The sequence below is a fragment of the Takifugu rubripes genome, chromosome 9 (assembly GCF_901000725.2).
Source record: "Takifugu rubripes chromosome 9, fTakRub1.2, whole genome shotgun sequence".
In the NCBI taxonomy this organism is placed as follows: domain Eukaryota; kingdom Metazoa; phylum Chordata; class Actinopteri; order Tetraodontiformes; family Tetraodontidae; genus Takifugu; species Takifugu rubripes.
Genome location: NC_042293.1, coordinates 7660272 through 7732360, shown reverse-complemented (window position 1 = coordinate 7732360; position 72089 = coordinate 7660272). Strand labels below are relative to the sequence as shown.

At 43.0% G+C, this 72089-nt stretch overlaps 3 long non-coding RNA genes across 3 annotated transcripts in view; all 3 read left to right on the top strand.

The window, feature by feature from the left end:
* LOC115251038 (uncharacterized) overlaps positions 1 to 12296 on the top strand; it is a 25206-nt gene extending 12910 nt beyond the window's left edge. The window contains exons 2-4 of the long non-coding RNA XR_003889593.1: positions 6490 to 6590; positions 11624 to 11812; positions 12181 to 12296. This is a non-coding gene — a long non-coding RNA (uncharacterized lncRNA). The remainder of the gene's footprint in view (positions 1 to 6489; positions 6591 to 11623; positions 11813 to 12180) is intronic.
* A 21963-nt stretch (positions 12297 to 34259) lies between these two features.
* Positions 34260 to 35895, top strand: LOC115251123 (uncharacterized). Its single transcript, XR_003889679.1, has 3 exons — positions 34260 to 34397; positions 35318 to 35355; positions 35796 to 35895. It is a non-coding gene; the product is annotated as an uncharacterized lncRNA (long non-coding RNA).
* A 21779-nt stretch (positions 35896 to 57674) lies between these two features.
* LOC115251086 (uncharacterized) lies at positions 57675 to 58479 on the top strand. Its single transcript, XR_003889639.1, has 2 exons — positions 57675 to 57788; positions 57877 to 58479. It is a non-coding gene; the product is annotated as an uncharacterized lncRNA (long non-coding RNA).
* Positions 58480 to 72089: the final 13610 nt, after the last annotated feature.

The following is a 72089-nucleotide window of genomic DNA, read 5'->3' as shown; positions in this document are numbered from 1 at the left end:
AAAGAATCAACATTAATTTATGCCAGTCTATATTCTGACGTGATGCTCTTCCTCCTTGAAGTGACCCGCCGTCCTCTTGCATTTGCTGCTGCAAGACAAGGTCTTCGCAGAGGTTGTCGGACAGCTGATGGGCGCCCATGGGCCCTGCAGCTCTAGAGGGGTCTTGTAGCCGTTTGAGGTATGCTGCATGTATGAGGGATGAAACCTTAATGAAAATGATTGCGAGGAACGGTCGTCCTTCATGCAAAGATCGGTTAAAATGCGGTTAAAACACTCCCTCAACCATAGGAGAGCTCATTTAACCAAATGTATTGAAAGCACACTTTAAAACTTTGTATGTTCTAGTGGCTTCAAAGCTAGTGTTAATGGGATTTTTTTTATTTTTTTGCAATGAATTTAGACAAAAAGGGCCACATGCATAGAAATTGGGAATAAAAATACATCGAATTGTGGCTAGCAAAGTAATCACAGGCAAAAAGCAAACTAACTCCTCCAGGAAGGAACCAACACTTCTTATTTCCTTTCTCCACACTCTGAAATCCTGTCAAGTTTCTCGGAGACAGACAGCGGCTGCATTTCACGCTATTCTTTGGACAAATGAGAGTGGTTCTCCATTTTCTACAGAGTGTGGAGGTATCTTGCAGTTAGCTGTGCCAATTTTTTCTTTTTCTTGGACCCTACGTAATGTCCCCATTACCAGATTTTTGCCATATCACAATCTCACTGCCAGTTTTGGGGAAACTGACTAGTGTGTGGGCGCGATTGATTGAATATGATTAATGTTATGCACTGGAGAAATCATTCTTCCTCTGTATATGTGTCATAATAATAATAACAACAAAATAAGGAAGCATGGAATAAGCCTAGTGTGCATGTATAAATAGAAACAAGATGAAATATGTAATATAGATTGTCCTAAAGGGCTATAAAGAGTGGATGGACTCTGCAGGTGGCGTTGGAATCTTACGTTCATGTTTAGAGTGCTTTCACTTGTTACACTTGGACGTCATTGCAGTTCATCACTCTTATTTTAATAAGGGCCTCATTGCTGTTAACCTTACAACTCATCATCCCACTGGTGCTCAGATGATGGAGAGACACCCCAACCGGGATGAAAGGCCTCGGACCTGAAACACATCCTATCAAATCTGGTCAAGGCTTATCTCCCAATTACCTCCTCATTAATCAGAGAAATCATTCATTCCTCCTTCAGTCCTGCTTCAGTCTTTAATAAATGACTACTGACACCACAATAAACCTGACTCACATGTGAATGTGACGAACAGGGTCACAGACAAGAGGTCCCCCTCTGGACATCATATAGTGATTTAACTTAGCCTCTTCTTTAAACTGCACACAGTATAGCTTCTCCAAGTCTATCTATGAAATGACCGAACCTTCTTGACACACAAGACTCATAGATAAAAGTCCAATAGTCCGACTCAGCCTTCCAATCCCTCCAACCGTGCTGCCCTTGCATCCGTGCAACATGCATATATCAATCAATACAGCCTAACAATGTCCAGAGATTCAGCCGGACAAATCCAGACACGCTGCCTGTGGAGCCTCCTGACATTCTCTGTCAGGAATATTGACAGGTGTCCTCCCCTGTCAATAGACTCTACTCCCTCCTCCGCTGAGGATATGGGTTCAAGACCCTCTAAAATGTTCCTTGCAGAGCTTGATTATAGCTGTGCCCCAGTTTTCCCCACAGAGTGAACACAATCAGGGCCAGGTCCTGCTTTCCACAACTCAGGGGGAAAAAGTTGCCATTTCAGTTGTGGATTGGGATTTTGATCAGAGATCCCCCCGCCCCCCCCCCCCCCCCCCCCCAGATCCCACACTGGTTGAAAGAATCAATCTGCCTTGAAGCTTAACCGTGATCATTTGCGTGCCTGTGAAATCAGCCTCCTTCCTGCCATAATGTTTTTATGGTTCTGTTTCTTTCTCTCTCTCTACATGCTGGTCTCTGGTCCTGCAGTGGGTGGCTGATTGCATTGCTTTTTAACCAAATCATCAGGGCCCTCAGCAGAAAGACAGAAATGGACAGACAGGCCATTTGGACAAGCTAGCACTGGTACCTGTATATGGAATGACCAGCATTTTTTATGTCATTTTTTGTTGTCTACATCCTCTTAACCTACCGCAGGCTACATTATATCCCCAAAATTACCATTTCTGTGTACAGTACTCATAAGCGTGAACATATAGATTTGAGATGACAAAGCAAAAGAGGGAATTCCAGATTATGGAAATTTAGCAGGTCGACTGTACACAGATACCCATAAACACCCTTCCAATTGTTTTTCTGCTACACTGCAAAATGGAGATTTTGTGCAAACACTTCACACACACATAGGGATGATTATTAGTACAGTGCACCTTTTGTAATTCAAGGCTTAAATTGTGGTGTGAACACGGTCCCTAAATTTGCAATTATTTTGAAGCACATGTGGATACAGTATTTTTTGATAAGCCCTCCAGAGACCCAGGCTGCACTCATGATGTATTCGTTCCTCAATTGTGATCAGATCAAAGCCTGCATGTGTCACGCAACAACGTGGCCCAAAAGGCAGCTTTGTCACTGTCAGATAAACATCAAACAGGCTGGGGAAGGGAGGAGGTGCAGAACATTTTCTATGTGGAAAATTGAAAAGCTTTTATTAAATGCTCTAACTTGTTAAAGCCCCCCCATGCACCCCCCACCCCCACCCCACCTCCTTCCCCTCCATTTGGCTTCTTTGAAGAAAAATCCCTTCATAAGCACCCTCCACGGTGTTTTGCTTTGTTCTGAGTCTTCTTCCTGAGACTGTTGACATATGTAAAGAGGCTAATGGGTGTAGCAGTCACTGAGGCTGGCAGGCTGCTTTCCTGCTTTGATGTAAACAGTGAAATGTCACCCCAGTCCGTAGCTCCATGAGGCCCCAACACAAATGAGACTGTCATTCCGTATGTGATCGCCGTGTTTTGTGTAAAAAACCTTGCCACTGTCTTATGGCTTTTTCCCATTTCCACCGATTGTTTTGTTTGATTGCTTCTCCCACTTTTCTGCCTCCACAATAAAAATAATGTTCAACGCTCGAGTGCTACAGTAAGAGTTGAGCTGCTTCTTGGGTTTTCACTTTGCAATGTCTTTCATTTCATTTCATTTTTGAGGGGGGAACAATTACCGTTTCACAAAATGCATTTCAGTTTAACACTTAACAATGGAAAAGGTGTGAAGCTCTGCAGAAAAACGAAATGAGGAAGTATTACTCATAACATAAAAATGCAAATAAAATCAAGCCGAAGCCAATCATCAAACGCCACTAAGTTGCGATGTGAAGGTAAAGCCTTATTACCATTTCACACTTCTGTTTGTGCCAACAATATGTTGAAATGAGTTAAGATTCAATTTTACAGGATAGACAGGATCTAATAGTTGGAAAAGTTGTACATGCTGAGTCATTGCTGGAGGATCATGATGTCCAGGTTTTCCATTCTGCTCTTAAAATGTTGCATAGCACACAATCAACTTTATTTGGAGCTTTCATAATATCCTCCTGGTGAATGACTCTGGAAAGTAACTTAACCTAACCTAAGATAACCTAAGCTAACCTAACCTAACCTAATTGCAGCACAGAATATCTTAGTGGCTTGGTTGCATCAACTAGGCAGCATTTGTGGATTGTTTCAGATCCTATCCTGCTCTGAACCGCTCTGCACTGCTGTCACATGGGGTTCCACAGGGCTCAATTTTAGGCTCCGTGCTTTTCTTTTTTATCTGCTGCCCTTGGGTTCCATTCAGAGAAAGTGTATCATCTCTTTTCACTTTTACATTGACAACAGTCAGATTTATGAGCTGCTGAAGAAGAAATATGTTAGATGTGCTCTCTTAAACCACTTCTGTTATGTCTTGAAGACATTAAAGCCTGGATGTGCCTGAACCTTTAAAAATTTAATGAAAAGAAAACAGGAGAGATGGTATTTGGTCCCAGTGGCTCTTGTGGAAAGCACGCTCACACACACACACACACATCTACCCCACATTGACTTTGGCCCTTTGGCACATTATTTGATGCCAATAGTCTCAAAGTTGGGTTTTAAGATGGACAGTGATTTCAAATAGGATCAACAAATTGGTTTCATAGTTAAGTCCAGCTTCTTTCACCTTAGGCAGCTGGCACAGGTGAAGCCCTTTCCTGCACAAAAGCACTTTCAGACAGTAATCCAGGCCTTCATCACATCTTGGCTTGATTACTGTAATGCACTCTACTTTGGAGTCAGCCAGTCCTCCCTCACACATCTCCAGTTAGTACAAAACGCTGCTGCTTGCCTCTTAACTGGAGTACATAAGAGGGAGCGCATCACTCCCATTTTGGAGTCACTCTGCTGGCTCCCTGTGCATTTTAGAGTTAATTTGAATCTCCTTTTGATTGTTTTTAAACATTAAATCGTCTCGCCCCACCCTACCACTCTATGCTCCTGCCTGGTACCTCAGGTCAGCTGATCAGATGCTCCTAGAGGAACTGGGGGGGGGCAAACAAAAGCTCAGAGAGGATAGAGCTTCTTCCAATTACAAACTATAGAACAACCTCCCACTACACATCAGTCAAGCCCCTTCACTCTTTGTTTTTGAACTCACTTTAAAACCCACTTCTATTCCTTGACTTTTAACCCAACATGAGACTCAGCATTTTATTTTATTTTTTGTTTAAATATTGATATTTCAGTTATTTTTTTAGTTTTGTCTTATGTTCGGTTTCTATTTATGTACATTTAGGCCCTTGAGTTGTGGTTGTTTTTAAAGCGCTTTAGATATAACGTTGGCAACAATGACAAAATCCATGTGGCTGCCACTAACAGATATCATTGGTGTCAGGTGTTAAAGTGTGCTGCCTGATGGTCTGATGTGCTAAAGGAAGATTTGATAGGTTAAAAAAAAGCTTTTACCGTGTCGTGTGAAGTTACTCTGCCGTGCAAATCCGAGCATGCGTGAATGTGATTTCTACAGTGTGTAAATACTTCCTGGCTGCAATAGCAGTACACTATGTTGTTTTAGCATGGTTGTCTCCCCATCTCCCTCGGACCGACCGTGATGGTGCCCAAGCGAACCTCAGAAAAGATGATCCACACCCATCAACCGGACAAATTTTTGTCATCCGTCAGCTGTATTGCTGAATCTCCCCCCTCAGGTTTGTCACTGCCACTGATAATCCCTCTACACTTATTTTCACAATTCCCTGAGGTGTGACAACAAACTGTTCTCCATTCTACTACTAATATGCTACTTCTGTCTTCTTCATTCATGCATGAAATTGGCCATTAGATGGTTCTCAGGGACAGATAGAGAGACTTACGAGGCCACGGAGACCTGCGCAGAAACAGAAAAATTCGAATTGCAAGCAAAATAATGCAAATGGATAAATACTAACAATGGTGACCCAGATCGACCTGAGTGAACACATACACACACACAAAGAAGAAAAGAGGGCAACAAACATAATCTGAGTTGTGCTCGGAAGCCCCATAAAATGCCTTCAGATCACAGGGGACACGTTGAGGAGACAAGGGCACATTTCAGTTTCAATTTACTTTGAAACCATCACTTATCCATGTGTGCCGATTACCACGGGTCTCCGCAGCCCCACCGTCCCTCACTCAAATCGCGTTAACGCAATCAAATTTCTGGGCACCGTCCGAGTAACCGCTGGCCAGCCCGCTCAGCTAGCTCATCACGACAGTTGAGAGAATTATCTGTAAGAACTTGGAATCCACATGCTGGGTCAGTCGTCGGCAGCGCCCGCCTGTCTGTCCTCTAAAAGGGATTCTAAAAAGTAGTGCTGCCAAAAACAGATCCGAAAACAAAAGCAAGTCTCGGCATCTTCAAAAGACAGATTAAAATGGCTTTCAAAACATTGCTATCTTATATTCCCATGTCGCCTGAGATCAGGAACATCAAAAGTACAGAGCTTGACAAAAAGGTGGCATTCTGAGCCAAAGGCCCAGCAGGTGAGAGGTGCACGCCACACTCGAGGTGTAAGTTGGTTTGTGTGTTTTCTGCATACGTTGCCAACGTGGAGTGGCTTCATTGTGCTCGGTGGTGCGCATTGCCTCACAGATGATCTGTTAGTTCTGTTAGAGCAGGAAAGAAAGTATCCTTTAAAAAAAGTGTTTTGGCCTCTCTTAACCTGTTGATCACTTACTGGTTTCCATAGAGATTCGTGGAAAAGATGCATATACATTTTACTTTTTCAAATACAGGCACAAAGCAGCAGAAATAAGATTCAAAATACACTCAAGGGCCTAAATGTAACTATATTCCCGATGTAAACCCTCCCTTTGCTTCCCTTTTTAATGCAAATACAATCTTTCCACTCGGGTGTTTCTACTTCCTCTCCCTTGGTTTTATGAAAATGAGACACCACTCCCCGGCACACAATGTTAAAGCAAATATAGAACATAAGTACATTTGAATAAATGAATAATATTCCCCGTTGTGTCTTACAGCATTGTTCATGGAACCATCCGCAACCAGATCTTTCTATCAGGCTGAAATCACGGAGGTCCGCTCCAGATCACGGACGCCCACTTTGGTCCATGAATATGAGGTTAGACGCTCGTTCGTATCTGAAGCTCTGGCTCCTCAGACTGGGCTGGATTTGTGTGTCCAAGCAGAACAATTTCATTCTAACCATGTTTGCTTGTTCTAATGTTCTAATCTGAATTGACATTCAGGATGAATCTGAGCCAAAAGAGGCTCAGAATCATTCTGAATCTGGAAAACGAGAGTTACAATAATGACTTGAATTTGGGTTAAATGTGGTAAAATATTCGTGTCTAGCTTTGGTTCTCATCTCAAGCCGTTAATCAAGTTTAGTGGTAGACAGAACGTTTCCGGTGCCGTTCAACCCCGCCAACTGGTGAAGAGGAGTCTTGCCATCTATTTTGGTTCAAAGTGCAGATTTCTTCTGTTGGTTCAACCCCACACAAACGCAGAAGGTGAGTTTCACACTAACAAGTCCAAATGGAGCCATCATTCAGAAATATGTCGCTAAAACGTATAAGGGGAAAATGAGCAGCAAAGCTGTGAGAGAGAAAACGGGCAGTAAACTTTCTTTGCTACATGTCCTGCTATTCATCCACCTTCGGCTGCTTTTACTTTAATGGGTTCATTAGGGTTGATGTGGAGTTTGTCTATATAAGGGACAGACTCAGCCTTTGGTCCCACACTGCACTGCTGTTACTGTACATGCTTCTATAGATATCAATGACTGACTCCTGCATGGAGTGTGATTGTGGGATATTTTTCAGATCCCCTTTTCTTTAAAAAACATTCTTCAAAACCAACCCATTTACACTTGGGTCTTTTCTGCTTGAGAGCAACCATCAGCACAACTTTCCTCAGCTCACATGGTGGAGTTGTAGCACAGATGCATGAAATATATGCAGTGTTAGGTCATAATGTTTCTTGCAATGTGGCACCTCATAGCAGGAAGGTTGTGATTTCATTTGCAGTGCAGATCTTTGTGTGAGGGGGTCCTCGTATTCTCCTCGTACCTGTGCAGGTTTTCTCCTGTTGCTCCAGTTTCCTAGTTCTGTGTGTGTGTGTGTGTGTGTGTGTGTGTGTGTGTGTGTGTGTGTGTGTGTGTGTGTGTGTGCTACATACTGAGTACATTTTGGAGGACATTTTGAGAAGTGAGGACATTGGTTGGTCTTCACATTTGAGGGGCTTATGGTGGAGGTTAGATTTAGGTTTAAGGGGTTAGTTGGGGTGGTCAGAAAAAGGATCTGGGTCATTCTTTACATCAATAAAAGTTGGAAATCAAAGAGAGAAACACCAAAGTATATGTCGGTTTAATGTGTTGCAGCTGTTTAACTTTATCAATAAAATAAAACCCGGGGCAGAAAAATAAAGCCTCCCACACTCTTGGCAGTTGCACATGTGCTCATTAGATTCAGTGCTTTGAGAGCGCAATAAGAACAGGAGATGTATCAGACGAGCACATTATTAGCGTTATTAACTCAGCCCCTGTCTGAGAGGCTATATATTTAAGGATAATTTAGCAGAGAAAACAACCCGCTTCAAATTAAACAAAGCAGAGTGGTCGTAGACTCCTGTCCCACTGTCCTTATCAAAGCATTATCAGAATTCACTCAAGATTGTGACTGCTCATTAGACACATGTAGGATTAAAATGCAGCTAAAGCTGAGACAATTCTCCAACCTGCATCTGTTGAATTTCAATCACTGCTGGTGTGTTACATCAAGGGCTGTAGATATATTTCACTACTAACTGCGTCTATCACCAATTCTCTTCCCTCAGCCTTGAGGAGAATAAGCAGTAAAACAGGCAATGAGACAACTCATCAATGGAAATATTTAGACGGAATTAATTCAATCTCACCATGGGTATGCCCGTGTTATTAAATCGTTTATAAAAGACATCTTCCTGTTGAGTATGGCACATATGATACCGGTTCCCTCGGTCGATCAAAGGCCACCTTTCATTACAATGCCTCTGTCATCCCTGGATGAGCAATGAGCTCTATTTCATGTGGGGCACTATTTAATATTAATATTTCTTACAAGGTGAATGGACAATCAGGGAAGATAACTGGAAATGAATTATGTAAGCTAACATCATACGTGCTTTATTTCTTTAATAGGTGACGGTACAGTTGGAGGGATCTTTCAGTTTAAGGCCAAGCATCAGACAGTTTTAGTATTTTTATTCAGATGTGGAAAGAAGACCCAAAGAACCATGTGGAATGTTCTCCAGAGTACACGGGTGAGCTCTGGCGCCTGTTTATATTGGTATATTATTAACAGGGGAAACCATGGTGTTATTGTTTATGATAGATACCACAACATCTCTGCACCTAAAATAACTTTATCCATGGGAAATGTCACTACTGCGCAGAGAAAATCAATCCGAAGGTTCCAGAATCCAGATCAACACAACCCAGAAGGCGCCAGTGCGCAAACCCCAAACACTCATCTCCGGGGGGGGTCGTGGTGGAAAAGAAGAACGTATGGGACGGTTGACAGCAACGGGCATGAGCGAGCATTCTTCAAGAGGAGTTTTCTCACTTATTATTAAAACAGCGGTGAAATTAATGAGATGAAATTGAATGGAATAACAAGTTAAATGTCCAATATACCGAATATGCTTCCTATCTTCCTGCTACAGAACATGGAAGGTAAACAGAGAGCGTTGGGTTTTCAGGATGCGCCCTGTCCGTGGGTCTGTGTCAAACATGTCAGGCTCCCGAAATATCCCCACCGACCCACAGTGCTGCCCCTGACACCGATGTGATGCACAGGTGCATCAGCGCAGAGGTTACCTGTTAGAATAGACACCTTTATTTTTAGTCAGGCAGTTTGCTCAGAGGTAATGACATTAAAAAGGATTTTTTTTTTAAATGAAATCAAAAGTCCAATTACAGTTTGTTAAATTCTGGTCTTAGTTTTTCCTTTTTTCTTTAGTACAATTTGTCTAAAATGTTGTTATCCTCAGCTAATTTTTCCCTTTTTGTCAGTTTTTTGTCAGACTGTTATGTTCCTGTTTTTTTTTTTTAAAGATTTTAAAAAACAGCACCTGACCCCCCCTCCTCACGCCCCCGTCCTCCCCTGGCCCTCCTCAGTGTGGGCTCAGCATCAGCGGCTTCCTCTCAGGTTGCCAGTGTAGGCGGCTCGTCTGCCGCTGTGAGTAACCGTGGGAGGCCAGCAGTCAGCGCGCCGCACTCCTGTTGTAGACTTCTTGCCAACAATGGAAGGTGGCTCAGCACAGCACCCACTGTTGTCCAATAAAGGAGGACGTGAGGGGGACAGCCGCGCTCGCTGACGTCGCTGCAGTGTGTGACAGTATTCTGTTTGGCACGCAGACTGACGATCCATCAACTACAGTCGCCTGCATTACATAATCCCCCTTCTGTAACTAAAACTTAAAGGACAAGTCTGCCATCCTTCATAGACTGTATAAGATAGGGGCTGTGCTGGATATTTACTGGTGCATCCCCCACCATCCAAGAATATTGGTTAATGAAGTCCCTTCTTATAATTGAAAAATCATCAAAGTCTCTCCGAAGCGAGACTCCCCGGTCCTCCTAATAGGTCCTGTCCTTTATCAGAATGCAGCACCTGAGCAAGTGCAGCCTGGGGGTGACATTTAGCAACATCTACTGACTGATGAAAAGGCTGCAAAGCCTGAGCATCAGCAGGTTCCTGCATGTTGGGTCCTTAGCAGCACCTCCGTCTGTTTCTCTGGTAATGCAATTTGGCTTTAATTTCCTAATGTCCCTCTAATCACCGTGCCGGGCGCGGGAGAGCTAATAGAGGGGTCACAAGTTGAAGTCCGTCCTGAGGAATGGAATTAATGGGGACCAGAGAATGCAAACTGCATTATAAAACACAGCTGTAGCATTACAGTAAATCCAGCTAATATCTGTTGCGCTAATGATGCTCATTTTCTGAGAAATTAGTGTCATGTTTTCCAGACGTTCCAGCCTATGTGATTGTTTTATAGCAAATGATGGAACGATTGTTTTGGTAACTATTGAACAAGAAATCCAACCTTACATCCAATAGTCTCACGTCTGCTTCATAACAAAACTTTGAGAGTAAAAGTTTGGGATGTGTGCTTATCCCAGATTTAGGATCAGCTGCATAAACCTTGGAACAGCAGAAAGGGCCAAAACATCCTCCGTGAGGGACTGAAAGAAGCAGCTGAGCGACTTAAGTGATGTGTTTTGCTCCCCTCCCTCCAATTCTCTGTCATTAAATGAAGGATTTTTGTAGCCAAACACAAACAGAGAACTGTTTATTGGGAAGCTCTCGGAGCGAAAAACGCCTTGCACTCATGGCATGTTTGCATACTTCGGCATCTTAACGACTCTCTTTGAAGTGTCTGGTTAAAGTAAATTTTTAATTGCTGATGCATTCAGCCATGTTCCTGTGCTTTGGTTTCCTGTGAAGGGGAGTTTTGGTGTATTTTGTAGTTATTTTGAAGCTTGTTTTGAGCTTCAGGCCAAGTATTGTAGTTGTGTCTGTCTGTGCACTTTGGGGTCATTTCTGCTTGTTCTTCTACAGCCGGACTCAGATTATCCATCCATAATTCAGTGCCGGGTTTTGGATTTTAAAAACAAGCTATTTATTGACTTCACCAGCAATGTTGTTCACATAGTCCAAGAGTAAAAGAACTTATCTGTAAATCCAGAAATACAATTCTGAAGTGTTAAAAACCTAATTTAGTGGCATAAATGTTTAATTATACACCACCACTGGGTTTTATCTCATTTTTGAATACAAGCTAAAGTGGTTTGACACACTGAAAACATCCACCAGCTGACGACCAGTATTTAATTGTATGTGTCATACAACATAACAACATAAATGTGTTCATGCCAAATATCTGCTTCATGTCAATGTAAAATTAAATCCAAAGAAAAACCTGTGTCAAGACTTATTAATCCATAATGAAAAACACATCTTTACAGTGTTTTTCATTGGGATGCTAACAGCTGCCAGACAGAATTGAACAAGGCTCAGCTTTTACGGTAGATTTAAATTGCTGTTCTCTTTTTTATTGAATGAACTCAAATGCATATCTATATATAAACTTGTCTTTGATTTGCTTCAAAAGGTTGGACTGATGCAACTGCTTTGAAAATTCGGTGTGTTTCGCGGGCATCAGTGATCTCGGAGCAGCGGCGCTGTTTGCCTGGGATGCAGTTGAAGTGAAAGCAGCCAGAGGTTTTGGAGAGCCCGAGCATTTTGGATTGAAGGTCTCCAGCTGCGCTGAAGTTGTGAACAGCGGGATTCGATTCTATGAGTAAGCAGGACCTCTTATAGACACATGCACTTTGATGCTCTCTGCCGCTTCCTCCTTTGCACCATAATGATCAAGAATAGTTGCTCTTCTCTTCTCTGTATGTCTCTAAATGTCTATGTGTTTTAGCTGTTAAATTGTTCTGGTATTTGTGCAGTTTTTGCATCTAAACATTAGACCTAATGATCCATATCTTCTCCACACTGTCTCTGCATGCTTGTATGACACATACATACTAATGTACTAATGTACACACTAATGGTAGAAACACCCAAACCAAACCCAAGGCCAGAGGGACATAAATCCTACTAACTGATACTGAGACCTGTAAAAAGAAATTGAAACCAAAATGAATGTTGTCGTTCTAACAGGCAGTGATGTGCTGTCAGGGAAGGCAAGTGAGGCAGTGCATCGCCCTGCCACCAGGGGGATAAAAGGCTTAACCATGAGATGGTGAAAAACGAAGAAATAAAATAAGTTTTAACATTTGTCTTTTGGTCTATGCTTTCTATGTGATTTTGGTGTGGTTCTTGTATATTTTGATCATTTTCATGGTCAACATGCAGAACAACGCAGAAATTCTCTGCTTCCTGATCAAAATAACAAGGTAGACGAGAAGAGCGGCAGCCAAAGGTAGTGTGTCCACGGCTGCACACAAAGTGTATTGAGCATGTGCGTGTGAGGCGGCGCGTGCTTGTTGCCACGGGGAAAAGGCAAGCCATGAGACAGCAAGTACCACTGCCTCAAAGAAGGGTGCAATATATTGTTCAAAGGTTCATGACTGATAAAGAAGTAGAAAAAGAAAAACAACAAACAAGTGCTATGCTTCCTGCAAATTGTGATGCTTTTTCTCCCTGGAAATGGAGGATTTGATTTCTCAAATAAGGAATTTACCAAGTCTAGACTTTCAATCAAAGCAAGGAGTCATTAATATTGGGAGACCAACGCTAGAGCTGCCAGCTTTGATTCGAACATGAGTGGTCCAAGGACAGGAAATAACGCGTTTGTTTCAAAAGGATTGGTAAACTCAAACAGACTGGCTTTGTGGCTGTGCCTGCCTTTTATTTTCAATGAGTGACCATGTTTGAACCCAAATGGGATATACTGATCTGAAAAACCTGCCAAGAAGCTTCGAAAAACATGAAAGCTCATTCAACCACATTAAAATTGTTTGGCTCGAAATGGACAACGGAGACTAAATATCAGCATCCACAGTGTCAAGGAAAATTCTGAGATATTAAAAGACCTGATAAACGCCAATTGCTTTTTGGGGAAACAGGAGCTTGCATTTTGTGGTAACGATGAAAGTGCAAGCTCCTCCAGAGAAAGAGAGACTTTTAAAACTCCAAGAAAAATAGAAAAAGCAGGACTTCTACGACAAAGTCAAAGAGCTCTTCATCCACAAGGAAAGGGTAATAGACTTAATTTACAATTAAAGGTAAGATATACTGATATACTTAATTGTGTACTAAATGTGTTGAAATGTTTTATTCTAGCATCATACTGTGTGTTTTTGTGATTTTGATCCGGTGCCATACTGTCATGTTTGTAAATTTGACTACTTGGTCAGTCCCTCCCCAACATCAAACCTTGCTGCACGTCATTGCTAACAGGCGCAGTTATGCTGAGCCTCAGAGCCGTACGTCTGTGAGGTCATTTCATTGGAATAGCGCGGACAAGCGTGGGGAGGAGAATTATTTATCGGCCTGAGTGCAGAGCTGGTGATAGACTCCTTCATCTTGTTGGAACAGTTGCGGGGACAAAACATCAACAAACCTGCTACACGTCACCCCACCAGGTCATGTTGACCGGTGGAGTATGAACGGCGTCCCCATTTGGTACAACATGTGTTTCATGCTAGCGCTCCTTATTATGTTGCTTTTCAGCCCCCTGCCCCCACTACCACCCCATCCCTGTTTTTTCCTGTTACTCAGTTATGAACCAAGGTCAAGGTCGTGCTTGCAGGCTGGAAATCACACGCAGAGGGCTGAGGCTGGTTTTTCTGGTGACGACATGCGGGAATAGTCTGGCTTCCACATCTTCATCATCTGCATGTTGGTCTAACTTTTATAATTAGAGGAACTAAAACATTAAGTGGATTTTTAAGGGTACTGGAGCTGAGCTTTTTTAGTCTCAGTTGATGTGTTCTTTGACCAGTGTCATCACAGAAGAAATAGATAAGGGGAAAAAACAGGTGAAGCAGATTTTTGCATTTAAGTAAAGTAAAAAAAAAATCCCAAATCCTCCCTTTGGTTTCCAATTAAAAATGAACAAACTGAATCTATCTTTTTTTCACAGGGAATCTTCACACTTTCATTCGTGTCATGTCCACAAATGTCCTTAATTTCTCAGAAGAAACTCCCAGCATTACTCTCAAAAGAATAAAGTGCTTTTTGTGCTTTTAGTGGTTCTCGTTATCGCGCCATAGAAGCGTAAAGTCTCTCTCCCTGCTCTTCCAGCAGCAGTCTCCCGCTAATAACCCTCCATGTTATTAATCCAAGTGGCGGCGTCGGTGTCGCCCCGGCCGCTGCGCCTCAGCTAGATGCGGGAACACAATGAGGAATGTTGGTGGAGTCGGGAGAGGGGCTTCATTTATATACATGAGTGCAAGCTCCATTTTCATCTGACTTGGTAATACGCAGTTCAGTATCGGTAATGTCAGCCCCCACCACTGAAAGGTGACTCAGTTAGTCACCAAAATAGTCTCAACAAAAATGAAACAACGTAACCTACATGAGGACTGGAGCCTCTCCTGGCGGGTTACAGCAGATGTCTGAGGCCTGAAGGAGCAACTTTTCAAAATAAAAGCATAATCGTTTGGTTATATTTTATAGGAAAAGAAAAGAGTAGAGCAAAAATCATAAGAATGTTGTTTATAATACTGAAGTGTCTTTATTTTTTAGCATTAAAATGACTACTGGACAGTTAAAGGTATCTATCTACCCTCTATAGGAACATTCATTTCCTTTGGGTGGTCATTATTGATGTGGATGTCTCCCACACCCTGAAGTGTCAAGTGGGTCTCATTTACATTCTAATTTGACTCTAAAGGAAAACTTTGCGCTCATCGTGAGTGACCCCGCAACCCGACCCTGCAGACCACCTTTCAACCACTCATCGATCGTTCACACAAGAGACAAAGCTCAAGGAGAAATCTCACAGACACGAAACACAATGAAACATGAGCAAATATCCCCGGCCAGCTGCAAACACGCTTCAACACATTGGTCGCCGAGCCCAGGCGACGCGCCGCTCGTATATCTTTAGGAATAAGTGAACTGTGAAATCTGCCGGTAAGAAATATGTTGGCTGACAATTGCAGACAAGTTCAAGACCCTGTCTTCCAATTTAGGCAGTTTAATGCCGCTATTAAATCTGAGCAGAATGGGATTTTTTCCACAGGCTGTATGTAGAAACTGGACACAAAAATACTGGCAGATCTCAAGTGAATCACATTTTAAACTGGGATAAAATGGCTTTCTATTACGTAGCTTTAGAGCTGCATACTCAACAAAAAACAGAAATGTCTCATTTTTAAAAAAAGCATTAATACCAGAGTATGAATCTGCAACACCGTCCGTGTAAATGGAAGATGGTGACAGACATTCCCACAGAGATACCCAGTGGGCGACATTACTGTCCAGTTAGTTGATGGATGACATTAAAGGGTATATAAATATGGAACATAAAGGAATAAAATGACAAATCACACATTTTCTGCCTGTAAAATCAAAATCTTTACATTATCCCACATGTTTCTAACGAATGAAGGCGTCCCTCTCTGAGACCAGATAAGACATCTAAACATTTGAATACCAATACATACATGTGATGAGGAAACACACCTACAATCACACACACACACACACCCAGAAATAACCCCACACAGGCAAGGGGAGAACAGGTGAACTCCATAGAGAATTGTTGCTTACACATACAGCATGTGTACAGTCAACTTTTACAAAAGTTCACTGCAAAAACTTTAACAACAAACATGTAACTGAAACAAAGATGTTGTATTTGTAAGATTAGACTACAATTATTACAAAGTCTGAAATGAACCTGCACATAAGTTCTTGTGAGGAAAGGAAACAAAGGGATTAAAAATAAATCAGTGGTCTATATTTATGTCTGAGGAGGTGTCAGAGAATGACTAAAGTTTTGTTTTTCCCTCTGGGCAGAGCAGATCGGATTGCTTTTTAGCCTCTCCTCACTGCAGCCTGCTTGTCTCATTACTTCTCTATGATATGCAGAGCGGAGCGACTCCTAAAACAGAGGAGGCGAGATGACAGGGGGAGTGGATGTTGGTCCAAATCCCTGCTGTGATTTCCTGTTCACTCCGGGCCAGAGCTGCAATCGCAACCAGCAGTTTAGGAGTCAAACATGGGAGGAGACTGTGTTCTTCTCAAGGCACCGAGAGATCAAACCGGGGTCCTGTTATGACTTATCAATTCAGGCAGCCTGAAGTTATACTTTAGCTGGTGCCGAGTCAGCGCTGCGGCGTGGAACGGCTTATCGCAGTCTCCCCACGAGCGTCTGAATCCAAATACCAGTTCGGGGGGGGGTTAGCTCCCACTGCAGACATATTATCCAGAGATGAGCAATAATTTTGGTTTACAGTTTGATTGCCTATCAACCCCTCGTCATGGCACCTCTTTCATTTCTGTTGTGCAAACCTGTTAGGTGCCCACTAAACTTGTCATTCAGAGATATGTCTGGTTTGTCTCCATAAAAGCTGCCCAGGTCAAACAGGAAGCAGGACATTAGTCAATATTGCTTGAGTCCCCGAACCGCAGCGCGGCCTCCCACACAGTCTCCCTTTTTTCAGCCACGCTGGTGGACAGGAAAGCTCTCTTCATGGTGTGAAGTAGCAGAGAGTGGAGGTAGCGGGATCACTTTAGAGTGCTGTCAGCTCACACACAAAACCCGCCCATTAGCCAAATATGTCCAAAGTCTGTGTGTATTTCATATTGTGGGCTACTGATATAAGTTGGTCTAAAAACAAACTAAACTTTACTGTGGGGCGAATGCAGCATTCCTGATGTGATTCCTGAGGTGATGAATGAATTAGTATCCTTGTGGAACGACTAAGTTTATTATAACAGCAACAACCAAGGCTGTTGGATGAAGTTAAGCCAATTCTCTGCCTCATAATCTAGCTGTAGTTGTTCTTTTTTACCGGAGGAATCTGACATCTCAGCATCTGGTCCCCATGATGATGAGTTATCTCATTAATGTTTATGGTTTTGGGGCATGAGGGGAGCTAAATCTGGTCCTCAAGGGCTGTGTTTCAGCTCCAAGTGAAGTGGTATCCCATGTAAAGTTGTCTACCTGGTAGGACAGAAATCCTGGCTGGGCTTGGCGCTGCAGGACTGGATTTGAACACCTCTGGTTTATATTGCGCGGGTGAGTTTTCAATCCCCGCTAGAATAATTGGTTGGTTGTGTGTCTCAATTACAGAGAATATACTGACTGGATGAAATGACCCCTGGGAAAAGGATGAGAGACGAGTGAGGAAAAGGAACGCGAAGCCGAACGAAGACCAAACGTCCCCGATGAAAAGTTAAGTGAGGGGAAATATCCGAGATTATGAGGAGATTTTTCAAGACATCAGTTTCTCCTCTTTCACTCTCAGCTGTTTACTTGCCAAGGCCTTCGACTGATCCCAGCTCCAAGGCGTTAACCCTAAGAACTCTAAACAGTCTCGCCAAAGCTTGCCCACATGGCCCGGGTCACACACATGGCGCCATGCCACGGTGACAGATGGAGAGAGAGAAAGAGAGAGAGACAGAGAGAGCGTCAGGCCTGATTTAGGCAGTGCCACGACTCTTCTGCCGTCTCTTATTTATTTTATTTATTGTCCACGAGGACCGCCTCAGTGGTTACCAGTGGAATTATTGCGTGCTTTATGTCAGATTCGCACTCCATCGCCAGCACAGCCTCTTTATGTTTTACTACATTTTTTCCTCTCTCTCTCTCTCTGTGCTGTTGTCAGTCGAGCGCCATTTGCAGACCCAGCTGGTGCCAAATGCTCCCGTTGAAATTTTAACTCGCCATTAAGACTTGTGAGCACCGGAGTCTGCCCGTCCATTTCTGCTCTCTATCGATTTCAAATGTCCGCTGATCACTTTTAATGTGTTAAATGGCCGTAGATGATGTGGTGTCGGTGAAGTTGATTGAGGCACTTTTAGAGAGTGCTTGTTAATCCACCTAACACGGGAACAGTGCTGACAGTTCTGGGATGGAATCTCGCACGTCTCGATTCTTCCGCTCACAGGAAGCCCATTGAATAAAGAGCTGTGTGAATGATTACTAAACCCTGTCATGGGTGTAAAGGTCCGACTCCTGCATCCAGTCATTAACTGACACAGATGTTTATAGTGATCAGACACAGAAGGAGGAAGTTTTGAACTTGAATTCTCAAGCTTTTTTCCTTCTATTAAAGCTGATTTTGATACACCTTTAAAAGTTCATTTTCCCTTCGACCCAATCCCGCCATCTGCTGATGTAGATGAAAAGACAACGCACCCCTCATTTGCATGAAAACCAAAATGAGCTGCACAAATGGAAACAGCTGCACCTGCTGTTTTTCCCACAAAGTGATAATTTGATCCTTTTACTACAAGCAGAACGGTAGGTATTGTGTGCATCACTTTGTTTTAGCATTGTGATTTTTTTAGGGTTTTTTTGTCCTTTGCCTGACTTTTCAAAAGCATGAAGAGGGAACAAAGCATTTCTTTTTGATATTAGGACTGTGAATCGTGCGGACTCACAACCGAGCCCAGCTCTTCCTATTAAAATTGGTGTTGTGTTGTTGGAAATTGGGTGTGGGGAAAACTACATGCAATCCATAAATGCAGGCAACAATAACAGTGGGGCAATTTACCATCAGGTTGATGGTTACGGAGTAATTGTTTTTCTACCTGAAGGTCGTTCACTGAAGTTCCACTTTTAGTGAGAATCAGAACATCAAAGGAATTCTCAAACCTCTTCAGCGTCATTTGAATTTGTATGATATCATTCTTTCTGCCAAATCATTTAAATTACACAGTGGCGCCTCAAGACCTGTGTCACACACACACACACACACACACACGCACACACACACACACACACACACACATACCTTTAGCATCATGTCTCCCCGCTGCTCTTTGATCTTATAAGAAAGTCAAGGTCTCTCCCTGGGAACACTGAGATTAACCAAAAGGTTAAAGCTACACCTTCTGTGAGCATCATGATTCCGTCAGTGTCACTAACATCCTGGGGAGAGAAAAAAAAGTGCTTGGCTGTGTGTGTGTGTGTGTGTGTGTGTGTGTGTGTGTGTGTGTGTGTGTGTGTGTGTGTGTGTGTGTGTGTGTGTGTGTGTTGCTGTGCAGGAACCTGAAATGCCACAATGAAAAACATCAAAACTGAGGGGGGACCTGCATGAAAACACAGCGTGTATATTCAATAACAACAGCAGGACTTGAGATGTATTTACTCGCTCAAGGGTGTCGTCGTCGTCTCAAGAGAACGCTAATCTTATCCACTGTTTTCTGTATCCAGTCTGGTAATCTTGACATCTGCAGGGCTACTGTCACTTGATGTGTGTCTGCCTGGCCTGGGCTGATCAACTTCATGTTGGCCGTATCTATTCGGAGTGAACTGACGGAAGCAAAACCCCAAATAAAAAACACGTGGACACATGCTGGAATTGGAGATTAGATACAACAGCTGCTGAGTGGACTCCAGCTGAAAGCTGGGAAATTAGAGCAAGCCAATGATGGATGGTATTGATGCTGGGAAGGAACATTCATACCTCACTCTGTCTTTGCTGGATAGTGTTCTCTCCCCACGAAATCAGTTTATTTTTCCTTGTTTTCATTTTTTTTTGTTTTATCTCCAGTCTGGTTCTCTTGTCAGAGAAAGAGCATTTTCGCCGCCAGTTAACACAACCTTATCATCAAAATAATCAAACCCCCTGGAGGCCATTGAAGGGCTGGGATAGGGACCATCTTGCCACGCTGCACCGAAGGAGGTTGGTGAATGAGCAATAATAAAGGAATCACCAAAAGAGGGAAAGTGGTAAGTCAGCATGTGAGAAGTAATTAAGCATGTGGAAGGACTCTTCCCAGATGTCATCAGGACGCAATCACGAATGCAAGGCTTGCTCATCGCTCTCACTGGCTACATCTGGAGTCAAATGGCAAGTGAGGGGTCTTCGTTGTGTGGAGGAGACAGACATTTCTCTCTGTGGTTGTTTTTCCCCCTTTGAAGAGCAGGACCGTAAAAGTTTGAGGAGGGAGGCTGACGTTGAAGGCTTTGCTTCGACATCAATGGCCCACTAGAATGGATGGCCTTGAAAGAGCCGAGTTAACAGAAAACAGCCAGGGAGATGCATCACGGGGCATTGGCTAGAGGACATTGTCTGCGTGGTGTGGTATCACAGCACCGTACCGTGATTGGCTCTGTCTGTCCCGTGATTTGTTAACGTCACACCACAGCAGCCTCAAAAACACAATCAGCCTCATAGCAGCATGGGTAATCTTGACAGGAACCTATCAGAGACATCACTGAGCGCCCGGCATTGTAATTTATTAGGACGGCTGTTAGCACAGCGAGCAGAGCAGCTTCGCTCACTCTTCAGTTCAGTCGTGCATCAGGACTCGTAATAGCTGTGTTCATTCATAGCTTGCTTTTTTTGTTGTCTATCGGAGAGAAAATAAATTCAAGGTAGGAAAACAGCTTTATGGGATGCTCAACTGGGAAAAACTAGCGATACCAGGATCCTGATAGGTTCCGGACTGACTGTACTTTAAATGTCAAAGAAAGAAATGCAGCCTTAAAGAAAGGAAGTGGACTGTGTTAAAAGAAAATCTGGCTTAGTGACAGTGAAAGTGTGTTGTAGCGCATTCAGAAGTGTTTCACTGGGGCTGGGTTCACAAGATTGTGCACCTGAAACCATTTTTTATCGAGTGCGTGAATCAGAACATACATTTACATTCCACAGTCCTACCCAGGGGCCAACATTTGATCACCAATGCATCACATATGAGATAAAATGATCGCACCTATGAATCATTTGTGTTGAAGGCCAAATGCATCATTTGTAGGAAACGGAGACACGGAACAAACACCGAAAACCTCTTTTGGTCTCAGTATAGGAAGCTTAGAGGCCTGTGGTTAGGGGAAACAATCGTCCCCTGTTTGGACAAAGGAAAGGAGAAATAAAGGAGAACAAGACATTCACTTGGGAGCGGTGTATGAAGCCAGACCTCAAGGTGTTCCGCAGACCAACCGCTCTTTGACCCCAGGGGCTCATCACAATTTTAAGGCATCCCTGTGTCCTATCTTGCTGTGACCCTCAGGCCAGACTCTGAGGCAACGTCCCCCCTGGACTCGTTAGAATTGGATGTGGTGCTCCTCTCAAACATGCTGGACATGGAAGTGACTTGATCAGCGCGGCCAAATGAGGGGACCAAGCGTTGAAGCCACACCTCCCTACCTTGACTGCGCCTTGATGGCAGGAGGAGCATCTCAGAGTCAAGAGTTGACGGCGCAATCTCACAAATGATTATCCTCTATTTTAAAGCTTTAACAAAGAGCATTTTCCTCCCTCTGAAGGTTAATGCCGTGGGTCGTCCCATTCTCCGCAGAAGAAATTAAACACAGAGGGTTGGTCTTGAAATATCGCAGTGTGTGGCTCCATTACTTATACCCCATAATACATCTTTGTATTCTATTACATCATGATTTCATCCCCGTAAGAAGTCCAGGAATCAAATACAAAGATAACTGTTCCCAAGCAAATTGGTCCCTTTTGTAATAGCTTTTTATTCTGTTTTTCACCCTTTGATTTTCCGTCTTGGCCCAATTGCTGCTCTCTCACCCTCTCTCCCTCTCTCCCTCTCTCTCTCTGTCTCTCTCCCCTTCTCTCTCTCTGAGAGTTTACCGTACCACATCCGTCTCTTCTTGCCTCGGGGATAAAAGTCACCTTCTCCAAATCTCATTGAACAAAAAGTCACACAGAAATAAAAGCTAAACTCTAAATTCCGCCTGCACACAGAGTTCTTCAGAGGCTTGGGCAGAGCAGGGTTGCTTCTTCTTATTTCCTTTGTCAGCAGGGGGGTTGGGGGTGGGGGACTGCTGATGGGGAATGCACGGATGGCAGAGGAAAATATAAGCCAAGGTTGTGAAGAGACAATAAATGCATTATTTTTCTAATTTACAGTGAAGCGCACATATTCAACACTTGGCTGCTTTATAAACTGTCACCTTCAGTAGTTCACTCCACTTCACTTATTGTACATAATTCACTCTCTCACAGGCTGTGCCGCTCCTTTTTGTGCTCTGTAGCTCATCCAAGATAAAGGAGCAGAACAAGCGAATGAGGTCATTCTAAATCATTGATGGAACATGAGAGGCATCCGAAATTTGGATCTGATGGGGGAGGAAAGGTAACAAGCTCCTGGCAGGTACTGCCGAGGAGTCTCAGTTGACAGGGATTTATTTCTGGAGGGCTGAAACTGATCATTTTCCCATCCACCCTGCAGGGTCGGATTTTTTTTTTAAGTTTACATTTTGAGCCACCAGTGATCAAGGGATGAGCTAATGGATCGTAGCGACAACAAATGATCACATGATGATGCAAAGAAAGCACCAAAAGGTGTCTCCTGCGCTCAGTTGAGAAAATTAAATCTCTCACTAGCTCCAGCGATGCTGTGAGGGGCGACGGACTTGACCAGTGCTGCCATGGTAACGCCTGTCTCCGCTGCTGATTGACAGCTGGCACCATTTGAAGGTTGACTCACTCTGAGAGACGAGCGCAGCTCATCCAGGAGAATAATACATGACAGATTGCAACAGGGATGAGTAGGTTTGCCTTTATATTAAAAGAAAAATCTGCAATAAAATGCGGATATTCATATGCAAGTTGTTTATGTTTCCTCACTGGAACTGGACATAAAAGTTAGCCAGAGCTTTAAAGGGCACGCGTGCACAAAATATCAATGACCAGAGGTATGGAGTTATGGAGCGAAAGTTTGAGACTGGGTGGAAAGAATCACAATTCAGACTGGGAAAAGTACTGTTGGTCTGAGGACACCGTGGGAATGTTTATGTGTCTTCAAGCGACAAAAAGAAAATAGATGCAGAGAGAAAAACATTTTCCTTAGCTCAAGGTAAAGCTCTTTTTATCATTGTTATTATTATTATTCAAAAGAAATGTCTTCCATGACTGTATGTAGAGCATTGAAGGTATTTATTAAATACAGTGTGTATGCAGGTAATGTTATGTTTGTATGAACCTTCTGGTCATAAAACTGGCTTTTAATTTCCTAGGTTGCATTGACGCGAAGCAGCATCTGCCTGTTCTAAGATCTTGCCACCTTTCTCTCACTCTCTCTGCCTTTCTGCTCCCACCGTCAACATGGGAAGTGGTGTTTATTGACCCCTGAAAGCCACATGTGTTAACAGCCGCGCAAGCAGCGCCCCGGGCCTGCAGGGATGTGTTCCTGGAAATGTACAAACAGCAGCTACAAAAGTACAGCGTGTCGCCATAAAATCCGAAAGCACAATCTCCTGACTCATTTGGATTTCAAATATTGTTCTACAAACTCCTGGCCTCATAAATATCTGCTGGTGTCGCACAACAAAAGACCCAGCTTCAAATAGTTGCAGACACTGAAGTCAAAGATCTGTAGTGGTGGTAGCATATGCTCCGTGCATGTGTGTGTGTGTCCAGGGGGGGGCTCAGATTCACTGAACCCCATTTTGGGAGAAGTCCATCCCTGTATTCTCAGTTTTATCTGTGCAGCCAGGTGTAGGAAGTGTACTCACTGTGCGGCGGTCAGTCCATAATTGTGGCGTGTTTTGTTTGCTCAGTCAGACTCTGGTTTCCACAGACACTTTATCTGAGCCCGACTGTGGCCGCGGTTCTTGTGTTATTATAGCTCTAACAGATGCTGCCTGTCTGGATGAATGCAAACGGCCTATAAAGTGGGTTTTTGATGTGTCTACATCTGCTGCTGAGTTGTGACGTGTCCATCAGGGGACACATGCTGAAGGGTCCAAACTGGTGAATTCATTTGAATGCGTGTTTCTTCTTCAACATATTTCGTTTGTGGCAAACAGTGTAAATAGAATGGGTCAGTTAGCTGAGTCAGTAAATGATTCGCTTCAAACTACACAGGAACTATAACTTTAAGATAACATAACCAAGACCAAATCAATTTTTTTCAACAGGTTTCCTGGTGCTCCAAATTGATTGTTTTATTATTAACTTTCAATGTATTTTTGATACTTGATGATGAACATGCCTTAATCTGTACCCACTGTGAAAGACCTGGAATATGTACTACATTGTACTTCAAGTCGGACTGATACACGAGTATAAGATTGGAGTTGAGTCGCTTCTGCATATAAGCACAACTGGGAGCCAACTGGCCAATCAGCATGCTCCAGTTTACTGGAAGAGGATGAACACATATCTAAAAGCACAATACTTATGTACTAATCTCTCATTCTAGTAACGCCCAGGAATGCTGTGACCATAAACACCCAAGAAGGGTTACCAATCTTACTCTTTTCCAACATTTTCCTCCTCATAACTGACGTATAGACATAGCACACTGTCTATAGAAAATCAGCTGCAATGCTGGAAACTGCTGACAAATCTAGAAATAGCACAGTTCTGCACAGGTGGGCCTGAAAGTTCTCCCTTTACAATAGAGGCTCCTTTAAGGCACCACGGAGCTATTTATATTTAAGCTGTCGGGTTGGTCACACACTGATGGGAGAGAGTATGCTGCTTAGGTTCCCACACGCTTGCTAACACAAAAGGGATCCGATACCTGCCTCCCGAGGTGGAAAAATGGTGGCGTTTTATTTCTGCAGAGGCTGGAACGTGCGCGCACCCTCTCCTACATAAGCCAGTGCACAGACTCTGCCGTGCTCAGGCTCCTTACACTCAGCGTGCGCATACACAGCTAATGCCAAGATGAATCCATCATTTTGAGCTACAGCGCTGCAAGCAGTGCAAGGAAGAATTGCACGCCCCATCCCTCATCTTCACCTTATTTCCTGTTAAAAATAAACAGACAAATAAATAAGTGGGAGATCTACAACCACTTACAGGGAGGATTATGTAAGTCCGGACTGAAAGCTAGGGACATTCGGCGGAGACTTGATGTCTCATCAACTCCGAGGGCCAATTCAATCTTAATCGTATGGTGTTTGTCATTCCATTACAGCGCATGTGGGGACAACAGGACCATCCCACGAGCATAGACAGAGTGGAGCGAGGTGATTTGACAAACGCTGTTTAATTCAGAGTCCTCATGTTAGCCGGCTGATATAAATTCATGCTTCTGATGTATCATGAGGTGTTGCGATTGGACGGCAATGTGTGGGAGTGCGTCTCCACATGGACAGGATCCTGGTCATGGTTGATAGAGAGAACAAGCCCAGCAGCTAATCTCTTTCACTCCACATTCACCTCTTAAAAGCAGGAAGAACTCAAAGACCAAAAAGGATGCTGAAGGATGCCTACTGCGCCGGCTTCCTGTCGCATCACAAATTTCCCCGTTATGTATATATGCGTTGCGTTGCATATGTGGTTGTTTGAGTGCCTAAATAGAATAATTTATATTGTTATTCTTTCCAGCCTCTTGGTTCTTAGAACCATGTCACCCACCCTACACTGGCATATACGCTACAAAATGAAAGGTAGGTGCTGATAAGTGCTGAATTCAAGGGGATAATTGGTACCTGGCCTTTACCATTCAAGGATAATGTACATCATCAGCATAAATGGAAGGACACAAAAAGTAAGTCATCATATGACTGTGATGGAGTCAGGGGAGATTTCAGAATGATTACCTTGTGGTTCTAAAGACAGAGTCTTAAAATGGCAGTTTTGTGAAGGCACTGAAAATATGTAAACCTTACAGTTGTTTTCAGATCACAAATACAAAAATGCTGAAACGTTCACTAAATCAATCCGTGCAAATGTGCCTTTAAAAGTGGGAACAGAGCTAAAAGGTGGTGATGGCGCATTTGCGCGGCAGCTCTGTGGAGGTTTTTTTTTAATTTTCAATAACCAGTATGAGGTCGAGGAAACATCTTTTGAAGAACTCTCCTAACCTCCGCGGCCCACTCGTTTCCTGACCCCCTCTCCCACCTCTGGAAGAGAGATTTACTGGCAGAAAGGCACCACATCCACATTCAGCAGTTCTATTTATTTCCCCAGTTCACTCCCTCTCGTTGCTCCCCTGATTCCAAGCTCCATGAAATCTACACAACTTTCCAATTAAATGTGAATAAAGGGTATTTTTTCCTGAGGATTTCACGGTGCAAAGGCTGGAATCTCATGGTGAACGGAAATTTGGAAGCAGCAGGATCACCCCAGATACACCAGTTGTGAGATGATTAACAGTGGACCACTTTGATGAAGATGAATGAGAGCAAAAAGCAGCAATTAATTGGGCCTAGCTAATGTTTTGTAGCATTCTGAATATTTCAGACCAGCTGAAAGCCTGACATGCTAACTTCCAGGGCTCAGCAGCGTGGCAACATATTCGACTGGGCAAAGGCGGGTATGAGGATCGTTAGCCAATTATCTTATAATTCTCATGCTCAACAAACATGACAAGAACAGGCCAAATTGATTTTCTTGGGTTTGATGTTGTGTATTCCACAGCCCCAACGCCCACCCCCCCCCCCCCCCCCCCCCTTTCCCCATGAGCAAATCTACCACTGTGCTCGGCGCTCTCCCTTACACTGACGTGTATGCCATGTTGCTACCGCCTTCACATCGCAACAGTCAAACACACCTTGTCAGACACAGGAAAACCATAAATATCAAGCAGAGCCAAAGGCTTCACATTCGCCCACTTCAGCTCATCTGTAAGCAGAACTTTACTGCTCGCACTATTTTTTACGTGTTCTCTTGGTACGCACAATTTTGTCGTGATAAGCGAGATGAGGCAGTGTGCTGTCTGAGTTGTTGGGTTGTGGTCGGAGCTCTTTCCACGCTTATTTTTAACACATTTAAGGCCCATGCTATTTTGAAGAACGACAAACTCCACCTCAGAGGCTATCCTTGGTCTCTAGAGTAGCCTTTATGCTCCATGAAAACCAAAAGCAGATATCTCGCACACGTTCTGAACCATTCCACCTCTCCAGGATTGTCCAGGCATGCTCTGAAGAGGCTGGTGTGAATTTGAGGCTCACACCTCCCTCTACAGATCGATATGCATCAAATAATGTAACATTCATGGCTCTGAAAAGGCAGCACGCCGCCATTCATCCGACACCATTAGGAGCACAATCTCCCTGGAGCTCACAGTAACAAAGGGGGTTTATTTCAGGTGTTCTGCCATAACCTATATTTCAGCAAATGGTATCTTAATCTTACAGGCTTTCAAGTAAAATGACTCTGAATCTTTTCTTTCTCTTTTTAGATAAAAGGCAGACTGTGAACATGCTTTGAGAGTCAAGCTTTAAAGGGATAAGTGAAAATTATAGTTTAAAAAAAATGAAAAGGAGAGCTCTGAAGGCACTGTTAATGTGCTGAGGAAGGTGTCGATAGTTTACATAATGATGCCGTTTTATTCAAAGCAGAGGGGCTTGGAATGAAAATGTCCATGTTTTGAGCTTATGAACATTAAATCTGAGCATGCAAACACACCTCCACTCCACGCGAAATACTCAATATGCATCTACATGTTCAACAGCAGTGCAGAGCGTGGCTGCACCCTCGCTCTAGAAGCACCCTTCGCTCTTGTAGAGGCAAATGAATTTGTTCCACTATCCAACATTACATTTGCAGTGCACATACAACAGATTAGCCTCTGGATTATGTATGGCACATATTTTGACACAAGTCAGCAGCATATGGAGCGTGTGATTGCCTGCAATTCTTTAATCGGACAGGTCTAAATGGACAGTGAGTGAGTGAGTAAGTGAGTGAGTGAGTGAGTGAGTGAGTGAGTGAGTGAGTGAGTGAGTGAGTGAGTGAGTGAGTGAGTGAGTGAGTGAGTGAGTGTTATTACTGCTACCACTGTGACTAGTAGTGGTAATAACAATAACAACACAATAATAGCAATCACAGCACTTGTAAAACCAATCCTAACTTTTGTTGACAGGTCAGCGCTAACATACGTAGTAAACAGGATTAGAATCACGGCATTCCTGCTGACAGGTTCCTCGTGCATATGTTTAATATCGAGATGACAGCAGAGGAAAAACAACATATAGAGATGATTGCTAAGGTACCAAACTGACGCACCCCATCATATCAAAGTAAACTCCCTCAAGATTATTCAAATAAGTGACAGGGCCTTAAAAATAGACAGCAAAGAGCAGTTTGATCAAAAGTGATCTGACTTGTCGCTAAATGTGTGACTGTTGCATCCATCAGGGCAGGAGAGGAGACTGTCAGAGAACATCTCCCATGTGGAAGAGCTAATGGATTTACAGTACTGCCTGACAGAGTTTACAGACCTTACATCATGTTTTTTTCTTTTTTGAAATATGCATTTCTCTCATTTATTTGGAGAGCTGCTGCTTGGAGCGTGAAAGGAGTCAAACGCTGGTTCCACTCCCGTGGCTCTAAATGGTTACAGCTATTTACATTTGATTTGAAACTTTTCTTATGCCATTTCTGAGCACTTCGCTTTGCTGCGGGATAATTCGTCCCAAATCATATTTCGACTCTGCTCCCGAACTTCGTGCATGGGCGACGGAAACCCCAACAGGAATCAAGTAAACACGAACACCAGCTGGAATAAAATTAGCATCCAGATCAGCCTGCACCTAACTCTAGCTTTCATGTGGCTCCTGGTGATCAGTTATGTGGGCAGACCTGTTGTCCATGACCAAGATGGTCCAATTATCTTCTCAGCTTTCAGAGTGCACAAGAGAACAAGAAAACATTCACATATTTTATATGTATGAGCAGCATGGGATCAGATGATTCTACCTAAAGGGTCTGGTCTCTGTGTGTATGTATGTGTGTGTGTGTGTGTGTGTGTGTGTGTGTGTGTGACACTGAAAAGATTGAAAAACATCTTAAAACAAAAAGGAAAACAACCAGTGATGCCCCAATAATCAGCCTGTTTGCAATGTTAAATAATCACTCAGAATCAATGTTTTTAATGCAGCTAATAACCGTCTAATAATATTTTGTTTTTAAAAAAAAAGTCAGAGAAGAGAGAGCAGAAAATACCGTTTCCATTTAACCTTGTGTAGAATAGCTTCACTTACGAGCCCCACTGAGAACCTCAACGCTGAACGAACACCACAGGTTGTTTTTGTCTTTTTTTCCTCAGATTTCTCCCAAACTGCAGCGCTAATGAACCTCCAAACAAACAACCTTGTGAGAGACACTGTACAGCCATGTGTTGTGTTCCTGAGTGGCACTTTATTTTATTTTCAGGAGGGAGGGGGAGGGTCCTGGCACCACATCACGCATTCATTGTATCTAAATCAGAATCTACAGCAATTGGTTGCGACACCACTGTCTCCAATGCAGCCGGATACACTTGAGTAACTTTCACTGATTCTGACGCTGATTTGAATAATAATAATTTCAAAAAAATGCGTGCCAGTAATAGCCGACTTTTTTCCTCAAGAAAATTGACATTATAAGTAGAATAAAAGCTGATATATTCTTTTGTGCCATCCACTGTGTTATACATGATTTATCATTAGCCAGAAACTGCAAGTCTCACTTAAAAGCTTTTTGTCAGGTTGTTGTGATTTAACACTCGAGTTGCTACCCGAGTCGGCTCTGGCTGTGCATCCGTCTGGTCTTTGGCTGACTGGCTCATCATGCGTTCAAAAAAAGATTACACTTATTCACAGGAGGACGCTCACTCTTGTTATTTATATTTTTGCTCTTCGTGGTGCATTTTCATCAAAAGAAAAAAAACCTGCTCTCCTGCAATTAGCCACCATCAGTCAGCGCAGCATGACTTGATGAGACACAATGAGGGCAGATGGAATTCACACACTTGGACTGAGTGTTTTGGACAACAATGTCTCTACACGGTCCGCCTGGGAGCACAGAGATGCTTCTATTATTCAACCCTTAATGCTTCACAGCCATTTTTTCACTTTAAAATTTTAGTAACAGCGGGTTTCTGACTGCAGACACGTCTTGCTGTTGAAGCTGCAGCCAGCTGAACAGAAACAGGCTGTAAGGGTACATAAACCTGCTGGAAAAGCAGCTGTCCAGACCTGACATTCAGCTCCGCCCATTCTCCGCTGGGGCCACTTATTTTACAGTCTGCGGGTGCTTTACGTCATATTGTGACCCCTGAGATTAATCATGTGACCTCTGGGGCTAAACCCTCATTCACTAGCAGCAGCTTTACTATGTGATACCCTAAAGCTGTTGGTCACACCTGGTTTTATTGGAAAAACCTCGTAAACATGGGTCGTTTCCAGGATGACCTCATCTAAGGGGAATGTTGCGGCTCTGCCGGAGCTCCGGCAACCTGAAGGAAATTTAAGTTCCCTTCTTATTTCTCTTATAAATCCATCCAGCCTAATCTACTTTTTAAAGATTAAGGCAGATTTGTAATGACTGTACATGAATACAGGCAGGTCTCAGGAAGGGCCAAGTGCAGTTTATGGGATTCTCTGTTCAATTTTGGTTTGTTTTCTAAAGGAAGAGAAGAGTCAATATGATGGTATCGTAATTTTAAAAGTCAAAGTGTCATGATCTCTTTTTTCTGGTTTGCCTTGTTTGCTGAAGCAGAACTTCATCATTGATTCAGCTGCATTCACTCATCAGCACTGTTAACCCTAATGTTCTCCCTTTATATCCCTTAAGTTCGAGTTTTCATTTCACTGTTTTCATTGTCACGAGCACATCAATATTGGGGTTAATTACTCCAATGTGTCCACGATATGAGGTGAGATCTGAATAACAGGCTCCACCTTTCACCACTGACAGGAAGACACCATTAAAATTAAGGAAAAACATCACAATATTGTTTCTTTAAACATGCCCGTCAATGATAACACATCTTCCTTGTAGTGTCTTCCTGTTTGGTCTCCATCGTTACAGAATATTATTATCTTTATATATGGTATCATTTAACCCCAGGGTTGGTTATATTGACAGCAATCACATAGCCAAATAACAAACAAGGGACATTCTCGAGGTCTTGTTTCATCCACTCCATCCACTTCTGCATTATTGCCCCTGTCTGTTCATGATAAAATAAAGACTCCAATAAAGTGAATTAAAGCTGCACATCTTTCTCTCTGGTTATACCAGTGAGGCTGGTATATTACCCAAGTTTATATGACACTGTCCTTTAAAGCTCTGATAAACAGGAATGCCGGCATACAGCTAATAAACCACGCTGCTCTCCCCAGATACAAGTATTTACAGGCATAAAAACAACACCCTTTAAATCAAACCTGAGAGGGGTGCTTTGACCTGGGATCAGTTCATATGGCTTCATAATAAATTATATATTAAATGCTTGCAAAAGAATTTACCGGATTTCTCCAGCTGTCTCACCTTGTTTTCTCACCTTGCTATAACAATGACAGAAATGTAGTTTTCATCATTTAGATGTGTGCTGAAATGTACACAAGGCTATCTGTGCCTTGTGATGTGATTTCCCACAATAGAACCTGTGCAGAGAAAGGCGCTTTGGGTGAGGGTTTACTTTAATTCATGCTAAAGCCAACCTTCGCTAATTTCAAGATGGATGGCTGAAACAATCTGGAACGCCTGTTTATGTTTGTGTTGTGAATGCACCTTTGCACTGCGGGCAACGCCACAGAGTTAAAACCACTTTACAGCACCGGTGTGTCAAACTGAAGCTCAGCAGGTTCCTGGTTGTTGGCCAGTTTATCTGCACAGCTTCACGTCTCCAGCTGTGCGACTTGGAGGTCCAAATAAACATAATCAAAGCTTTGGGCTAAAGGATCCAGAGACATAGGGGGCTAATTTGGACACTGGCTGCCATCAGCCCTCAAGAAGTGTTATTGTGAAGGTATTTTGTCTAAACTGTCACTAAACCCATCATAAGTCTCCATTTAATCGTGTCTCCAATGGCAATCGATATCTGCCTACCGGATAAGGGCCTGTGCTGCCGTTCACGCTGAGTTTTCTCGCTCCCAGATGGGGTTTAACAACAAGTTCATCAGGCCGTGAATCCCCCCACCCCCACCCCCCCTGTTTTCCCCCCTTGTTACCCTCATTCACACCAAAGTAAGAATCAAAGGAAGAGTAATAAAGAGAGTAAAAGGAGGAAAAAAAGAGACAAAGTCCATTGGAAGCTATTTTAGAGGATTATTCTATTTCAAAGGAGAAGTGTAATCCAGTTAACATTTGGGCATCTCCGCCCTCAGCGGAAAAGAGGTGTTCACAACCAAACGGGTCTGAGTGCTTAATCAGAGGCAACGTTCGGTCTCATTACCACTTAACAGCCTTATTAATGTCCGGCTCTAAAGCCCTTACATGACATCAAACATGTTCCATTAAATTGTGACAGCTTGTAAAAAGTTGGGGGAGCCATTCAAAGCTACGGTGGAGACAATGTGAGATAGAAGCCCACTTATTTTTTTTTTATTTTCCACCTATTTTTAAGCTTCATTTATTAAAGTGGAGCAGCTCGCGGTGATTGAGAAAAGCTTACCACTGAATACTTCCCTTGAGGGGGAGAATTATAGTAAGTGTGCTTCCCACATGATCATTAACCATAAACATCAAAGATTCTTGACCCAATCTTCTCTGGTGTGGCAGAGCTAATACAGCTTAATTAGAATCCTCTTAGGGATCACGAGAGGTGACCTCTGGAATAAACCCGTGACGGGAAAATGCCTCTCAGCTGTCATTTGTGGTCATCTGGAAGTTTGTGCCACTGTTGCTCTGCTTCATCCTTCTCCTCGCAGACGTGTGACAGCGGCAAATATTAGCGTGTGATCGCTTCAACACTTGAAGGGTTTCTTTCCGGTTTGATGCCGATCGCCTGTGCTGGTACAGAGACCATTCCCGCCAAGGAAGCGTGAGGCTGTATCATTAAATCCAATTTGGACTTTGTAACAATAATAATCCATGATGGATTTGGAAGACATTAGCGGGCATTAGGGGAATCAGCTCCAAAACTGCTAACACATTAGCATCAAATGCTCTGAGTGCCAAAATGTTAACATCTGTTAGCTCTTATCTTGTGAGTCTCACACACACTCACAATTATTCCAGTTGTACATTTTCAAACAGAAACCGTGAATATAAACTAAGATAAGGGCGAAACTAATTAGCTCCAGCTAGCATGTCTAGCATTACATGCACTATTCATCCAGCCTTGTTGTCCTTTTAACCACTAATTATTCCCAATCAGGGTCGTGGTTGGTTCTGGGTCCATCCTAGCAGTCAGCAGATAAGGAGCCAAAGTAGACACTTGACAGGTCGCCAGTCAAATAAATAAACCTTTGGAGAATAAATGTATGTAAATTATCCAAGATAATTACGAGTGCACGTCCAAAGGTGATGTTTTAAATGGGTCTTTTAAATAAAATCTGACCAGAGGCATGAAACACACTGCAGATCAAAAAGATTTTAGAGTAAAAAAAAAGAGGAGAGCAGCTCATCACATCACGGTGGGTTTGGGAGTGGTCAACCCAGATCTGACTCCGGTTCCTAGTCCAGATGAAGGAGCCTTGTACTGTATGTTGAGTCCAGTTCAGTTCATTCAGAGCTTACATGGACAAAATCTGCCACTCAAGAGTGCAGAGCCGCAGCGTCTTAACGGAGGTTTGCCATCTGTGATGTGTGTGTGATGCCTCTGTATATATTCATTTGACTTTCATCACAGCTCACCATTGAAGCGCGAATATGTCACTGCAGCTGTGACCTTTAAAAAACCTCCTTTGAAGCCACATTCTGACTATTGCCGTCAGTCCCTGTCTGCACGGCGCAGAGAGGGGAACCGAGCTCTCAGCTGGCTTCTCTTTCATTCGAATTTTATTCAAAATGTATCAGGAATAGTTGGACCAGGGCCCAACTCTCCAAGCTCCCCAGCCTCCCCTACCCCCAAGACACATCAGTAGTAGTTGTGACATTTAAATGTCACACAGGATTAGACACTTAGAGCGCCATCACACCTGGAACGCAGCATAACAGATCCCAACACAGGCCTCGTCTGTCCTTTCTCAGGAGCGATGTACAGTGATTCCCAGAGAGCCAAGGAGGCCACCGAGGTGCTCCTGAGGGTACAGCAGCCAGTGCAAAGCTGTGCCAATGGGCACCTTTCCTCCCGGAGCCCCCCTAACTCATTCTTCTGGCAAACGATTGGGGACGGGATGGATCCTGCCGAGCCAAAACCTCAGTTATCTGGCAGGAGATCACACAGATGGGCCCAACTGAGCCAGCTGAACCCACAGGCAGCTGGGAGTGATGATGCACAGGATGCTTCCTATCAACAGGGCGTACTGTAGAGCAGAAGCTTCACAGGCAGACGCACCAGACAGAGACACAGGAGGAGAGCCCGCGAAGAGAGGGAGCGGCCGAATCAAGAGGAGGGACAACTGTGTGAAGAGCTGATGTGGGAAAACTGGGAAAGATAGAGAAGTGAAGCAGGTTTGTAGGCCAACAATGGGAAAGAAGCGGGAAAAATAACTAGGATTATACAGAGAGAGCTTAGCGGGAGGAGAGGGGAGATAAGCTCTGTGGTGGATAGTAGAGCGTTTTGAGGTGAAGTGAAGGAGATTGACAGAAAAATTAAATAAGTGAGAGCAGAAAAGGGAATCCGTGCAGCCATGGCTGCATTTGGACAACAAAGGCAGGAATGTAATGTCTTTTTCCAAGAACAGTGGAGGGAAAATCAACTGGAGGGGCTTTGTGTGAGGGCGGATTGTTGTTGACGTTTCATTTAATTCACTACTAGGTCATATTATTTGCAGCCCCTCACTTGCACATTACATAATGAAGCTTTAATGAAGCAAGAGCAGGCAGCAAACTGCAAATTAGGAAGCCAGTCTGCCAATTGTTTTCCTGTTTTTTCCTCTTTTACATTCTGTGTTGAACCCATTTGCTTCTGTAAGGAGGCCCCTAATAGTTATTTGTTTCACTGCGTTCCCCCTGCGCTTTCCCAGAGCAGCTGCCACAATATGCGGCAAAAACGTGCTGCGAGGAGTAAAAGGAGACGACAGAATTGACACGTCACTCGTGCTTGCAGCAGCAGAACCGATCATCAGTGCAGTAAAGGGAATGATTATATGTGTTAAGTTGTAACTTCATTTTAGGAGCAGCTTGTCTCAAAGGAGCCTGTTTATTTAGTCATTCGGCTCCTGTTTATCATTCTCTCATGTACATTTCCTGGTATGTAATAATATCTCAGGATGCCACTTATGTATTTTGCCGGTGGGATGCACTACAGTCGTCCGTTGAAGTTGCCGGGGAGGAAATTGCCACACATTCAGGCAGCACATTCAGGTCACAGGTGAAAATTTGTGTTGCCTCATCTATTTTTGTCTGTTTATCTCTGATTTTTTTTTCAGTGTTGCTTACACAACAAAAATGGGTCAAGAAATTCAAGGTAAATCACTGCTTGCTGCAGTAAACACTTTAATCCACTCTTTAATCCACTCTTAAACACTTTACAAGCACAGGATGCCCCCCCCCCCCCCCCCCCCCCCCGTCTAAAATGCATCGCATGCAACTGTAAAGATGAAAAGTTTTGCCTTTAAAGTAAAGTATACTTGGGCAGATATATAGACCTCGCAGTCGTTTTTCCTCTTAAAAGAAGAGACAAAAGGATGAATCAGATTAAACAGAGAACCTGTGCTGTGGTCATTAAGGCAGTGTTGGCTGCGCCGTGACGATGGTATGCATGTAGTCCTCCAAACGAGCAGAAGGATATCACAGCGTAATGGCCCTGCAACGGTCCTCCCCGAATGAGCCACTGTGAAAGCTGTTTTGTCTTTAGAGTGGTCTCCCAAAGATTATGTTTGTTAAGCATTGTTTTCCTGTCACCAGGGCTCCTCTCGGACGACAGCCCCGCTGGTTGATGTTCGTTATCGCCCCCCTTTGTTCCAACTCCTGGAAGAGCCTACAGAACACACAACCTCGTTCTGATGGCTGCTATCTCAATCTGGACTAGAAAAGAGAACCCAACACTGCCTCTAGACTACGTATGGATTTCTGGCTCTTAAAATCCATAAAATTCTAAACATATGAATCTACACTGATGAGTTAATTAGATGAGTAACAGTAGCATCACACGTTTAGATGCAATTGATGCAACACTCTAGCGTGACATTCAGATAAAGACTCTTCTCCAAAAGTCCTTTGAATTTTATTTATAGCGCTTTTTATATTGCTTTTATGTTGCTGCCTTTGTGACCATAAAAGATTAGTCATAAAGTCAATATGGTTTAAAACACAGACTGTTCTCTGATCATTTTAAATTCATTTGGTGTTTTTCTTTTACTGTACCTCAGAGAGCAGATAAAAGGGCTTATTTACCATCTCTGTTTGTGGCAGTTGGACCCTCTGATGTTGCCAAGCGGCTCCTGGAGCTTCTGTAGTTCTGCCAAATTCCCTTTTTTTGATTTTCTTTAGTGTTCTTCCTGCTTGGTGTGAAGCAAGTCAAGGGGTATACGGCTGGCTCCACATCAAGTGCCAATCTGGTAACTTTTGGCAAATTTATGGAGGCTGGTGGCAGGTGGATGGACTATACGGACTCGAGGTCTGAGTCTTAGATGAAGAACAAGAAATATACTGAGTTCGCCATTAAAATCGAAATGACTTCAGATTTTGCACTTGAAATGTGACAGATCTTTTGGGGGGGGGGGCTTTTGCGGGCGGTTTCAATGACAACGGGGGAGCGGCAGATGCAAATAATGCATCAAGCCATTTCATTTCATCACTACTGTAATCTCAGATGAGGTATTACAGTTACTATACCTTTGAACAAGCTAATGCATGACTCTCAGAGAATTCACATCCAAATGTGAGACATTTCATTCAATGTTTTATTCAAATCAAATTATCCTTCATCAGAAATGAAGCTGATTCCTGTCATCACCGCCGACGGCTGACTAATCTACAGCAGAACTGTCATTATGAGGCTGGTCACAAGGCCATATTTGAAGCCCCGAATCTCTGTTTAAAACTCTATTATACAGAGATCAATATATGACAGAACCAAAGAATTTTTCACACTGACTTGACATTTGCTTTGTGGCTGGCGCAGCGCTGCACTGTGACTGCAGAACAGTCGTGAGGCCACAAGGTTATTCAAGCGTTCGTGGGCTCATCTCTCATTTAAATCAAGTCAACTGGACATTCATATTGTCATAATGGCATCTGGGTCAGCACGCAGCTCATTACAACTTTAATGAGTAATGGGCTTAAGACCCAGTATTTATATTAATCAAGACTAAATGTCCCTTTTTAGGACAAAAGAGTTTTTCCACACAATCGCACATTTAACTGACTTGAACAGGAAAATGTAATAAGTTAAAAGTGAAATGAACCAAATTCCTTTGCATTTGAATAGGACCCAGCTGCAAAGTCATGAGATTGGACAGTGAGTGAAATACTGGCTGGGATGTTTTAGGTGTGATCTGGGACCTAAAAGCACAAGAAGATGTTTAAAGCAAAGTAACAGAGCCAATAAAATAAAAAACATAATCACATGTCCTGACATCATCTTTTATTAGACTCATACAAGTTTAACTGTTCATTTATGCACATTTCCCTCTATTATTTAGCAATTTATTTCATAGACTGAACATTCATTTGTCATTTTTAAGTTGTGTTTTTTGTGAACAGGAGAAACGTTTGGTGGATTTGGGATTTCTCCATTGTTACAAGTAGAAAGACAGCAGGGTTCTCAAGGTACAGTGAAGGTAAAACCTGCACAGATCCAACAAAAGCATTAAAACAGAGACAAAGATGCATGAGTTTGTTTCACGCCAATGGCTTAAAAGATGGCAATGCTGTGGTGCAGCGGTTAGCCTCATTAGCTCAAATCCCCAGAGGACCAGGACCTTTTCTGAGGTTGCAGGTTCTCCCAGGGCCCGCGGGCGTTTTTGTGGGTTCTTCCCACAGTCTCAAGACGTGCACAGGAGGGTTAGGAGGATTTGTAACCCCAAGTTGACCTATTGGGGTGAATGTGAATGGCTATTTGTCTTTGTATGTTGGACCTTTGATGAGCCGGGGACTTATCCGGGGCGTACCCCATCTCTCGCAGGAGGATATTGATGCGCTTGAAATCCAAGGTCATAAAAATTACCTTCATGTGCCTCCTCCCAACTCAAATGATGAGACTTTTTCCTGAAGCCTCCACAAAATGAACAACAGTAAGTATCATCCTGATCTATAAAATATGAACACATGCAGGCTTGCTTTTCAAAATAGTCTGTAGTTTAGGGTTAAAGGTCACAGCGTAGAAATCAGAAAAATCTTGTTCACTGAAATGAAGAAAAATGCTGTATTGAGAGATCCGGGAATCCCCAACACAGAAACAGGAAAGTATGGTCAAACTCCTCCATGAAGCCTCAGGAACTGAACAATTCTACGCTTCGAAAGGGCGGCTATGCTAACACTTATCTGATGTAGCCGCCGCTGTTGGACGAGATGGGGAGAGACTGAGCTCACGGGTCATTTTGCAACAGTATGTTCTCAAATACATACGAGAAAATCTAAAACATGAAACCGTTCTATTGCCCAGCTAACACGTTTAAATAGCTGAGACACCACAATGCCTGAATGCATTGAGGACGCCAGCATTCATGGAATTAATTTCTGACAAGTATTTATGCCAAATGAATTCATTAAAATGTGAAATATAAAACAACATTACTCTAAGACGACATTAATTGCAAATGGTGTGAAATTTTAATTTAATAAGGAAATAAGGAACAACAAAGTTTACGACTTCCCCCCGGGGAGAAAATTGATTTAATAAACGTGACTGCACGCTCATTTTCAGCTTTTAACAAACACATGAATTAGAAGAAGTGTTCAATACATCATGCAGACACGCTCTTCCTTTAAGTAGTTTTCATAAAGTGCCATATCCCTTCAGTGAATTCAAAGAAGGGTTGTATATTCAGTAATGGGATTCCATGCAGGCTTGAGTAATGAACTGATTATTTTAAGACTCCGAATGAGCTTGTATGTAAATGTAACCAACATTTGTCTTTATTAGAAACAAAAGTACACTGATTGCATTTTGCGTTATCAATTAAAGTCGGCATGCAGCAGAAAGGATGTCTAATGTATTTGACAATAATGGATCAGCGCATGTGTGTAATGCTGCCATGTGTCATAATAAAAGGAAACAAATTCCTTTAATGCTAAGCTAATTGAGGGTCACTGGGTATTCATCATGTGGCAGATGAGGAGCAGTTATTTGTGCTTGTGAGACTCTCAATGGAGTCTTTGGCAATGCTTCCAAATAAGTTTTGCTTAAGTTGATCACCGCTTGAGAAAAACAACACTGGGATCGAAATGCACAAGAAAATAGATGCAGGTGGGGAGCCAAACCCTGAAGAGCCCGCTGAGTAATGGAACTTTTACAGATTAGATGTCTGAAAGCCACGCCACCTGGTTGACTGATACCTCTGGATGCGATGTTGTCGTGGAGACAGGCCGGGATGGAGGAAGAGGCTGAGCCGGTGACCACTTACAGTCTTAACTTTCAGTGGAGGCGGATCTGTGGAGTGGAGAATTAGCTTTATATGCCTGAAAAAGTGATTTCTTGACTGTCAGGGCAAAAAAGTTTCCATTCATACAGCGAGTGTATCATCTACATGAGGGGGGAGACGCTCACACAGGAATTGCACTTCCATCTCACTGACCACATCACCTCCGTGGGGATGGGGGTGGGGGGGTTGTCTCCTAGTGGAAACCCTCACCAAGGGTCCAAGACGCTTTCTGTCCAAACGCCTAAGCCACCTCGCCTGACTCACGTGGAAATTTCTGGGGGGCTAATCCCAAAGCAGAGCATTTGCGTTATTCCCCTCGATGGTTCATGCAGGAGTGTGACTAATGAAGCACTTCCTGTGGGTAATTCACTGACTCATATCATTTTTCTTTAAAAAAACAAAACAAAGCTTCCTGCTCCTTAGTCCTTCGGTCTAAGCAGGTTTGTCTTGGCTGCAGCAGGTGCAGAGGTAAAATTCATGAATATGCAAACTACGAACGGATGTGACTGTAGACAAGTGAGGGAAAATACTGTATATTAGGTACATAATTCCACCTCTGACCAAATCGTCTAGTGGAAGGAAACGGGACTTCATTTCAACGTAACAATGTAAGGTGATGAGTGAGAACAAAACTTTGCTTCAATCCATAAAAATGTTTTCCACTATTAGTTCAGCTACATCTGCATGTTGTGCCACCCAAAGGAAAAAAACATTTAATAGAAACAGCTCACCGAACACTCCGTAGAAAAATTCCCAGTCCTGTTCCATTACCCTGCACACACCATTTGATGAGTGTTACTAGATTATTGGAAGGCAAGAAGGTGAAGCAGAAGTGCTACAAGCTCACTTTAAATGGAAAGTGAAATTGGCCAGTGATTGTGGTAAAAAAAGCCAAAACAAACAAACAAATGAGAAATCCTACCCCCCTATGTGACAGTGTTAAGGTGTTAAAGAGATCAATGGTTCAGTACATTAATTATGGCTTATTTATGGTTGCCTAGGATACAGTATGGAAAGCAACAGGGGCACAAATCTGGCTCTAATAATTTTCCAACCTGTTGTTAGGACATTAAAGATGGAGGCACAGTTTATAAAGACAAATTTAATGATTGCTCAGATTTCAGATGTAGCTTTCACGCGTTACCTTTGCAGATAATCGGAATGAGTCTTGCTTTAAAGTGCTCCAACCTTATGGATATTTTAGTCATTATGTTATAATCGTTTGAGATGTCACTTTTCCTTAAAAGTCTCTTTTTTTAAAAGATCACAATTGAAAGGACCGCACATCTTTTTTTCATCTCTCCCTGCCTAAAAGCCCCCTCTGAATCCAAACAATCAGATGGCGGCTTATTACAACCTACAAGTTTCCCAAGTAGGACTGATGGGGGTTTAAATAGCGTGGCAGAGTACTAGCGGGGATGCTACTAAATTCACCAAGGATGTAGAACCCAACAACAGGAAAGGTCTGACATTTGCTGAAATGACGTTGGAAAGCGTTTCGCCACTTAGCCTGGTGGGATGTGACAGAACGAGCCAGCATTGTTGCTGAAAGGGGACGATTCGCTGCCTGTCCGTACCGTACTGACCTGAGCCCTGGCACAAATGCAGCAGCTATGTTGTGCTGCTTTCAGAGGCGCTCGGGCAGTTAAGGAGATTTCTCATATCGGAGTAACAGCAATGTTAAAACAGAAAACTGGACTTTATCTCGTTTTCTGAGCGTCCTCCAACATATATTCCTGTGGAATGCAACCCGAGCGTGTGCAGTGGACCAAAGCAGGGACTAACAGATTCAAAACTGGACCGCCACTGAGGGATGTATGGGGGAGGCAAGAGATGTTGATGAGAGCAAAATGATGAGGTATGAGGGAGGAAGGTGGCATCCACGTACAAACAAATACCTCTTTAGAATTCTACACAGCACTCCGCTGCAGCGTGTTTGGTTTCCAGGCAGCACTGCAATATTAATGCACCCATCTACCCAGTACTTCCACCCCCTGAGCGCAGAAATTATGAAGGGGAAGGAGAGAGAACAAGTTTAGGGTGAAGTTAAAAGAAGGCAAACTTATGCTGCATGTAAAAGGCTAATGAAGTTACACTCCACGCAGTTCTGTGGCAAAGGCAAATGAAAATAAAGAGAAATAAAGTCTGTTCATACAGCTTTGGGGGTGAGAATGTGATTACGTGTACAGCCTTTGCTTTGATTTGATTTGGGGGGGTGAACCACAACCGCATTCAATCAATATGCAGTTCGGCAGCTCGCTGAAACCCACCAAAGACTCTGTAATACGGATCAAAAGATTTCAGAAAGAGGACATTAAAATTTACTTCCTCAAGAAAAAGGGGAAGGGGAAGAAAAAAAAACGCTAAAATAATTTAGTCATGAGTTTTCTGCAGTCCCCTAATGTGGGTGGTGGTTTCTGAAATCTCTTCGTTGCATCGTTCCTGCAGAGTACATGTAAAAGCTTTGGTCCTGCCCGGTTCTTCTTCTATCCTTGAGATATTAATGTCCACCAGCTTCACCTGCTGTGGTGTGATGTGTCTTACATCATTGCTCAGCCTTGTGTGGCCCTGATCTTGTGTCCTTCCCACACAGCGGGGTGAAAAATGTACTGGAAGGGTTCAAAGGCAAACAATGAATTTGATACCGCAGGGGGAAAAAAATCTGTCATGCACGGGAAACTTTTTCTGCATCCTTGACAATCACATAAACTATTGAAGCCTTACATCCCAAACAGACAGACGTGTGTGAGTCTTTGGCAGGCTGCTAAAGATGCAATACAATCTCTGCTTCTCTTTGTCTCTGTGTCTAATTAACAGTGAGACGTGCTTGTTTCTGGCAGGCAGTCACACGGAGAGACGTCGGGTCTTCATTCATCATTCCAGTCTTCTCAGTCTCGCACGCCTTCATCGCTTCAGCCCCATGAAAATGTTAAAGATTTAACCTTTTGCAGACAGAATGGTGTTGTGCTTTTTAAGTTAGCACCGTTTCCTGCAGCTTTTCAGAACGCTGACTTTTGCAGGGGACCTCATTTCTTATTCCGGGTAATGGTTTTGGAGTCGTGGCCAAACTGCTGCATGTCCCCCTCATGACCCCGTGTCTCTAAATGAAACTCCGAGCGGTACGCCAGGCAGAGGGTTATCCTGGCATTCAGCCCCGACACGCCGCTCTGCCGTCAACATTCGCAGAGGTGCCCCTCTTCATCATTATTGTTTCGCTAACTAGCATCTGAGCTCCATTTGCGCCTTTTTGTTGGCAATGAAATTCTGAAGAGATCCTCGAGAAAATGTCAATACCAATTACCGAGCACACGAAGACAGACAATTCACATGGAGACAGAGCGTAGATGTATGGTCCAGCCAGTCTGCATGGACTAGGTTGATGAAAGCTCCAATCACACATTTGACTTTACTCAGAGATAATTTGAAAACCCCTTTGAGCCACTGACCAAACCCACACATTTAATTCTCTCATCATGGTACGTATGAACAACACAAATGTAGTTCCACCTCCCCCACTCACTTCTCTGCCCCACATATTGTATCGCGTAATCTCCTAACACCAGGGTGTTCCATTTAGAGCCCATGAAATCAGCAGTGGTGCATTTAATCAGTCAATGATTGCAGTCGCAGTGGCCACTTTAGAAGAATTTTGATCCTAATGCCAACTTCTAAACACCCTGACAGTGTTTTTATTTAGTAGCTGCTGAATGCAGAGAAACGCGCACTTCCAATTTGTTCAGCAATCTAAGAATCGGTTTGTGCTTTTTGTGGGAACTGGACTGGCGTTCAAAGGAACGTTGAATTTAATAAGGCCTGTGTCACTTCCCCACACCTATTCACACTGTTGTGTGTGTAGCTACACGTCCTACTTGCTGAATTACTGGGTTTCAGTTCCCCTGAGGGGCCTTCGTCGCTTTTGGATGCCAAAAAGTGTGTGTGGGTGGAGTGCCGAGCACAGATAACAAAGTAAGCCATGGACAGTGATTCCTGGAATTATTTTCTCCATGTGGATGTGACGTTTTTCAGACGCGATGCCTTCACAGCAACGTTCATGCCAGAGGACCTACGCAACGAATTGCAAGCACAGGAGGCAGAAGAGGGAGGAGGGGATAATAGATCTCATACATTAGGCTGCTGCTTCTGTCGCCATTCTGAGACCCGTCATCTTTTTAAAGAAGAGGACAAAACAGCTGCTGACAGGGTTAAAAATACACCCAGCATCAAGTCAAACTGCTTTGGCTTCATTTCAAATAACGATCTCCCATATATGTCCAGGTATATTTGAAGACAAATGTAGGAAATAAGCGATAAACTAAAACTAATGTTGGTATTTGGATGAGAAACGTGTTTCGGCAGGTTAACAAAGTCGGATTACGGGTCACAAAGCCAAGGACAAGATCAGACTTTCAGTTATGGGTTTGACCCTCACATGGGTCGCTGTTTTTGGGTGTTTTCACCAAGGAGTTTTCTGCTGCTGCGTGACCTCAATGCACCGTGTTCTGGGATGCTGGAAATGGGAGCCGTGCTGGCAGTCTGTGTCTAAACACCTTTACCCTCAAGTCATAGAGAAATGTCACCTTTGTCCCCAGAACACGACTCTTTTACGCTTTAACATGCCACATTGTCTCCATGAGCCTGATTCACCACTGAAGTATCTTTTTTCTTCTTCACAAGCAGACAGAGAGTTTACAGCAGTGATCTTTACCATCTTCTCTGGAATATAAAGTGTGTTCCCTGTGCATACTGAAGCACGCTCCGCTCCTTAATCAACCTCAGCCCCGAGATCAATAGCCTGCGAAGGACAATTCAATCCACCACTCATAACCACAGATCAATTAAAACATAATCCATTTATCCATCACCTTTAATAAGCATATTTAATTATCATTGTGATTCCCCGGCATCCTGACAATCCGTAATGAGAATCCTTTTCCAAGGGCACGGAGGCACCGGGCGCTGACAACACAAACCAAATCTCCAAATAAGGGATGAACCTCGTCGTGAACTCAGAGTTAACCTGTCACAGAGGGCTCATTGACATGCTAGCTGTTGTTTCACCTTCCAGGATATGAGCCTGTTGAGGATGTTAGGCCGAGAGGCGCGTGCCCGTCAGACACTTCTGTTGGAAAGCTGCAGAGTTCACGTCATCACTCGTGGTCTTTAGCTTGGCTACATTACCACTTTAGGCTTCTCTCTGTTTTTTTTTATAACTTTTTGTCAGGGCGAATAATCATCCCAAATGAGACCAGAGGTAAAGGAAACAAGGTAATCATATGCTGCAACCTTCCGATGTACAAACTACTTGGTTACCCAGGGATCTGGGTGGAGTCCCTTGTGGATCATTTTTCTCCTACGACATCCTGCTGTAGTCACGTTCTGCAGGCAAACAGCCATTACTTTGGCGGTAATTGACATCATCTTACATAGGACGGTGGCAATACATGTTATAGTCTTCTTTTACAATCTCCAGGGTTCTGCGCTAACATATGCATTTGCATTTTGATACGCTGACATTTCCAGTTTCTTTGAGGTGTTGCTTAGGAAAAAGGTTCCAGGTATGGGTCCAGCTCATGCCTTTTCTTGTGGTGTTTCCTGCACTGTACAGTGGAAAGCACTGGGTTGACTGGAGACTCGGAACGACTGTCGGTATTCCTAGTGAAGAACCAGTGACCTGGATGGAGTTAGATTCATGGTGTAATGTCAGCAGTCCTCGCTGTTATGAGGTGAGAGCGAGTTGGCTTCAGTTGGCTTCAGTGAGGTGACCAATTCATTCCCAGCAGAGAGGGCAGGAATGCTGGTGGGTGGGGTTGGAACGGCACCTTGCTGCAAGACGAAACAAAATTCCCAAAAGGCCAAACTAAATTTGGCAAAAACAAATCCTTCATGTTCTTGATCCCTGACGGTCATTTGCAATGCAGAAACTCAGCTGACAATGGACCATTAAGAAACTGGGAAGCTGGGGGTGTTCTGAAAAAGTAAGCGCTGCTACAAAGAAAAGGTTCTCTCCAAACCGGGCATCTCGCTGCACTTTGGCATCAGAGACTTTTGTACTGGAGCTGACACCTGCTCCCCCGCTCTGTGCCAGCGAGGCCTAACAAGAGGGCTCAGATGCATGAAAAAGCCCACACAATTTGTTGCCCGTGCCTGGACCTCCCGTCCTTATGCGTGAAGCGGAAGGTCGAGATATGGACACGTTTCAGCAAACTCTTTTGGCTCAAATTGCCTCTCTTGAGAAGAACACGCTCCAAAATATCAGACTGACCCGACATCCACATTATGAAGGTCAAAGTCACGTGATTGCTCTGCCCTGGGAGGGGGTTTGGTTTAAAATCTGAATAATGTTGTCCTTTTGGAAATAAATGATTGCACTTGTTGAACTGAATAGATTCTCGCATCTGTTTGCGGCAGACCTGGGGTTCAAGCACAAGACCAAGCACGAGACTCAGACCAAATGTTCCTCCTATACAAGAAGTTGGTGCAATATAGGCCATCAGGCTACTGCAGGTTTCCACCACAGAATTTACTGCTGATGTTTTCGCCTCAACATCTGGCTGATGGACAAGTAGAGCCGCATCCCTGCTGAGTGTGTTGCATCTGTACCTGATCAATCGCCGGATGTGTTTCCATGTGTTCTATTATGTCTCATTTCTACATCAAGTCTTTTCTCATTTGAAAATCTGAATATGAATTTTCTCATTTTGTGTGTTCTGAGAAGTTCGAAAAATATTGTTTACCCGAGAGCTAATTCTTTGGGACAACCGACACGTCCTTGTGACCTTGCAGAACTTTGGGGCAGCGTATAATGTAAACCAGCCATGTTCAGAAAGTTCTGTGTTTTCACATTCTACCACTCTTTTGTATTATTCATGTTGCGCTTTGTTTGCAAAGTTCATGCCACCGGTGGAGATGCATCATCCATCATTATGAACCTGATATGAAATGAGGACACTCTTCTTTATTAGCACTTTTCTGAACCTGCTGTTACCTTTATGCTCTACACATCCTCTTGTGACATTTTGCTTCAGGAGACGAGGGGTCTGTTGCTGTGAAGCCCACGGAAGTCTGGATCCAGCAGACAGCTGCGTGAGCTGGAATCAATTGGATTTTTGCAGTTTTCAGCCACCTCTGGGGTTTTCCTGCCTATGAGCACAGTTCCACAGCTGGAAGGTTTGGCACAGGGCCTTCACTGGGAAGCAGTGGAGAAGAATTGCAGAGTGCAGTTTGTCTCTGGTCTGCTATGTCCTCATTGTTACTCTGCATGGAGTCTTCAGTGTCTGTGATTGCTGCTGTATCACAGCCAATTTGCAGGGCCAAACTTTGTTTCTTGTGCTTTTATCCATTCTAAAATTCACGTATGAGCCTTCATCCATCCCATCAATCAGCAGGAGGGGGTCCCTCTATGTGAGCTTGGTCCTACGCAAGGTTTCTGTCGTGGTTCGGTTTTTGGATGACATCCGGGGGCAGGCCGATCTCCGAAGAGCGCTGAGCCTCCAGCGCACCTGCAGCTGGTTACGTCCTAATCAGCGCTTACTTAAGCTCTCCCCTCTTTGCCTCCTGTGCCGGATTGTTACTTTTGTAACAATTTTGTTGCGCATCTAGCTCCAGCTCCCCGAGATCGCCCGTCCTTCGCCTCATTGATTGATGATGGCCCCTGGTCCAACTCGGACAGGCTTTTGGTGTCTGCTGTTCCTCCTCCAGTCCGTTGCGTCTCCTGTCAGAATTTTGCTGTGGTTTTTTTGATTTCAGATTTAAGATCAAACCATTTTTTTTTCACACCTGCTACTGAGCGTCCTTTTCCTGACACTGTGTCCACTGCACGTGTGATTGTCTCCCATGTTTCCTTTTTATTAGTGCTGGTATAACCAGCACTAACACTACTGAATATAACTGATTTTCTCCAGGTGATTTCCAGCAGCAGTACCGCCACCTCTGAAGTACCAAAGTTATTTTTTCTCCTCACCTGCTGCACTCCATCCGACTTCTTTTTTGCTTTGGGCGTTTTGCTGCTTTTTGCTGTCTACAGGGCCCTGCTGCAGTTCCTTTTATGGGCATTAGTGGGCGTAGAGTATGTCATTCATCAATCTAGGAACACAGCTGCGAACAATTCTGAGGCTTACGAGCGCATTGATGAATCTGACATAGGGTTTTCTTAAGGAACTTCTTAAGAACAACTTAAGAAAGAATCTAAGAAGATTCTTAAGAACATATTGGTGAATGAGGCCCATTGTTCTCTAGTTTTGTGATTTATTTTTATTTTTTTTTTCCCTGTGCCTTGTCACCTTTTTCAGTTGTTTTTTTCCCGTCTGTTTTTTCTCATTTTGAATGGTTTAAAGCAACATGAGGCAATTGTGACTGTAACCGATGCTCTCTTGAAAACAGAGAAATTTAATTTTTATTGCAATAGTACAAGTTCCCTAACTGTTATCGGCGCTTCAACCATCTGTACTGTCTATCAGCAGCAAAGGCCAGTCAGAAATGCTACTAAATGTAGTTGTATTAAATGTAGTAAACAAGGTTACAATAACTAGCACACTAAAATAATGAATCTGTGTCTTTTCACTCAGCAGGAGGTCAGGACTGAGTCTCTCTCTCCAACAGGTCAGCATTCAGCATTTTTGTGCACAGATACTTTGGCAGGATGGATGCATGCCAAAGGCTTGAACCAATGTCCAATATTTAAATTATTATCTCAGTGTAGGCTTCCAAGAAAAGCTCATATGCAGGCAGTAAAGAAACAATAAGTAAAAGGAATGAAAAGATGATATAATTTACATAAATCACACAAACTGTTGCGGCAGTAAGTGGTCTCATAGGGAGATGGCTCTGTGCTCGGGACGTTCAGTGTGGGGATTGTGTGTCAAAAGATTGCAGTAAAACAAAGAAACAAATAAAATAAACACCATTTATAAATGTATCATTACATTTTATAACTTTAAACAAAGTAATTTGACAGGCCTTCACACCGTTTTGAGTTAATGTGCACTCATGACATGAAAGAGGAAATGTAGACACATGAGCCTAGAAATCGCACTTGAGCTGCAGTGTTGCATCGTTCTTAAAACCATGGTTGGTAGTTGTAAATAAGCAGAACTGGAAAGGCAAATATCAACAAGTCCTCCAGTTTTCCACTCTCCCATTAGACTGAGAGATGGAAGATATCCAGCGGTAGGGGAGGTTGAGGCAAGAACCGATTAGTCTGGCTTCACAAACAACTATATATCTTTGACTTTTAATTAAAAGTGCCATCGCAATTAGACACGGTAGTTTAAAGGCTTGCCAACTTTAGAAAAAAAGCAGGCAGTCCAGGCGCTCTTTTAAAGGAAATCCAGCCCAGCTCCTGGAGAATAAAGCGTTTCTCCTTCCCCGAATGTATTTAAGAATGGAAACTTAAATCAGCTTATAGGGTTTTTTTTTATTATTGTTATTTCCAAGGATGCCCTGAAAGAGCAAAAAGGAACCCAGTGGAGGGAAAATAAAACTGAACGTCAAGCCAGCGCTTACACAGGACATCGAAGATTGAGGTCAGGGGGGAGGAAAAGGCTCCTCTCGGACACAAGAAATGACAAAAAGGAATCAAAAGAGAATGTGAATTAAGACATTGCTCCATCGAAACAATCTGTTCCTGCCACATTCCAGTTCTGAAGACATTCACATAGATTTGAAACAAAGGGCAAAGGATAGAGGGGTGTTAATTAAACACGAGCAGCCATCACTGTTGCTGTATGGTCGCGTCTCCTGAGGAATTAATGATACCTCAAAACCACTGCGTTTTTATCACCTTTAAACCATTCTAACGATGAACCAATTTTAAGGTTCAGATGGCATCTATAACTGTACTGATGTGATGTTCAGACAGTATTTTATCTTCCTGTGTTTTGACACGCGGAGCCTCTCCACTCGCCTTTCCCACTTATTGGACAGGAGTGAGAACTCCACTGAGTTAGTACCCTCAGAGGACCCGTTTTCTGGAGTGGTGAACAATCAACAAAGCTCTTAACAGATGCTCTAATCACCTTATTTGCTGAGGCACAGACAAGAAGCATCCTCTGTCTGCTCGAGGAGTAAGGACAAAATTCCTCCTCAAAACTTCAGACTTTCATCACAACAGTGTAAAGCACTTTTAATAAACCCTGTTAGGAGCTCTGTAGCGTACCCTGGGGTGCGTAGGACGCACGTATAATTATGATGAGGGCCAAATGTAAGCCATAAATGAAAGCTATTGTTTACAGTGTGCAAAATACCCAATGACTTTGTTCAATTGTGCAGCTTAGAAAAGCCCTAGCGTTTGTAAAGACGGCGGTTGTATCTGACTATTCCAATGACAGCATCATTAGTTGTAGTGTCAATCGTTTGTCAATCGGCCCAGACCCCTGCTGGCCTTCGATGCAACGCTGTTGTTCCTGGCTCAGCTGGGTGCACATGCGTCACCACACAGCACCATATTAGCGAGCCAACACAGACGGCGCCTGCTAACCGTTCCTGTAGGTCCTATCCACTAAGCTGTGTGTGGACATCGACACTCAGGGCCGACCACGGCTCAGATGGCTCATCATCACCAATGGATTTCAAAGGCCCGACTGGTGCATTTGAACTGGAATCGCTGTAGATGTAAGCAGACGCGCAAACCAGCGGGGGGTGGGAGGAAGAATCAGGTTGAAGGTTTCAAAAAAAGTTTCATTTTTGCACTTTTTTGGTTTATGATGTGTGGTGTTAATGAGGAAGGCTGCAGTCTGGGTACGAAGGTGAGGCCTCTGAACAACAGCAATCTGTTACAATGCCCTAAATTACTGCTAATAATAGACAGATTTAAACACACCGTCCTTTTAATTTTCCAACTTCTGAGGACCGTGTGCTGAAGCCTGATCTGCCTGGGGAGATTCTTGGTTTAATACAGCAACCTGGACGATTAAGGCGATGAGGAGAAGAAGGCAGAATATCAGAGGCTGATGTTAATGTTTAAATGATGCCAGGTTAATGTGGTGCGCCGCTCAGGGAGCCCACTCTGCACCTGAATTCCTGATCTCTGAATGACCCTGAATATACCATCCTCTCTCTCTCTCTTTCTCTCTCCCTCTATCTCTCTCTCTCTCCCTGACTCAATGATCCAATGTTATTTCTTTTTGCTGCATATATTCAATTAATTCAATGTCGTTTTGTAATTGGAATTTTTTTTTTTCTGTTATTGTGCATAAACCAGGACCACAATTCACTATAGGAACTGTTGCCACATTATGACACAGAAGTTATTTTAGAAATAAATTGATAGTAAAATAAAACCAGTGGTCTACTGTCTTAAAAATAATCGTTCTTGCCATTGGGTGGCTATACCGCAGTTCAAAAAGAAGTAAACTGTTTAGCCGGATGCTTTTAGACCTTTTGAATTGCTTTTGGACTCATCAATGGATATCAAGAGCAGTTTCCGCATTGTGCATCATTTTGAAAATGTTACAAAAACATCACTAATGGATAATAAAAAGGTAAATGGAGGGTATGTATGTGTGTGTTTGGGGGGGATTACAGTCTACTTTGCTCTTTCATGTGCCCTTCAATGCATTGGACTGGTCCTGAATTTCACGATGAATGCCAACAAGAGACCAATTTGCAAAGTAATTGAAAAGAAAAAGAAAAGTTATATTAATGAAAAGAGCCCTTATTTTAATGTTACCCTTCAGCCTTGTTCCTGCCTTCACATTGTTGCTTCAGATGATTTCTGTTGTAACAATCTGGAAATATACTGTAGATATATAGGAAAATACATTCTGTGTGTCAATTTTACAATACCGTTTTACATTAGAACAGGTAGTGTTGTCGATATTGCTGTGTTAAAACCAAAGTTCGCATGGCAACTTGGGAAGTATAATTCTTTTACAAAACAATTAATGCTCATTCTCCTCAAGGCATTAACAGCAGGAGGGGACCAGAGTGGAATGATCGGGGAAAAGAAACCAAAAACAATGCCGGTCCACTAAATGAATTTGTGCAAACTGCAGGAAACAGTAGGTCCTAGTCTGGGATTAAACTTATGGTGCAACGCCTGATTTAATGCATATCTGCCTTTTGTCATTTATCTTTTCATTCCCACAACAATAAATAGAGAAAATTGGAATTCACCAGGCACATTTTTAAAAGTGTAATTAATCATTGATCCACAGCTACTGTGTGATAAATCAGATTAAAAGTTTTACTCATTTGACAGCTGGTTAAACACATTTTTGAGTTGGACAGACAAAAAGAAAGAAAACTTTTTTATTTATTGTCTACTTTATTCATTTATCTTCAGATTAATCAATACCTTTGTTTTTAGCTAACCTCCAGTTTGGCCACTCCCACTTTGTTCTGATTGGTTAATGGGTTTATCAACGTCCACGGCTGCCTGGAAAAAAAATCAAAAGCAAAAAAATAAATAAATTTTACATTTTTGGGAGTGTCACTTAGAGCATTTTAAAGTTGTATTGTTATTTTTTATTTTTTTAAAGGGGGGGTGCTAAAAACAATAAAACCCAGTGAAATCTTTGAGTTGCTGATCAGTGAGGGTTCCATTAATTATTGACTTTAATGTCTGATACCTCCACCTTAGGATGCCTTTAGATCAGCAAGCAAAGACTATTACATCCTCCATTATTAAAAGGAGAGAAGCTGTGGACCGCACATTTGATATTTCAAGAATGTCAAGGTTTTTGAAGAGCTCGTATACAGAAATCTCAAATTTAACATCCTACATGCGGATGTAATGCAAAAGAACCAAAACTGCGGTATTTGAGCCAGTTTAGTGACACCAGCCTAGAGGTATTCAGCTGCGCTGTAGTGAAGCAGAAACAGATGCCAACAACGCCTCTTCAAACTTGAGAAACAGTTAAAAGTGGAGGCCTGCGTGCATCTTCTTGTATTCACAGGTGCATTGAGGTGACACGATTCCTGCTAAAGCCACAGGAAAAAAGACGTTCTGCTCTAAACTATCATTCGTTCACACAGCGTTTGAGACCAGGGCTAAAAAGAACTGGTTATTATCATCTCATTGTAGGAGGGACCCCTCAACAGCCTGCTGTGTTTGGCAACATGCCCCCCACTTTAGCCAGCCCATCCTTCAGAACACACACTGTTAAACAGAGGCTCGTTCAGTCAGATAAAACCTCCTTATGGTGTGTCACAGCCTGCCATTATCAAAGGCTTTTTGGCTCTGAATCGGGCAGGTACAAGTCTAAAAGAGCAGCCAGTCAGGAACAAGTGGATAAAAACAAACACATTAAGGTCACAGGAGGTGAAAAAAGGCCCTGGTAACTCATTAAACCACCACACAGAATTACAATCAGCTTATTCCCCAAACAGAGTAATTAGCTCATTCAAAAATGGCTAATTTAAAGCTATCAAATAAAAACAAGCTTTAATGTAAGGAAATGCAATTATTCAGACACAGATTAAAAATGCAAATGCGTAGCCGGGTGAGTAAGAGCTGTGTTATGTAGAATCAAACTCCCCACTGACTCCGAATTTCCTGTTGCAGATGCCAACAACCACATGGAAACAAGCCAGTTCTTTTTTTTTTACTGGCCACTTGATGTGGGGACTCGTCATGTTCCTAACGAAGGAGTCACGTCTCCAGAAAAAACACTAATATGTGGAAACATAGGTCTTTGTTTGATAAGTCACTTTCTTTAGTTTTGAATTGTCTACATTCGTGTGTGTGTGTGTGTGTGTGTGTGTGTGTGTGTGTGTGTGTGTGTGTGTGTGTGTGTGCGTGCATTGCTTTGGTTCGGCCTCTGTTTTGTTCTGGCTTCGCTTCACTCAGACTCTGTGAAAACACAGATTTATACGGCCATAATCGGCTTAATCAGCAAGAAAACTACAGAGGGGAACATGCTAGTCTGGCAACATGACTAATCTAAGATGAGGACATAGCTGTCAACAGTTCTATAAGGTAGAACTGACGCAGCCCAGGCAGAATAAGGTTGAGATGCTTCACAACTGGTTCTTCCCCAGTTAAAGTCCAGATATGCAACTATAAGCTTCAGAATGGAAGCAGGTCATCAAAGTGCCGCATAAACTTAAAATTTTGTCGATGGAGTCACCAAAATTGACTGTCAAACCTCTGTCATGTTGAAGTGTTAGAAGTGACATTATTTGTAATATTTAACATTATATTTAGCCCGTGCATTCATAAACACAGACGTGCATGCGCGCGCATACACACACACACACACACAGCCTCCTTTTGTCTTTTCTATGTTCTCCCTTACGCTGCCATGTCAGGAAAGGAACCCAACAGCGGATTACAGAAGAATTTCAAGCATATGTCAGCGGTTGATTCACCAAAAATCATCGCGCAAACTGATTTTTTTAAAAACATGGCAGAAAACTCCACAGTTATGAGTCATTAAATATCAGACAAATGGCAAAAAATAAGAGGAAGATCCAACAGATTAAAATGACAAGATGAAGCAGGTGGTTCAATAATGAAGGGTTTTGTGATAAACCAAAGCGTACACATTAAAAAAACAGTTCCAGATAGATAGATAGATAGATAGATAGATAGATAGATAGATAGATAGATAGATAGATAGATAGATAGATAGATAGATAGATAGATAGATAGATAGATAGATAGATAGATAGATAGATAGATAGATGTTTTACTCTGTTAGCCTTCATGAAATGCTTTCAAAGTTCAGATTAAAAGCCTGAACTCCAACTAAAAGCCTCAGAATGAACTCCTGCAGGGAGTTCTCTCTTTCTATCTTTCTTTTATGGGAGCGCTACACCTGGCAAAGTGCTGCATCCACACTTTCTTTAATTTATTACTACTGGTTGCATGGTTGATGTAATGGAGTTGCAGAGTTGCCTGATGGGCTGGTCGGCAGGGCTGCAGCTGGATCCTTTCAGATTAGCGCGGTCCGACAGCATCCGGGACAACAGGAGGAGGAAGATGAGCTTGGGAGCGCGGGGGGATGTGGGTGGCTTTGGGGGCTGGGTAAGTCAGCATGGTTAGCACATTAGCCTCACCTCTGGAAAAATGACTTTTTTTCTGCTTTTCTAAACCTATGATCCCCGCCTCCCCCTCCCTCTTCCAAACCGCTTCTGCTGCTTGACATTCATCAGAAGCATCAATGCGCACATTTCCTTTACAGATTAAAAAAAAATGAGAAAAGCGAGGCAGTTGATCTATAGATATAGTTTTATGGATCCGTTATATAAATATTTGATCAGAAAGGGCCGGGATGGGGGGGGGGGGTGTTCTGTGTTCACAGATATGTTCATTTTACACCAATCTGCGTGTGTTAACCATGCCTATGTTTAACACATCGTGGACAGTGTCTCCAGAGTGCTGTAGGAGAGGAGGCCCCAGGAATACAGGCATGACAAACAGGGCTATTAGAAGTCACAGGGGAGGCAAGCAAAACTGCTCTGAGGCATGAGACGGCCCGCTTAACTACGTCAAGAAAATAGGAGAACTGGAATATTCTGCCTTCATAGCATCAGAAATGTATATATTGACAAAGACTTTCAAGGATAATGACCCCACCAGCAGGGCCTCCATCTTTGAGAAGCATTTTTAATCAAACCATGTATAAACACTGAAAGCATGAGCATGGATATGTGCTCTGAGCATCTTGGGTGCCTTGCTCAAGGGCACCTCTGCTCTGGAAATGTCCTGGCGCCTCTCCTTCAAGCCCATTTAACAAAAACAGAATTTCAGCAGAGAGCTGGTGGAAACAAAGTTGTTTCAGATCCAGTAAAGTTCATTTGAAATAGTCCAACCGAAACCCCAGCCGTGAAAGTCTTCTTCCTCCGTGTAAGTAAAGGGGCTCTGGCTGCAATTTGTTGCTGTCAGGATGATTAATGTCTCTCAATAATATTACAGCTTATATGGATATGGGAAGGTGCATCCCTTCTGCAGCTGATCAATAAATCTGTGATGCTCCAGCCTCCCACCCTCGTTGTGCAAAGAGATTTAGAGGACCTCTGAGCAGACGTGCGCTCTCATATCTCTAAGTGTTGTGCAGATTTATGAAAATGCTCCTTAAATGTTCTCCACCTTAAGCTACAGTACTGACTGTGTGTATTAAATATTTAATTTTTAAAGCAGTTGTGCCCTTCAGTTTCTCCTCCCCAAAAACAACATACGTGGGTTCAACAGGAAAGTATACGCAAGCACAGGTGACTCCATGAATCATATAACTAATTAAATGAAGTGAAATGCAGAAGTTAAAGGTTGGGAATTGTGTGTAGTGTGAAAATGAAAAAAGATTAAAGAGCTATGAGTTGTAGCTGGAATTGAACTTGATCTCTGCACCTTTGAGCTAGGCTATATTAATGAGAGCATATCTGAAACCAACTTTGGCTAAGCCACTAAGAAATCAATTAAAAGCAAAGCAAATTACCTCATCTCCCACACAGAAATTAAATTATGGTCACTTTATGTTAGTTTGTGTTAATTGGTCAGTGGTGAGTGCAAAGGCTTACGGTGATCCAGCCATAGAGGTTGTGGACGGTGCGTTAAAAATAAAAAAAATCTGAAACTTTTGAATTGAAATCCTAAATATTACTTCTCATTCATCCGTTATGAACTGCCTTTATAAAACACTGGAGTCTTCGATATTGTGTATAAAGTGGAGAATTACATTTATCTGGTTGGACCCTGGACAAGTTGCTAGCTCATCTCGGGGCTAACAAATGGTCTCACTCTTTCTCACCGATGGTCACTGTGATATCAACACATGTGGACAGTGGGAGGAAGCTGGAGTAGACAGAGAGTCCCCATGTAGACATGGGGAGAACATGCAAATTCCACAGAGAAAGTCTCCTAGGCCCGCTGGGGAGGGGCTTGAACCAGGAACCAGAGGTTTACAGAAAAATCATCATAACCAACGTTTCTTTGTTGTTGAGGGAAAGGGACCATTCTCACTGAGTAAATAACACAGTGAAAATGCCTCTGACCCTATGTGTCGCAGGCTCTCTTGCACAAATGCCATCCGGCGCACCTTGAGGAGGACTGGATCTTCAAACACTAAAAAGGACGTCATGATTTCATTTCAGCTCTGGGAGGAAAACAATAATGGCATGCGGTGGCAGGATTACAGCTGCTGCACAACATATCGAGCGATTTCATGTTAAATTGTGCATTCTGCTTTATATGTGGCATAGCCTCGGGAGGTTTTAGTGGCTAGGTGAGAAGAATTTAGTGTGAAATGAGATGTGATGCTAGACGGAGCCGCTCTGGTCCCACGGGCTTTGTTGCTGGACTTCACAGATTCCTGCCTCCCTTCTTTTGCACCACCTCTTTGGGTTTTCTCTTTTTTCATCTCGCCTGTGCACGTTTCCTCTCCCGGCGCCCTCCTTTACAGAACGTTGACTTAATAACGTGGGTTTGGCTATTGTTTCTGTGAGTAAAATGCAGAGATTTTTCTGATCTTAATTATTACAGGGAGATAGATGAAGTCTGAGCGCCAACATTCAGCTCATCTTCACCAGAGAGGCCAGTCCTCTGCCATTTGTGGTGTCGTATGCAGGTACCAGCATAAAACAGAGAAATTTATTGACACTGCTGCCAAACTGCAGGGTAAAACAAAGTCACGGGAAGAGAGTGGGGGGCTGGGGCAAATCTGAGATGGTAGCGACAGATTTGCAGCCCCACGCTGGGAATGCTGCATGATTGCACCATCTCCTCTCTCACACAGGCCTTTGTAATAGCCTTGATATGGTGCACTCAGCGACCCAGCCCCCATACGCAGGACCTTTAGCCAACTGGCTGGCCTGATCGCAGGAGGAAGAAAAATATTTGACAAAATCAAATTCCTCGGGTCAGGGGTGACGCCTCTGCGTTTCCCCGTGGAAAGAAACAGTAGCTCCAATGAAAATGGTTCAGCACACACTTACCGGCTCTTTCATATCTGACTTCTGTGAAGTGGATTCAGTGATTTACAAATCACCATTATACAAACCCAGTTACAGGAATGAGTGAGGATGCTGACAAAAATCTCCTTAATATGTCCAGGAAACATGTAGTGTCGGGCTACTAAATATAAAAAGTAATTCTGTCCTTCATTGGACAATCTGAGTCAAAACAGCGTTCGTTGTTCTCTTTGCATCACTCTTTATTACAATATTGTTAGGAGTCCCCAGTGTTTTCCCTCTCCCCCTCCCCATCTGTGTCTTGTCTGTCTATTCTCAGGCTGGGCGGAGCGGCTTCCAGACTCCCCCCATCGGGCGATCGACGCACACCTGAAACCGTTCTCCAGCCAATCACCCACACCTGCCGTCCGCTTTAAAAGCCTGGTCAACTCCCCAATCATCGCCAATTTGTTTTTAACCGCCTGTGGTACAGTCTGGCTCCTAAAACTCTGAATGCAAGTTTGTTTCATCGTTCCTGTTTCCAGTTCTGAACCGATTGTTCGTCTCTCCTGCAGATCGCCTTTCGGACGCCTGTTTGCACCGCCCAGCCTGCTCCAGCTTGACCGTGTTTGTCTGCTTCCAGCACCACTTGGTTTTGCCCTGAACCAAATTTTCAGTATATCTTAATTCCAACCTCGGCCAGTCGTGTGTGTCTGCATTTGGGGGTCTTAATTCATGTCTGCATTGCTTAACAAATAGTGGTTAGCAATGGAATAGTAACATTGGACTGTTCATGCTTTAAATGACCCCTGGGGTTGGGGGTTGGGGGGTGGCTCAGACTGACATCCTACAGCTTGTTTTGTGCTTTGATTTTGACTCCAGCACTGCTTTTGGTGTTAATCCAATGGCACCAGTTGTCAACCCAGTGGCACCAGTTTGCATGACAGTCATGGCTGATTTATTTCCTGGACTTTGGTATCAGTCCACATGTTGCTGTGACTCACCATTTCGTGAAAGCGTACTCTCTGACAACCAACATGCACCGAAAGCACTGGTCGGTCCTACTGGTCGACCCATTTCAGTAGTACCATTTCACTTTAATGAACATAACTCCCATTAAATCTAGAATAATTTATAAAATTCTTCTTCTGGCCTATAAGGTCTGGAGGAGCTAGTGACACCTTACCAGCCCAATAGACCTCTGCTCTTAGAATGCTGGTCTACTTGTGGTCCCCAGAGTCTCTAGGGGTAGAATGGGGGGCCGACCATTTAGCTACCAGGTCCCCCTGCTGTGGAACCAGCTCCCTGTCCAGGTACGGGAGGCTGACTCCATCTCTACTTTTAAGATCAGACTTAAAACCTTCCTCTTTGAAAAAGCTATTTGTCACTAATTCTGTAGTCCGTTACTATCATACACAGACAAATTATCATACTTAGGGGGTCGTCTAATTATTAGGTTAACATCTTAGTTATGCTGCTATAGGCCGAGGCTGCCGGGGTCCAGAAACATGATCACTTGACAGGTGTCACGGCTTCCTCTCCTCTCCTCTCCTCTCCTTTTCTCCTCCCCCAGTAGGTCAGTGATGATGTCATGAACACATTTTTTTGTGTTGTTTTTCCGCATCTCTCCTCCCCATTTTTCTGTATCCATCTACAGATATTGCCGTCTTCATTGCTGTGCTCTGACCTACTGACCTCTGACCCCGCTGACCCACTCAACTCTACCGGCAGTTTGTTATAATTAATATAATTAATGTATTTCTATGATCTCTGCCTATTCTATCCTCTACCTGTCCTTCCCCGTCTCCTCTCTCTCTACCCAGCCCTCCATCAGCAGGAGGGTCCCCCTACATGAGCCTGGTCCTGCTCAAGGTTTCTTACTGTTAAAGGGGAGTTTTTCCTTGCCACTGTTGCTTGTTGGGGGTCAGGCCCTGGGATTCTGGAAAGCACCTAAAAATAATTTTGATTGTAACAGACGCTATATAAATAAAGATTGATTGATTGGTTGCTCATCCTTTCTGTGTTGGAAAAAAGACACATACAGTTCTTCATTTCCAGGTGCCATACCTCTTTGTTCGACTCCATTCATCTACTTCATGTGCAACGCTTGATGCCACTGAAGCAATTACAGGGTTTTAATTGATTTAACAGAAGGCTGAGACTTGTTATAGAGTCTCAAGAAAATGGCAGACCTCTGCATTTGCATGCTAAGCCACAGTTTTAAAGTAGTACCATAAATTTAAATCTCATTTGACAAAGAGAAATCGATATCCGTCGGCAGCCCCCAGTTCTGAACTGTTGTGGTGATGGCTGCGGTGGCATCCCACGCCTTCAATATGAATATAGAAACAGGCTCACATTTCTCTCATCAAGGCCCATCACCATGCCTCATCCGTAATCATGAGCGGCAACAGAACGACCTCTTTAGCATCTGATCATTCTTTTTTCATCACTTTTTGCGAGAACCACCAGCAATCTCACAGTGGCATTCTATGATCTTCCATTTCTGAAAAGACAGCACGTAACGGGGTTTGCAGAATTAACAGCAAAATAATTCAAACGGCAACATTGCTAAATGCAGGGCACTAATCACATGAAGCTGCAATTATTTGATAAAAGTAAATATGCATATTTATGAGGCATTATTGTTCTGCACAGATACCCAGGGCTAAAGGCTCTGCATGGAGGATAGAGCATTTGTATGGGGGCAGCTAAAATCAAAGTTCCACATACATTTTAATAGCATTGAAATTCAAACGGTGGTTGTTATGAAACTGATCAGATTTTGTTTAATATATCAGGTGTTGCTATGTCAATGCTATGTACTCTATTCAATTTCCCCTCAAAAAACCATTTTGTCCTTGGAGAAGATCTATCCCTCCCATCCTGCCGACCCCTAATGATTTTTCTTTTTTCCTCAGGATGACATGGGATGAAAGTGGTTAAGTTTAAAGCTGCAGCTTTGCATTTATGAAAAACTACAGAATGATAAAACTCTCTGACAGTCAGGTGCACTTATGCAGCAGACACCGTAAAACATCTGTTGACAGCTGCGCATAATTCATTCTCCAAACACTCGTGCACGCAGGCGAATAAAACTCACTCAGTCTTTCATTTATCTGAATTTTCAAGTGTGTGTGTGCGAATATTCTGAAGTTTTTTCCACATGAAAACTGGTAATAAGAATGCAGGACATAGTTCAGTCGTGGATACTGGAAGGTCAAATTGATAGGCGCTACAAGTGATGCTGCTTCGATAGCATTTTAGTTGTAATTTTAAAGTGTTCTTAACACTATTACCTGGATAATAAAAGGCTCAGGTGAAAGTCCTGGATGTTTTAGGTTTGTGTGACAAAATATCTAGCTGTGAATAAACATTTCTAGTTTATTTCACATGCTGCTTTAACCCTCCAGAAATAGCCATGCTCCCATGCTAACTCATACTTTCTGTAGCAGTTACTCTATATTTGCTAGTCGAAACAAAATTAGCTCCACTGTTTGTATAGAGAGGCGAAAAAAATCGACAGTCAATATTTTCTCAAGGGGATTAATGGCCTCATAATTCATGTTTACATCAGTATTGAGACAAGGAACCGTAGTTTTCTCATTCTAAAATTACTTATTTGAACATTAACCATTTTAACAACAATTAATCATGCTTTAGTGAAGTTTTGCATTCTTTGTTTTAATGATTTGATGGATATTTTTGTTTACAATTGTTTTGTGCCACAAAACGGTAATCACGGAAGACAGAGTTGAAGCGAAGAGTGAAACAATAATGAAACAGCAGAAATTATAAAACTAAGCCTGAAAGACTGCGAGTAAACCAATGTACTTACAGGAGGGAAATGTGCTTTCTTAACATGAAAAGTAATAAACATGAGGAACATTTTGGGAAAACACAAGAAAAGGCACCAGAATAAAAGGCTGAGAGATCACCAAGACATGTGGAGGAAGAGGCGAGGCAGAACAGGAAGTGGCATCTGGCAATCAGGAAGTGAACAGGAAGACACGATTAAACAAGAAGGAAAACACAATAACAAATCCTTTGTAACATAACATTTAGGCCAATATCTTCAGGCCAGGTTTTCCTGCACCAAATGACATAGTGCATAGCTGAGCTTCCTCCACAGTTCAGAGGACATATTATAAAGTACAACATAGCCTTGATACCTGCCCCCTCCTCAGAAGATTACCCGATACTCATTTAACATTTGTCATCCACTGTTTATCTCATCCACCTCGCCAGACACGCAAGGCCAAACAGTAAGAACCCAAAAGCTTGTGGTGTATGTGCACGATTTCTCTGCTACCCCTCCATCACCGCCGCCACCACCCCCACTACACACACACACCCTTTTTGAAATGGTAGCTATGAATCTTCATTGCATCCGTTGGTGTGGAAAGCAGCCCACTCCTAAATGACTATTGATGATAATGCCACACTGTAAGAAATGTGAACACGGTATGGAAATTGTACGATCCGGGGGGACGGAGGAAAGCGACGCGGAGCTGTTGCACGGGCCAAAGTGAAGATCCTCTCATCCTATTGTTCTCTGGGGGATAAAACGATATCTATAAATAAATAGTTAAACTTACCATTGAAAATCTAAAACTTAAACTCATATCTAAACTGCCCGAACAATAGAGAGCCACTCTGGGGATATTATGTCTTTTTTTTTCTATTTTCAGATTAAGTAATAAAAATAAAAGGACAAAATTCTTAGACCAAACAGCGATGTGAAATAGAATTAATGGAGTCATGCCGTCCCAACTTTCACACGCATTTAGCAAATTTCTGTGAATAACACGTGACACACCGCACACTGCAGTCCTTCAAACCCGAGCTGTTTTGCGCAGATAGCTGCATTTATCATCAAAGTCCCTGAATAAATCCGGGGTCTTCAGATGATAGTGATCCCTTTTTTCTTAGAGTGCCACAGAAAAACAACTTTTGCAGCTGGCTTCTGGGTCTTATGTGCACTGGTGATATGCACTCCCTCAAGGCTGATACAACTTGTCCTTGGATGTGGGGGAATTATGAAATGTTACCCCGGCAGTCAGCAGTCATCTGTATACAAGCCTTGAGGAAGACAGGGGACGCTGTGTAACAATACAGATGTCCTCCTTGGAAGGATCCAATGGCACAGTGGAGGGGCTCAAAGATTGCTCTGAACTTGAAACCAAAAGAAGTTTTGCCCAGTTAAATGAGTGGTCGAAACTGGGCAGATGGCATTTAATCTCCATCCTTTATTCACCTACTGAAGCACACAGCATCAATCAGAAGTGTTTTATTTGAGTGAGTAACAACCTCCACTTGCTAATCATATCATTTTCACTCCCTCACATGTAAAATATTCATATCGTTTAAATAAAGGTCACTCAAAAAGATTTTCACTATAACTGCACTATTGTACATGTGTGTCTGTGTGTGTGTGCAACATATTTAGCACTAGAATACTCATTCTACTAGTAAAGTGAGGACACTTTTACAAATTGAGGCCATTTGGCTGGTCCCCAAAACATCAAAGGTCTGTTTTAGATTTGTGTTTAGGTTGGGATGATTAGTGTTAGGAGTGATGCCACCAATATAGAAAACCAATATAAAGGTTGTGTGTATGAGAGAGACACACTGAGTGACTGACAGAACAAGAGAGATTGTTCCTGAAATGAATACATGTAAGTGTATTTGATAGTTTGCGGGTGCACTAGTGAAGCATAAGTCCTGGTGATGTGAAAAAATGCGCCTGATTGTTTTTGTCATCCTTGTCAGGAGCTCACAGGCAGGCGGACACAATGATGCTGCAGCACATGGGGGGGGGGGGGGCTGTTCCTACTGTCTTTATTCAGGAAAAACTCATAGCAGTATAGAATCAGCAGGCAAAATCTCAAAAACAAACAAACAAACTGTTCCAGGAAAGAGATGACACGAGAGCGTGAAACTATCAATATAAAACAGGAAATTAACTAAACAAAACACAGTCAAACTCTGCCGATGTTCAGCTCTTCCAGCTTGATTGTTTTTTTTCCAGCGACTCGGCCCTTTTGAGCCCAGCTGAATTTATCCTTCATCTGGACCGCTTTCAAAATGATCCAAACGAAAACGGCGAGAAGCTGATAGAAATGACATCAAGGTCTTTCAAAGTCCCTGGGAAATTTTAACGGGCCCTTCATGTATTCAACCATTGGGGCCATTTAGGAATAAGCTGCTAAAATACAAAAACATGTCAACGCATGAGAATCCAGTGTTTGTCCATTTACACAAAGCTGAGCTGAGTGGAAAAAGCTGTTTTCTGACAACTTCCAGCACAACTCACAAACCAACTTTAAGCTATTCACATCAAAATCAGGGATGGAGAGAAAAGACATTAAAAGGACATATGAAAAGAGCCGATCATATTGTTATTAATGTTGATGATAAGGTGGAAGAAGATTGCAAATGAACATGGAGTCCATCATTCTCCAGTTTGACTCAACTTTAACTCAGAAGAACAGAAACAAATAAGAAAACTACAGCTCCAGCGTAAATGATAGTGGAAGCAAATCTTAAGTACCAGAACTTGGTGGTTGTAAGATGAATATTTGGGCTGTGTCGCTGTCTCCAGAGAGAAGGCTTAGAATTCCACGGAGGGCCTCTGCTCTTAGAAATAAAGCTGCAATTTAAAAAAAAGAAAAGAAAGGTCTTTGGTCCGTTGGAATGTCAAAGAGGCTGGACGTCAAAGTAAAATCTGCATGAATGCCAGGACCAGGGCTAAGAGTACCTGACTTTTCCAGACGTCTTCTCAGTTCCTGTGACATTAAAGGATGGGAGAAAGTTTGCATACATTAAACATGGGCAGAGAAGAGGGTCCCTTTTATATTAATAAGTGCTGTTTTTAACCAAGGTGAAGGGAATAAAAGTTTTTGTCCTTCACTGCGCACCGACAGGTTGAGCCGGATAAAAAAAAAAACGCATCTCTACGAGCCAGCGTGGCCGAGATCATAAAATATGGCAACAAGAGCGCAACAAATCACCGCACAGATGATGTAGCTGTCCCGCACATCATAATTCACCGCTGTCAGGGGAAACCCGACTTTGAGATGTCTCATTCTGGTGAATGCCTCCTGCCCTCGGTGGTCTCTTCTCAGCTCATTTTAGAGGCTTTGAGATACAAGCAGAGGAGGTGCAACCGATCTGACTGGAAAACGAAAACAAGGAGCAAAGCTGAGACGTCCTAAATTCTTAATGCGACAATACAGAAGCAAGAATCGAGGAGGCCCTCAGAGTTGCATAAGACTATCGTCTCACTGTAACCTGACCGAGATGATTCTGAATCACTCGCAGAAGCTTTGTGCATGATACAAATACGGAGATTTTCCCTTTTTCCCCTCTTTTCTTGCGGTCGTACTGGAAGTATTTATCGGGTCTGATTGATGCAATTACAAAGAACAGCAGATTCAGTATGGGGGAATGAGAAAAGACACAGGTGAGAAGCAACAACAAGCAATTCAGCCCGAACGCTACTGCAATTCCCCCCCTCAGAGCCTCACCATCAACCCCCACAGGACATTACAGACTCTGACAGGGAATTCCAGAACCTAATCTAGAGCCTAATAGACTTCTAAACACAAGAACCCTCCTCATTCAGCGTGGAAATGAGCAGAAAGCGCCTGCGCTCCATTTCTCTCCAGCTCCTTTTCTCCTTCCTTGGGACTGCGAGAGCGTTTGTTTCAGAGCGGGAGCTGCTTGCATCACGGAAGGTTTTCTGGGGGCTCTGACAGAATGGAAGGGTCTCCATTAATGTAATGAGGCCACAGGAATGGCCGCCGCGCTTCCCTCATTTATGCCATCTCAGCCCGTGCCAACTCCAGGGAATACACTCTTTACTCAATAATAGCCTACTCAGTCTTGCTTTATGCCCCTTTTTTCTGCTTCTTTGTTTCATTCCCACTTTCTCTGTCTCAGGAATTTGCGAGAGGTGCATACGTTTACGCTCGGGCTCTGGGGGGGAACGGCTCACACGAGAAGACGGAGGTGAATAAACAGTTATATGTACATAGTTTTTCATAAAAGACACATGGAAATCAAAATATGAAGTGTGAACTGGTTGTTTATTCTATCTGAATTTCAATTTCATTTTAAGCCTTCTGGGTGTCAGAGGAAAATTTAGAATTTGCGGGAAATGACATCGAATTTACAGCATGAGCGTCTCTCAGGTGTCAGAGAGAAGGTTGAAAATTCTAAATAAAAGGAAATTAAGCTGGTAAGTCGTAGCTAGTAAGCTAGCAACTATACTTACATTGTGCCAACATTAATTAGCCTGTCCTGTTGACAAACACATGCTCAATGCTCTTTTTTTTGCAGATTTCTGAAAGGATATCCAATACATTCTGCACCGTTCTTGGACTATATCACTTTGTGCTGACAATACCAAGTTGGTGTTGCTGTCTTTCAAAGAGTAATTAGGAGGTTTTCCCTCTACCCTTCCTGGATGGTTTTGCATACGGGAGCTTTTGCGGTTTGGCCACCGACACTCCAGAACAGACTTTTGGCTTTTGCCATTCCTGGTGCAGAGATTGAATGTTTGCTCTAAACAAATGTGGATATGCACACTCAACTGGATATCACCCACAAGAACTCCGAGGAGGGTTTCTTTGACTTTTCTGCTGAACGTTTCAGTCCATTTGCAGGAGAAGAAAAAAGAAAATGGTGCAAATTAAATGCAATACGATGAGGTCCATTAGGGGAGTGGCCTGAAAGGTCTGACAGATGGACCCTGGACCAGACTATTTTGTGCAATGGACCGCAGAAAAGCTCTGCTAAAGCAAAGAAACATTCCCATCCGTATAAAATGTGTCTAAGCAATAAAAATACAGTATATAATTGTACTGCTAATGAAAGTGTAAATAAATCTGTCCTGCTACTCCCATTACCATGATTGTCAGTATGGCTGGGTCCCTTTGGGGGCTTTTCCACCCCCCAGTTGTCACGGCAACTGAAACTGAGTGACTTTTATCTGCATCAGAAAACGCTCGCTCCAGGAAAAGAGTGTGTTTTAAACCCGGGATGAAGCGCATCACCAAAAGTCGTGCCGACGCCACGCCCTTTCATCTACTTCAACCACTGAGGCTGGCGCTCATTTGGAACAACCAATCACGAACATTCATACACTGATATGGTCGGGGGACAGCGTCGGGGGGAGACGCTTAATGTTTGTCCCATTTTGGCTCCCTTATTAGGACTCAGACAAGAAAATGGGACCCCGGTTCTGTTCACTCAGTATTGCTGAACCTCATTGAAACTTTTTTCCCTTTTTTTTCAAGGATAAAACAATGGAAATGTAGTGACTTTGGTCCTACAGCAGAAAATAATGAGCTCCATTAAAGAGCAGGTCTGCACGAATCCCTCCTCTTTCAGTCTGCCGAGAGGTTACATTTGTTGGGGTTACACAAATTTCAAGGCAATGGAGGCTTCATCATTTGAATGCCAACTTTGTTCAGTTGTTTTTTCCGGAGAGCGTGCCCTCAGGAGTCCCTGCAAATTGGACCATCTATGTGAGCTTGTGGAAAAAAAATCCTGGTTACGTTTTTACGGAAGGCGCTACGTCTCCCAAAACTCTACGTCTCCCTTTGAAACGGTGCGCTTTGAACTGGGTTCAGGATCAACCTCCGGTTTATTTGCATGGAGAGCAGCTCTGTCAAATGAGGACATATGTGACAGGTTTACGTCACATATTCAGAGAGAAGCAGGAGGAAGACCTGTACACCTGTACCTGGCTTTTATGTCAGTAGATTACAATACGGTGGACACGCTGAATTAAACGGGTCAGTAAAAAAAACAACCCTGGAAACAGCTTCATAATTTTCTGAACACAAGAGCTGACAAAAGAAAGTAATTAAGGGAAATTGGCAGCAGGGCCTCACTGTTCACCACCATTCACACTGTTGGCTGGCTTTGGAACAAATACTGTGGTGCAGCGCTTGCGGGTCAACATATTTCCAGTTTCGCAGCCCTTTCATGTGATGCATTATTGGAAGAAAAGGCAAAATTCCCTTTATTCCACATTAAGATGCTGCCCAGGAGATGGGGTGTGATTGTCATCGTCACCCCCCACTGGTTGTATGTTTTTATCATCCCGGAACACCAGTGGAGCGCTCCAGATATTTGTGAAAAATATACCAATACCAACCAAAACACATCATTAATACAGAATTTAATAAAGGCAAATGCAGACTCGTGACATTTCACTCCAATAGTCTCCCAGTCCCAGCAGTCATGGTTTAAATGCTATTGATTTTATTTCAGAGCACACAGAGGGAGAGAATTGCCTGGCCGGACTCGCTAAAATCCGACCAAAGCACAGCTCCCAGGTACAATTTTAAAAGTAGATGAAATCCATCCCATCCTTTTCATTGTTTGTGCACAATTCACAGGATGGATAAATGTGGCTTTGCACAAGGCAAGAGTAAACACACGGAATCTCAGGGTCTGTTTGCCTATTCCTCGGGAAAAAACAGAGGGACTAAAGCAGATCCGCTGCAGTTATTTTGGTAATATAAAATATGTATTTAATCTCAATCATAATGTAAATTAATGACACGTGCTAATTCAACCTTGGGGGGCAGGGTCTCCCGAGTAAGATCAACTAATTAACTCATCGCCAGAAGAAGTCCTTTTATCAAATTTTGCCCTCTAATTGGAAGCCAGAACGTTCATTTTCAGGTCCGCATAACAAGCTGATCTCACACAGGGTTAGCAGTGAGTGAGTCTTCCATCCTGGCCAAATTAAATGAGAGGAATATAAATACATAAGCCCTGTTTTGGTATTATTATTTTTTTCTCCACTGGAATCTGACTAGTTTACCATTTTTTAATTTTGGGATAATGATGTCATGGTTTGGGAATGATGCGACCTTCGTGCGAGAGCAGAGCACAGAGGCTGTGGAGTGAACGGCGATCTCCCGGGTAATGGCTGACAGCTGATAACTCCAGACTCTTGGTGCTAAGGTCCATTAGCTAGTGTATATAGCAGCTATCAGCCCTAATGTAACATGCTGGATCATTGACTGTATATAAAGACGTACAACACGAGAGCTGCCTAAAAGTGAAGCTAAGCCATGTTACTAACTCCCAAATGGTGGGCTGCAATACACTCTAATGGTACCAATAATGTGGATGTTCAAGTACTTGTTTTCCTGTTTAAAATGCTCATGCACAGCTGAGCCCTTGTCTCAGGTTGGTGGGTGTTCTGCTCTGCTCCAGATGAGGACCTGCGCAAAGTGGCGGCCCTCATGGTTTGGCTATTTTGGCTCTGTTCTGCAGAGTGGGCGAGAGGTCTAACGTCATTTGTTTAGTATGTCAGTAGATTACAATGTAGTGGACACGCTGAGCCTCATTTTCGGTTCACGCTTCACCACCTGGAAGATTAATTTCCAGTTGCGTTGGACCCTGGCAGAATGAAAGCACATCCACTGTACAAAGCCAGCTCAGCTTTATAGAAAGTATCTGGTTTTAATGGTCACAGATTAATGGAATAGCTGACTAATTCAGGGAGCTGCTGAGCAACTTTAAAGAAGTTTGAAGGTACACACGAGGCGGGTTTATAGTGAAGTCTGCGTCAGCAGACACAGACACTGTATTAATTGAAAACAAATACTCTTTTGAGATCTTTTAAATTGATTATCTGTTGTGATCAAGCAAAAATGTGGTGTGCTATGTCAGAAGATTGGACACAGAGTTTCACTCTAGGTTGTAAAAAGGGAAACAATTGAAAAGTTTTGTTTGACACCGGCGTGGGGTGTGTCATTTAGATTTAGAAAGAAAGGCAGAAAATAAAAGAAACTGTATTGACTCCAAACAGGAAATTCTTGCTTATTAAAGCAAGGTACATGAGAAAGGAGCCCTCGACAATTGCATTGAGCCTTCGGATGTTTGGTCCCTTGCTCAAGGGTGTGTCCCAGCACCTGTTTTACTACCAGGACATTTTTCGTCCCACAACTTTGACTTTTTTGCCTGAACCAGGGACCTTTAAATCTTCAGCTTGACACTGTCCCAATTGAAGAATGCATCATGTGGTCACAGATTTTCTTTAGCTGTGACCTTGAATGAGTCACTTAAGAGATTCCTCCTAATTCATTTAAATGGGATCACCCAAAGACAGATCGTAAAGCCAACGGGAGCTTCTACACTTTGTCGATTTCATCGTGAAACATTTTCCTTCTCGCCCCCTTTCATCCACCAAATTTAACAAATGCTTGAGAAGAATGAAATACATCATCTGTCCTCCAAATTTGAAGGTCAGCCAACTAAATTTTGATGTTATTGCGCAAACCGAGGCCCCGGCGGCGGGAAAACACCCACTCTCGAGAGCCTTCCTGGATGTCTGGAAACTCTCATTTGGAGTTGACAGTGTGCTGCAGGGAGCAGACGGGCATCACTCAGGGATGGCTCTCTGACTAGCTCTCATTTTCTGTATTTTCTCTGAACACACACACACACACACACAAACCTGCATAAACCCAGCTGCCCCCCCCCACCGCTCACAACAACACAGCATGTTGGCAGGCTCACAGCTGAGAGGCACCACCGGCATTGTTGTGCTAAGTGATGTAGAGTCGCTGCGGTGACCGTAAGGTCTAATGTCAATGTGTGTTGTGTAGCCTTGATTTAAAGAATGCAGTCTTGGCTGTATCAGCACAGAAAGTGCCAGAAAATAAAATAAAACGGGCTTTTGTTTGGAGGCAAAGTAAACAACCAAACAGGAGAGCAATAAGCCGCAAGGCTAAACTTTCAGGTTCATGATGGCGATGGGTTCGAGGGACTGGTTTGGTAAATTTTGCGCCAACCCTTTCGACATTTCAGCGACAATGCCCTCTGGTCCTGAGCATCCGCAGAGTAATTAATAGTCTACTAAGAGGGATTATGTTGACAGGAACATGCCTTTGTTTTGTTGACCTTAGAGAGGTTGACTAATCTCTGTAACTGAGGGCACGTAAACACGGCTGCTCGTCTGCTCCAATGTCAATTTGCTCATGTTTGTTGATGAATTCCTCAAGTGTTGGAATCCAAAATGACAGTGTTTTGACTGTTTATCCGTAGGCTTTTTGGGGGGGGGGTAGGGTTTGTCACCCCAAGACAACGTTTTAAGTGAAATCCTTCAGATCGGGCCGCCTTGCTTATAATTAATGTATTCAAAACAAGGGAAGAAAAATCACATCGTGTGAAAGTCATGTAATATTAAAATCATGATTTCAGCCTTTTCTTTTCTGTAGCTCTCTGTGCAGTATCAAGGGAGACTATGCTAAATATTCATACTTTAATAGTATTTCTGCATTTTGCAATAGGATGATGGATTTGCCTGTCTATGCCCCCCTTGAAAACCCAGTTTCATACATATTTAATAGGGTCCTATAAACAATTTTTACATGTTGTCATCTTCAATGATGCATGCCATCAAACTCATAGAAAAAGTGTTCTTTTCCACCTGTATTGTTGCATCATGGGTCAGCATTTATTATCAGAAGTTTCCAACCCCGTCTCAGATGAATTGTCGTGGTCTCAGAGACCACATAATGCAGCATGTTTGTATGATGTATTAATAAATAAAGACATGGATTTTGAATTACACGCTCGTATCTTTAAAAAGGAAAAAAACAGAGAAGATGTGTCTAGAGCTAAGCTAAGTGGAATGCATCAATCACAACATCCCCGAGGCTGCCTCAGTACAAAGCAAATGTTCCTGTTCACTGACAGCGATAGAAAATTAATGTAGATAAGACACACATTATGGAAATAAATCAAACAAACGAACACTTTGTTTGGACAACCCCTAATACATTCTGCTATATCTAGGTGACCCACACCAACGTCTTTTAATGTACATACAGTATATCATTGAGAAGGACACCGCGTCAGCTCCCTGAGAGTGACTGCGAAGTCTCTTTACCACCCTCTGGTGGCGGGGTAGAGTATTGGTTTAATCGGTATTCGCTTTTGGTTGAATTTCTCAACCAAAGGTCAGAAAGAAGTGAATGTAAGAAGGACACGAACTATTTTTTAAAAATGGCAACCTTAAACTATAATAAAAACAATGTGATTGACAGCTCAATGAGCAACACAGCCACATTTTTGGTGCTGTTCTGAAGAAAGCAATGATGAAAATTGCGATTTTGACCAGGAGGCACTAATGTAAATCATAGTCATACATATGGATTTGTTTTATGAAATGGCACCAAAACAAATTACCCTGAGTGGCCGCGCTTTTGTGCACCCTTATGAGTTTATGCAAGGATATCATTTGGGTGCAATCAGCTTGCAACAGTTCATTTCATCTTAACAGACTGTGGAAGTCCCTGAAGGGAAACAACTTGGTAAAAAAAAAAAAAATGTGGCGACTGACTCCATTATGTAATGACAGTCACCAGTCATGTCGTGTCATCACCGAGTCTCATCTCTCTGGAACTGTCTTACATACATTTTTGCCAAAAGATAGATTCCAGCTTAGCTGAGCGGAATGTGAAAGCAGAATAATGTCGAGGTTTAGTGTCAGGTTCTGTCAGGAGCCATGACCGCTTGATTAAAACTCAATCTTAGCATGAATTCAAGAGCTAAGGCTGGACGCAGCTGGTCATGTGCGTGTATGCATGCACTTCTCGACCATGATGGATGTGATTTATGTCTTTAATATTCATTAATCTTTATTGTGTTTGCATTTATGGCGCACGTGTCGCTTCTCCTGTTTCTGCTGTCCCTTTCCCCCGTGCCTCTTCTCTTCCTCCTTTACCCAGCTAAGCCCCCCAACAGGAGCTTG